Genomic DNA, 72,089 nt, shown 5'->3' with positions numbered 1-72,089 from the left:
TCTTACATCCATCTTTTTCACAAGTCTGTTGAACTGTCTTCCTAGCATTGCAACATCATTTTCCAGATCTTCATCAATATCTAGACCTCTTTCCTCCTCTTCCTCCTCCGTGTTTGACATGAAGGCTATGCTTTTGACTTTCTTTTTAGATCCATCACACATTCCCATCTCAAATGTTTGAAGGGATCCAATTATCTCATCAACTCTCATATTGGAAATGTCTTGAGACTCTTCTATGGCTGTCACCTTCATAGAAAATCTCTTAGGGAGTGACCTGAGTATTTTCCTTACTAATTTTTCATCTGACATCTTCTCTCCCATGGCTCCCGAAGCATTAGCAATTTCAAGGATATTCATATGAAATTCATGAATATTTTCATCTTCTTTCATCCTTAAATTTTCAAACTTGGTGGTGAGCAGCTGCAGTCTAGACATCTTTACTCTAGAGGTGCCTTCATGAGTGGTTTTGAGAATGTCCCAAGCACCTTTAGCAACCTCATAATTGTTTACCAATCTGAAGATATTCTTGTCTACTCCATTGAATATAGCATTCAATGCTTTAGAATTTCCAAGGGCTAGATCATCCTCCTCCTTGGTCCATTGTTCTTCAGGCTTTTAATCAGTTGTAGCTTCTCCTTCCTTAGTAACTACTGGATGTTCCCAGCCTGTTAACACAACCTTCGAAGCCTTATTATCCAGAGATTTTAGGAAGGCTACCATTCAAGGTTTCCAGTAGTCATAGTTGGATCCATCCAAAATAGGTGGCATGTGAACAGATCCTCCATCTCTCTCCATAGTACTAGAAAGTATCGTCCTTAGATCTCACCCAGAACCAGAGCAGGATGCCTGCTCTGATACCAATTGAAATTCTGGTATCAGATATGAGATGTCGAAGGTAATGTCACGAAACTAATATCTGAACAATACAAACATGATAAAAGATAAAGAACTGTAATGCAAGAGACATAAGCATATGTTAACCTAGTTCAGTGCAACTCACCTACGTATGGGGGCTACCAAGCCAAGAAGGAAATCCACTAAATAGAATCAGTTCAAAGATTCTTAGTAAACAACACAAGTTACAGTCTTTTTCACCTAATCTCTACCCGTGTGACTTCTACCTAAGAACTCTTAGATATGAGATCCCACTCACTCCCCCTCAATCACACTAGTGATATTAAACAAGAATTACAATGAAAAGAAGACACTCTTCAAAGACACACACTTGATCTTACTTAGCAACTTCAATCAAGTAGACACACACTCATGCTTAAAAGCTTTGAGTGACAAATTACAACTCAAAAGTCAGACCAATTCAATCATCTATGGATGAATTGAATGGCTTACAAGTCACACGACCACACAAGACTTAAACCCTTATTTTCTCTCAATATTTTGTTCTGTATTTCTTGTGTATCAAATCAGGTTTTCCATGTCCTTTTTATAGAAGCATTTGGCTGGGCTTGGACATCATAAAACCCTAAAACTATTTTCCATTCATATCTTCTCATGACAGTTGATTAGATCTCTTTGGAAAATAAGTTAATCACGTTGTAATCACTGATTGATAGCGTGTTCAATTAACTCATCAATCATACACAGATTGCCATTAAAATTGCAATTACATAATACATAACATTCAGACTGAATGTTCTGTATACAGATGTCATGACATCGGGTCTGACATCCTGGAACAATCCTGCATAATTATATTTTAAACATCCAGCAGGTACAAGTAATCTTATGTTAAGACATCACATGTGACATCTTGTGAACACTCTTGGTTTTACCAAAATTACTGCCAACACCTAGAACCAACAAACTCCCCCTTTGGCAAGTTTTGGCTAAAACATATATCAGTCCATTTGTTCACAAGAAAAAACACATCAGCAGTTAAACATCATAACAGTAGTTAAGCAGCACCAGAAGCAAACAAAATTACTAGCTATAATAGCAACTAGTAATACACATATTAAACACATGGGTACTACTTCTCCCCCTAAGTCTGTTCAATACATAGATCTCCTTAAGCACTTGTAACATTCAGAGTTACCCTCTGACATCCGTCCGTACTTCAACAGGGGCAACCCCTTTCTCTCTTATATATGGAATGGAGGCTATGCTCTCTGTGGAGCTTGAGATCCCATCAATGAGAGTCTTGACGGAAGCAAAGTTGACTGAGGCTGAATGGGTTCAGAGTCGTTATGACCAATTGAACTTGATTGAAGAGAAGAGATTGACTACCATGTGCCATGGTCAGTTATATCAACAAAGGATGTAGAAGGCCTTTGATAAGAAGGTCGAGCCTCGTGTGTTCCGAGAAGGTGACCTCGTGCTCAAGAAAGTCTTGTATTTCGCGCCCAATTCCAAGGGCAAATGGACTCCAAACTATGAAGGTCCATATGTTGTTAAGAGAGCCTTTTCAGGCGGTGCTTTGTTGCTTACAACTATGGATGGGGAGGATTTCACTCGTCCTGTGAATTCGGATGCAGTCAAGAAATACTTCGCCTAAAAATAAAAACAGAACAACTCGCTAAGTTGAAAACCCGAAAGGGTGGCTTAGGCAAAAATGAGCGTCTCGGTGGATTGAAAACCCGAAAGGGCGGTCCAGGCAAAAGTTAGAGACATGAAAAAAATGAATATACATATCCCGCTAGATTGAGTACCTCACCCTGGGGAAATATAGGCAAAAATTAGGGATTTGGCAAGTAACTACATCCTGACAAGACTTTGTTCTATAATTGTCATTTGTTAGGGATTCTCGCTCAATCATCGTCAACTGAAGCATCAAATACAGTGAATTCAGAGTTGGTGGAGAAACGGTCATTATGTTCAATGTAGCCCTTTTTCCATGTATATCACCAATTTCAAATTTGTAAAGATCCATGGAGTCTCGCCATTTGCGGGCTACCATCCCATTAAATAAATTTGAGCCTTTATCCAATTCTTGGAACTCTTACTTGTTTATGTTTAACAAACGTTTACATGTTTTAATTGATAAATATCATTGTTTTAAACAAATAAAGTCTTATAAACTGTTTAAAAAAAAGAACATTCACAATGGCTGAAAGGATAAATGGAGTGTCATCAACGCTTTCCCAAGGATAGTATGATTTCCAAAGGGTAAGACATTTGTTCATTATTCTGGCATATTTATATCCTCCTCATCAGCTTTCAGTTGTGTCCTCAGCAAGAAGTTGCCCATGGCGATTGGTGAAGGGTCTGTTCCCCTTTTCATCCCCAGCATGTTACGTGTTGACGAAGGATTCATTGCTGATTCCCTCAGCCAACGTAGTTCCTTTAAGAATATTGGCAGTTTATCCCCGGTAGGCTTGCCTAATCCGATTTGGTAATTGTATCTCCTCTGAGTCTGAAGATTTCTTCCAGTATGGAGAGATGATATGGAAGATGTGTTGTTTCTTTCCCCAGAGGAGAAAATTGTTCTTTCTTCCCTTAACAGAGTTGCCTCTCAAGCATTTAGAAGGGAGTCTTTTGATTGACGTGTATTTGGTTGGTGTCTGTTCCCCACGGAATTGCACATCATTCCTTGATAAGTTCCCCGATGAAGTTTCTCCTACGGAGGATCTTATTGATATTCAGACACCTGTCCCCGAGAAATGATGGAAAGTCCGTGGCAGTTGGAAGTTGTGACTTTGCATGTCCCCAGTGGTGATCGATGTCTTGCCTTTCTTTTTGAAGTTGCACCGGATGTCCGTTTGTGACTCTTGAACCTTTTTGTGTTAGATATGTCTATCTGTCAGCATTAATCATACACAAATCGTGCATATACATGCATAATCATAGGATTCAAATATTCATCATTGCATTCTTTGCCATATATCTTTGTTTGTTATCTCCTGCTGTTGGTGAAATGCTCTTCCCCAAGCAGATATTTGTGTCTGATCTCTCCATATAGAGTCAACCCCATAGGCAGAAAGTGTCTATCTTTTCTTCCTTCTTCCCCACTGAGTTATGTCCTCGTGGATGATTATTGTTTCAGTTTCCTCCCCAGTTGTGTATTGGGATGGAATTGCTCCCCTGAGTTATATCCTCATCGGGTTAAGTCTTGTTTGATTGTGTCTTTCTAGTTTATTCCTGGATTGACTTTCCTTTCTTGATTATCCCCTGCATTTCCCTGTGGTTCAGTTGTTCAATTGCTCAGTAACCCATAATTGTTCATCTTTTTCCCCAGCGGATCTTGTGGCCTTCTACCCAGTAACCGGTAGTTGTAAGTCCTGTTTTTGTGGTTTTCTACCTGGTAACCGGTAGATGTAATCCCCTATTTGTTGGTTATCTTTACCTAGTATCCGGTATTGATATTCCTTCGTTTTTGAGTATTTCACCTAGTAACCGGTGATATATCTCTTGGATAATTGCTTTTGTTAGGCAGTTTATCCCTTGCGAGTCATCTTTCATTTACCCTTGTCCGGTAATGATTGTTTCTCTTTTTGATTGGTGATCATTTTATGCCCAGTAACCGGTATCCCGATGTCCTTTCTTTTCGGTCGATTTATCCTTTATTAACCCAGTAGCCGGTTGTGGATAGTCTTCCATGCGAGTATGTTATCTACGTTATGATGGTAATAGATAATATATCTCATGCGCTCTTCAGTCGAAGTCTTTTCTTCCCCAGTCGAGTAAGATTTGTATTTCCCTTCGGAATCGAATGCTCATCCTGTAAGTCGAGATTGTTTTTTCAGCCCTCCTTTCAGATGATGAGTGTCTTGGATATGTTCCCAATTCACGCCTGGTTGGTCACCTATTATGACTTTTGTCCCCTATGGAGTCAGATTTTCCTGAGTTGAGATGTGCCTTTTGGGTTCTCCTCAAACGTTTCGGATGATTGATATCTTTCACCCTTATACCGGTCTTAGATATCCTTTCTCCCTGAGTGTGTTGTTCTCTCACCCAGTAACCGGTGCTTTGACAATATGTCTCCCTTTGAGTTTATTACCCGGTAGCCGGTAATATCTCGTTGTTTCTTCCTCAACTGAGTCCTTTGTGGACATCCCTTCCTGAGTCCGGATTTTTATCCGACGTATCCTTTATGGATAGTTTTGTTGTATTGGAATATTCCCCAATACATGCATCTTCGCGTTGGCTTGAGTCTTTCCATCGATTTATTTTCTTGGTATCCCTTCGTGTCTCCCAGCAAGTTTTCAAGTTGTGACCTACTCACGCATTTTACCTTATTTTTCCCCAGAGTCTCTGTTTCCCTAGTGAGTATGCTACTCCTATGGATTTTCAGTTTCTCCCGATTTCTTTTTCTTTGTGGCAATTATTCACCATGAAGATTTTTTATTTTTGCATGCTTACATTTGCATCACGAGGTCTCTTAGGTGCCAAAATTCGTCTCTTTGTTACTATGTAAGCCCATTCTACCTCGTCGAGACGAAGATTTTAACCTTCACATCTCCGACTAGAATGACCTTAAATAGGGGCATCTGTAAGACCCTAATGTTGACTCTGAGATCCCTCATGGCATCATATCATTGCTCAGTGCATTGCCTCAAGGATCATAGCATGTTTGGCTCCTTAACCTTAGGGTTGGGACTTGTGTGAGTGGTTTGAGACCACCAAGCATGCTTGTATTATATATATTTTCTTTTCTCACTTTGATTACTAACCAAAAGCACAAAAATATGTCACTAACCCTTTTTTGTTTTGAAGCTCAAGTGATCATGTGCTCCAATGCTCCTAGGAGGCTCCTAAGCTCAATGAAATGGCTAGATGAAGATGAGAACAAGCATGGAAATGGTCCACAAAGCTTCTAATCATCATATATGTATCCAAAGTATCTCAATTTTCCAATTTGATTAAGATAACCCAAAGGGCTTGAGGATTGATTCCCAAAGAAACCCTAATTCAACTGTGCCTTGATTGTGCCTTACTCATGAAGCAACCTCAACCTATGATAAAATTTAATCAAGGGAAGTTCTTTAATTCATTATTTTAGGAATATTTGAGCCTATGTGAGGCCCCTCAATCATTTATTCATCAAGATTGAAAGTTTGGCCTTGAAAAGTTGACCAGTCAAGTCATCTGACTAAACTGAGGTCCACTAAGATACAACTTGTGATGTGTTTGTAAAATTAAGATGACCCTAAGAGAAAACATGTTCTTAAGAACCCTATGAACAACTTTAATGTTCATCAAAAATCCATTTGAAACATTTAAGGTCATCATTCATTTCAAAACATTATAGGTCATTTTGACTGAACCCTTAATTTTGGGTCAACTTTCCAAGGACCTAACTTCCTTAATTTTTATGATTTTGAGGTGAGACCAAATGAATTGTAAATATTGATATGTTTACTTCAAATTTCATGTTGGGAAAAATTTCATAATCCTAAAATAAATATATTTGATAATACAAAACATTATAGGTCATCTTGTACCTAAGTCATTGAATTTGAAAAAGTGCCCAATTTCAAATGCCCATAATGTTTTCACGAAAAATCCAAATGATGCAAAATTTGAGTCTAAATTGATCAAATTGAAAAGATCTACAACTTTGATGTTTAAGGTTTTTCCATATGAAGCTTTCATCATGGTAACAGAGGGGCTTGAAGAGGCTTGCTTTTGGTGAAAATTTTCAAAGAGTGACTTAGACATGTTTTGTGCCCAAACTTTCACAGCCAGTTTTCACTAATTTCCAAATTCCAAATGAATTTTTACCCAACATGACTTTTGTTCCTTATTTCAAGGGCTTTCCAACCATTACTCACATTACTTTTTTGGACTTTCCATTGGTGAGTTTTGAAGAGCTCTTTCTTTATGTTCATTTTTGCATTTCATGTTGGAACTTGATGTGCAAGCCAATTCCACTTCAATTACACGTCCAATTCCATTTCATTTGAGTTCAGCTTGGTTTAGCACCCATCATTAGGCCTTACATGCGCCTGTACAGGCCCATGCCCCAAAATTCAAAGGTGCCTTCTGAACGAGGGAATCATGATCTCAGTCCTCTTCAGCTATAAATAAGAGTTCAATCTTATTCATTTCAAAACCTGGTGGAGACCTGAAGTGCTGCAGAATTGAAATCCTAACCATTACCAAAGGAATTTTTAGATTTTTCTCTCTTTTTCAAGCTTGAAATTCAACATCATTAGTTGATTTTCAAAGCTCAATTCCTTAGCCTATCATCTCCATTACATCTCCAGAGCAAAAGCAGATCAAGATCTTGAAGAATTCGTGGCCGTAGAAGCTCCATTTTAGAGGTAGAACTTCAAACTTTTTGGATCTAGATCTTGCAATTCAATGTAATTTTCTTTGGTTTATGTGGTTTTCTGAAGTCCTCACACTTGAGGCAGGCCAGTGGTGGTCTCAATTGTTCATTCCGTGCATTCCCAGTTGACACACCATGATCTTCCATCTCACATTTCTCTCTAAATAGGAAGAGTGAGGAAGATCCATGGATACAGTGGTGATGTACATCACCTAAGCTTCATTTTGATGTCCTTATTTTTTATTTTTGTTACAAACTTTTTCTCTGCAAGTGGTGGCCGATATCTGGTAACTCACCAGAGAAGATGGTGGTTTCCACCACCATCACCACGTGTGCACTTTCCTGATTGTTGGATTGCTTGGCCACGTTATAATCTCATGCGTTGGTTGTGTTTACTTATTTTAAATCATCATGTCGCGCGCTTGACTTAAGTCCACCATGCGTCCTCGCCTTTGATCTATGCCACGTTAATTCATGAGTTTGATCTGGTGGCTGCGCTTTTTTCTATTATTCCTATTTTCTATTAAATTTCAGTTAATTCCTTTTATTTTCAAAAATTCATAGAAAATTTATTTGAAGTCACAAAAATATGAGACCAATTCCAAAAATTTTCATGAAAAATATAGTTTCATATTTTGATTTTTTAATTATTTTTGTGACACCATTTAATTTTTTTTGTATATTATTTGATTTTTAATAGTTTTAATTCATTTTTAATTACTTTCTGATATTTAAAAAATCCAAAAATATTTTCCTAACACCTATGGATCATGATAAGTCAATGAAAAATAGTTTCATCAATTTATTCTTTGATTTGAGATTTTAATTCATATTGTGTTATTTTTCATTGTTTTTAATTATTTTTAAATAGTTTCTGATTTCCAAAGTTATTGAGAAAATTAGTCAAAGTTTATTTGACCATGTTAGACCTATGCGAATTTAATTGGACTTGTTGAAGTTGATTTGAATTAAATTTGAGGTTTGACCATATTTTGATTATTTTATTTTGCATTTATTTTAATTCAAAAAAATACCAAAAAATTATGAGTGACTTGTTGACTTGTAATCTTCATTTCTTTTATGTTTAGCATTGATTGATGATGACTTAGTTCACATTTGATCAATTGAGTTTGATACTTGAATTCTCTTTCCCTCCCTTTCATCTTCATCTCATTATTTTCATCATTTGGCCAATGAGTTAATGTCTTATGGTTGGTCTTGACAAATGAGAGGTCTAACCTTCTTTGATCCAAACCAAACTCAACTTGATCCAAGATCAAGTGAGTTGTTTTGTGTCCAAGATAGGTTGCTTCTTGGTCAAGCAAAAAACCTAAAGTCCATACAAGGCCCTTCTCGTTTTGTTTTGGCATGGCAAGTTTATGCAGCTTGGCTTACTAGTCAAGATCTCTAACTTCTGTTTATTTGCCTATAGTTTTATTGACCGACCTCAGATAGGTATGACTACTACATTAGTCCACTTACGGTTACTTAACATAGCGCTACATTGTCTTATGACGAACTAACGTAACTTCACTAATTACTAACTTTAATTTGAGAATTTAATTTCTTGCCCTTTACTTTTAATGCCATTTATTTCTTGCTCATTTATCCATATTGCTTTTCATTTTTGCTCACTTGAGCACATATTTTATGTTTATGTCATTTGTCTTTTGCTCATTTGAGCTCATTATTGTATATAATTATATGGTTGTCTTGTGATTGTTTTGTCCTTGTTTTGTGTGAACCTAATGCAAAAAGGAGAAAGGACTTAGAATTAGGACATACCCATGCTTAAAGGAGTTCAAGAGCAACTAGGCCTCATGCCTTTAGAATGCTAAGCTTGTTGAAGAGCAACTAGGCCTCATGCCTTTAGAATGCTAAATTTCAAAGTTGACTTTAAAGGACTTATCATCTAAACTTATTCTTTGTCCATTCCCCTTATTGTGTTGTGAACTTTTTGATGTTTGCTCTTGTGAGATAGGCATTCCATCTTGAGATAGTAAAGAGGACCATTGTCATGAGTAGCCAAGTTAAGAAAGACAAGCCAAATGGAGATCCTAGGAGCTTGAATCCAAGTTGTTTGATTGCTTGTTTGTTTGCTAAGTCCAAAGGAAAGGAGCATCTTGAATCATCTCTATGATTTCAAGAAAAGGAACTCTAAGGGTTTATCTTTTTTCTCTTATCTTTGCATGCTTTAGGACTAGCCCTTCTCTTCTTCTCCTCACTCCAACCAAGCCAAAATCTTTTCTTGCAAACTTTGACTTTGTTTCAAACGAGAAACCCAAGCCTTATTCCTTTGACTTTTCAAAATCTTTTCATAAATACTCATTGTGAACAAATCTTAAATCCAACTTTGACTTCATTTTTGTAAATACACCTAACTTGTAAATCTAACTCACTTCAAGTTTATTTTGTGGTTCCAATGGCCACCTTTGTTAAAACTTTTCATAAACATTAGTCATAGGTTTGAGTTATCATAGTGGTTTATGTGAATATCACCTTATCCTTAGTGATTGGATTATAAGTCTTCCATACTTATTATAGGGTTAATCCCTCACTAGTATGTTGAAGCCTTCCTCACATGGTGGATTGTTGGTTTAGGTTGAGTCTTCTCCCTTTGATAACAAAAGACCTTAAGGCTTTTGATCAAATCAATTCACCAATCTTTGTGATTTTTATCCCGAACTACGAGGTTTTGATCCTCCTTTGTGATGGTATGTAGGCAATGGGTTCATCCATTCAAACAACAAATTTGTAAAATATAATTTATTCTCTTCTCATCCCCTCAATCTTTTGCACAAATCTTTTCACAAATACCAACCTACAATACATATTTGCAAAAAGGATTCCCTTAGAGTACTAAGGATTTTTTGGGTGCGTAAAACCTTCCCATTTCATAACCATCCCCCTTACCCAGATCTCTGACCTTTGTATTAGTTTTTGATTTGAAAAACTTCTTACTTGGCTTTTGTTCGCTTTTTAGCCTTTCCTTTGGACAAATAAAAGTACGGTGGCGACTCGAATTGTATGTTGACTTTTGGTTTAGTCAATAAACCTAAAGGTAACGAAAACCCCGCTACAGTCTGGTACATCATTGAAGATCCATTTGAGTTCATCTGCAACATGATCATTGTGAAGCTATTATTTTGAACCTGTGACTTGTGGCATTATGGAATTCATCTGTTAAATGGGAAAATTTGAAGAAGATCATGGAGTTTCTTCGCTTGGATGTGGCTATCTTTATTTGATACCTTGCTCTTCAAGTTAATATATTGTGAATTGTTTGTTGCTTGATCCTAATGTCTAAGGGAATTTGGGTTTCTATATGACACTCTTGTCTATTGGATTGCATCCCATTGGTCAGATCTTTTCAACTCTCAACTTTTAAATTTGTGCTTAGGATTATTCCCTTCATCTCCTCACCATTTCTTTAATTTCAAAATCTCTACCTCTTGTTTCTTAAAATCTTCTTTGCTTGTGCTTGATTTCTAAACTTAGAGTATATTGCAAGTTAGAAACTTTGGCCTTACGCCATTGCATTTTCCAACTTCTTTTCTCAATCAAATTTGTAAATATACTTAACTATACTTGACTTAAAATTTTCAGAAAGCCAAAAATAATTAACCCATTCAAACCATTTTTAGGCCTTTGTGCCTTTCAAACTTAAATATTTGTTAAAAAGCAATACATCCACTTTGAAATTTATACCATGAACTACAAGGTTTTGATCCCTCATTTTTATGTTGGTACGTAGGCACAAGTCTGAAGGTCTTGTCAAACACAAAAATATAATTAATGAATTCCTTTCTCATCCCCCCATTCTATTTGCTTGCAAACACCATTTGTACAAAAATACATATGACACAAAAAAAGGCTCCCTAGGAGTACCTAAGACACTTTGGGTGCTAACACCTTCCCTCTATGTAACCAACCCCCTTACCTGTAATCTCTGGAATTTTATTAGTTTTGATTTGAAAACTTCTTTTTTTGGGTTTTATTCGTACTTTTCCCTTTTCCCTTGGAAACAATAAAAGCGCGATGGCGACTCTTGTTATTTGATGTCTTGCTTATCCATAGCTTGATGATCATGAATTTACCACTACAAAAATTAAGTGGCGACTCTGCTGGGGAATAGTCTCCAGTGGGTTTAGCCTACTTTTTTGTGTGATTATAATTGTATATTTTATGTACGTATATTTGTTTGTGTGATATAATCTGCTTGTTGTGCTTGGTGATCTCTGAGTGGTGAGATAAGTTCTAACCCGAACTTGAGTGCAATTAAGATAGGAGGATGGTAGAGTCATGTTCGACTTGTGTGGAGTAGTCCTTAACAAGTTGGCTTGAGACCCATCTGCTTAGTGGAGACCCTTTTGGATTTGGAAATGTCACACAAGTATTTATGGTTAGGCATTACTATCTCTAATTTGGGGTCTGAGAAGCTGAGGACCATAGAACATTTACCCCTCTTGGCCTATTTAGGACGTAGTACGAAGGTTATTCAAGTGTAGACTTGATAATAGTTGTTACGTGATACTAGACTCAGATGAGTTTCTCTTGAGAATATTATGGGTTGATGAGTCAGTCATCCTAACCTATAATATCTGATAGATGGAATTAAGACTCTGGGAACTTTTTAGAATATGATCTATAGGTTTTTATCCTTAGTTCACTCCTTTGGGATGGTTCTTACCCAGACTCCATGCTCGTGACTCACAAAGGTAGGATTAAAACCTCGTAGTTCGGGGTAACAATCTCAAAAGATTGGTGAATTGATTTGGTCAAAAACCTTAAGGTCTTTTGTTATCAAAGGGAGAAAACTCAACCTAAACCAACAATCTACCATGTGAGGAGAGCTTCAACATACTAGTGAGGGATCCACCCTATAATAAGTATGTAAGACTTATAGTCCAATCACTAAGGATAAGGTGAGGTTTACATCAACCACTATGGTAACTCAAACCTACGGCTAATGTTTAAAAAAGGTTTTAACAAAGGTGGTCATTGGAACCACAAAAACAACTTGAAGTGAGTTGTATTTACAAGTTAAAATTATTTACAAAATGAAGTCAAAGTTGACTTAGGGTTCATTCATAATGAGTATTAATGAAAAGAGTTTGAAAAAAAACAAAGGCATAATGCCTAGGTTTCTAATTTTGAAAACAATGTCTAAGTTTGCACAAAATGAGTTTGGCTTGGGTTAGAGTGGAGAGAAGAAGAGAAGGGATATTCCTAAAGCATGCAAAGATGAGAGAAGAGATAAAACCCTTGGAGTTCCTTTCTTGAATTCATAGAGATGATTCAAGATGCTCCTTTCCTTTGGACTTAGCAATCAAACAAGCAATCAAAACAATTATACATTCAAGCTCCTAGGATCTCCATTTGGCTTGTCTCTCTTAACTTGGCTATTCATGGAAATGGTCCTTCTTACTATCTCAAGATGGAATCCCTATCACACAAGAACAAACAATCAAAAAGTTCACAACACAATAAGAGTAATGGACAAAGAATGAGTTTAGATTAGGGGTCCTTTCAAGTCAACTTTAAGATTTAGCATTCTAAAGGCATGAGGCCTAGTTGCTCTTCAACAAATTTAGTATTCTAAAGGCATGGGGCCTAGTTGCTCTTGAACTCCTTTAAGAATAGGTAGGGTCCTAATTCTAAGTCCTTTCTCCTTTTTGCATTGGGTTGACACAAACAAAGACAAAACAAATACAAAGCAACAATATATTTATATACAATAATGAGCTCAAATGAGCAAAAGGAAAATGACATAAACATAAAATATGAGCTCAAGTGAGCAAAATGAAAAGTAATATGAATAAATGAGCTAGAAAGTAAATCGTATTAAAGAAAATTGCAAGAAAAATAAATGCTTGAATTAAAGTTAGTAATTAGTGGTTAATGTTAGTGTGTCATAAGACAATTAAGCGCTATGTTAAGCAATCGTAAGTTGACTAATGTAGTAGTCCCACCTATCTGAGGCCGATCAATAAAACTATAGGCAAATAAACACAAGTTAGAGATCATGACTAGTAAGCCAAGCTCCTACAACTTGCCATGCCAAAAGAAAAGAAGGAAAGCCTTGTATGGACTTTAGGTTTTTTGCTTGACCAAGAAGCAACCTATCTTGGACACAAAGCAACTCACTTGATCTTTGATCAAGTTGACTTTGATTTGGATCAAAGAAGGTTAATCCTCTCCTATGTCAAGATCAACCACAAATCATTAACTCATTGGCCCAAAAATAAAAAGAAGAAGTGGGATGAAGATGAAATGGACAAAAGGAGAAAATCAAACATCAAATACAATTGGTCAAAATAGAATTAGATCGTCATCAACCAATGTAAAACAGAAGAGAAATGAAGTTTAAAAGTCAACAAAGTCAAACATATTTTTGGTATTTTTTTGGAACTAAAATAAATGAAAAATTAAAATGGACAAAATATGGTCAAACTTCAAATTCAATTCAAATCAACTTCAACAAGTCCAATTGATTCATCATAAGTCTAACATGGTCAAACAAGGTTTGACAAATTTTCGCAACATTTTTTTAAAACATAAACTATTTAAAATCAATTAAAAACAATAAAATATAACACAAATGAATTAAAATCTCAAATAAATCTCAAATCAATTAAGAAATTGATGAGAATATTTTTCATAGACTTATCATGATACATATGTGTTACGAAAATATTTTTGGAATTTTCAGATATCAAAAAGTATTTAAAATGAATTAAAAACTATCAAAAACAAAATAATTCACAAAAAATATTAAATGAAGTCATAAAAATAATTAAAAATCAGATTATGAAACTAGATTTTTCAAGAAAATTTTGCCATTGGTCTCATATTTTTATGACTTCAAATAAAATAGTTATGAATTTTTGAAAATAAAAGAAATTAAAAGAAATTAAAACAGAAATAATAAAATAGGAAAAACAAGGAGCGCTGGATTTACTTCATTAAATTACGTGGACACATCAAGCGGTCCAGAAGCGCGTTCCCACCATGGTCACAAGTCAAATGCATTACACAATGAATTAAAAAAGTAAACATAACGCATGGCTGAGATTATAACGTTCACATGAGATCCAATGGACACAAGACATCCACGTGGGAATGGTGGTGGAAACCACCATCTTCTCCGGTGGACCAACCAACTCCGGGCACCAGTTGCAGGTTTTTGAACCTCAACCAAAATGCATGAACCAGGTACCAAAATGAAGCTGGGGTGATGTACATCACCCCTGTAAACTTGGATTGTCCTCAAGATTTCTATCAAGTGAGAAATCTGAGCTTGAAATTCAAGGTGTGCGAACTGAAATGCTTCAAAACATGAAATCAAGACCACCACTGGCCTGCCTCTTGCTCGAGGACTTCAGAAAACAGTTTGAACACAAGCAATTCACATTGTATGATGAAATTTAGGTCAAAACAGTTTGTTCATATACCTTTGAAGAGCAGCTTTGTGCAGCACGATCTACTCAAACTCTTGCTTCCAATTTGATCAGGAGATGGTGAGGATGCAAGGCTTAGGAATTGAAACTTGAAGATCAACTGATTGTGTTGAAATTCAAGTTTGAAATTGAGAAATAAAAATCAGAATTCCTTTGAATATGGTTGGGTTTTGATTTTAGCAGAGCTTCAGATCACCATAAGGTTCAGTTTTGAATGAGCATGGCAATGTATTTATAGCTGGAGATGAAGTAAGCAAGTATAATACTTGTGTGCATGAAGCTTTGGGTCCTCCAAGCATGGGCCTGTACAGGCGCATGTGAGGCCCAAAATCAAGTGTAATTGCAAGTTGATATCATTCTGAGATGGATTGGACGTGCAATTGGCCTTGTGTTTGCTTGTGCATGAAGATTCAAAGTGAATTGCATAATTGGGCATAAATGTTCATCTCTTCGAAAGTCACACATCAAAAATCCAAACATAGGCATGTGAGTAATGGTTGGAAAGGTCTTGACATAAGGAAAAAAAGATATGTTGGGAAAAAAATCCATTTGGAGTTTGGAAATTTATGAAAACTGACCTTGAAGTTTGAGGTACAAAACATGTCTTTGAAAATTTTACGAAAATGATCAACTTCAAGCCCTTATGTTTTAATGATGCAAGCCTCAAATGGAAAAACCTCCAACATAAAAGTTGTATATCTTTTTAAGATGATCAATTTAGACTTAAAGTTTGCATCATTTTGATTTTTGATGATAAAGTTATGGGCCCTTGAAGTTAGACTTTTTTCAAATTCAATGACTTAGGTCCAAAGTGACCTATAATGTTTTGTATTATCACATGTGTTTATTTTAGGATTATGAAATTTTGTTCAACATAACATTTGAGGTAGACATATTAATATTTCCAATGCAATTGGTCTCACCTCAAAATCATAAGAATTGAAGAGTTTAGGTCCTTGGGAAGTTGACTCAAAATTAGGGTTTCAGTCAAAATGACCTGTAATGTTTTGAAATGAATGGTGACCTTACAAGTTTCAAATGGATTCTTGATGAACATTAAAGTTGTTCATATGGTTATTAATAACATTTTTTCTCTTGGGGTCATCTTCAATTGACAAACACATTAAAAGTTGTGTCTTAGTGATTCTCAGTTTGGTCAGATGACTTGACTGATCAACTTCTCAAGGCCAAACTTCAAATCTTTATGAATGAATGATTGAGGATACTCACATAGGTTAATATATGCATAAAATAATTAATGAAAGAGCTTACTATGATTTAACTTGATCATATGTTGAGGTTGCTTCATGAGCAAGGCACATTCAATGCATAGTTGAATTAGGGTTTCCTTAGGAAACAATAGTCAAGCCCTTTGGTTTATCTTGATCAAATTGGCAAATTGAGATACTTGGGAGGCATATATGATGGTTAGGAACCTTGTGAACCATTTTCATGCTTGTTCTCATCTTCATCTAGCTACTTCATTGAGCATAGGAGCTTCCTAGGAGCAAGGGATCTCATGATTGCTTGAGCTTCAAAACAAAAGAGGTTAGTGACATATTTTTGTGCTTTTGGTTAGTAAACAAAATAAGAAAATCAATAATATACAATACAAGCATACTTGGTGGTCTCAAACCAACTCACACAAGTCCCAACCCTAGGGTCAATGAGCCACATATGCTATGATCCTTGAGGCAATGCAATGAGCAATGATATAATGCCATGAGGGATCTTAGGGTCAAAATTAGGGTCTTACAGATGCCCCTATTTAAGGTCATTCTAGCCGGAGATATGAAGGTTAAAATCTTCGTCTCGACGAGGTAGAATGAGCTTAAATAATAACAAAGAGACGAATTTTGGTCCCTAAGAGACCTCATGATGCAGATGTATGCATGAAAAAGTTAATACTCTATGGGGAAATATGGCCACAAAGGTAAAGAAATCAGGAGAAACTGAGAATCCATAGGAGTAATATGCTCACTAGGGAGACATAGACTCTGGGGAGAAATAAGGGTAAAAATGAGTGAGCAGGTCACAACTTGAGAACTTGCTGGGAGACACGAAGGGATTCCATGAAAATAAATCGATGGAAAGACTCGAGCTGACGCAAAGGTGCATGTATTGGGGAATATGCCAATACAACAAAACTATCCGCGAAATATACTTCAGATTAAAATCTGGACTCAGACAAGAAAATCCAATAAGGGATTCAACTGAGGAAGAAAAAATGAGATATTACCAACATCTGGGTAATAAAATCAAAAGGAGACATGTCATCAAAACACCGGTTACTGGGTGAGAATAACACACTCAGGGAGAAAGAATATCTAAGACTAGTATAAGGGTGAGAGATATCAATCATCCGAAACATCCGAGGAGGACCCAAAAGGCACATCGCTCAGGAAAGATCTGACTCCACATGGGACAAAAAGTCATAATAGGGAGCAGAAGGAAGGAACACCAGGGATACCGGTTACTGGGCATATAATAGGTGACCAACCAGGCATGACTTGGGAACATATCCAAGACACTCATCATCCGAAAAGGAGGGCTGAAAAAGCAAACTCAATTTATAGGATGGGTATTCGATTCCACAAGGAAAAACGAGTCTTACTCAACTAGGGAAGAAAAAGACTTTGACTGAAGAGCGCGTGAGATATATTATCTATTACCGTTAGAACGCAGATAACATACTCGCATGGAAGATTATCCACAACCGGTTACTGGGTTAATAAAGAATAAGTCGACCAAAAAGAAAGGACATCGGGATACCGGTTACTGGGTATAAAATGATGACCAATCCAAAGGAGAAACAATCATTACCAAACAAGGGTAAATGACAGATGACTCGCGGGGGATGAGTTGCTTAACAAAAGCAATTATCCAGGAGATATATCACCGGTTACTGGGTGGTATACTAAAAAACGAAGGAATATGAATACCGAATATTGGATAATGATAACCAACAAAGAGGGGATTACATCTACCGGTTATTGGGTAGAAAACCACAGAAATAGGACTTACAACTACTGGTCACTGGGTAGAAGGCCACAAAGATCCACTGGGGAAAAGATGAACAATTAATGGTTACTGAGCGACTGAGCGACTGAGCAACTAAGCCACAGGGAAACTGCAAGGGAATAACAAGAAAGGAGTCAATCTAGGATCAAACTAGAAAGACACAATCAAACAAGACTCAACCCGATGAGGACATAACTCAGGGGAGTAATTCCATCGAGATACACAACTGGGGAGGAAACTGAAACAAAAATCATCCACGAGGACATAACTCAGTGGGGAATATAGAAGGAAGGATAAACACTTTCTGCCTATAGGGTTGACTCTATATGGAGAGATCAGACACAAACATCTGCTTGGGGAAGAATATTTCACCAACAGAAGGAGATAACGAGCAAAGATATATGGCAAAGAATTCCACATGAATATCGGAATGCTATAAGTATGCATGTATATGCGTGGTTTATGTATGATTAATGCTGACAGATAGACATATCTAACACAAACAAGTCCAAGAATCAATGGACGGACATCCGGTATAACATCTCAAAAGAGAAAGGTCGGGCCCACAGGAGAAATCAACTCTGGTGGGAAGCATCAACTATCAGGAGACACCAATCACCGCTGGGGACAAAAGCTACTGCTGGAGATAAGCAAAGGTCACAACTATCAACCGCCGGGGAAAGGCAAAGTCTCAGCTTGGGAACATGCAGAGATATCAATAAGATCTGCTGTTGAACAGACAAAAGATCCATCGTAGAGGAAACTCTACCAGGGAGCTCGACATGGATAAGGTCCGTCGTAGGAGAAACTCTACTAGGGAACTTATCAGGGAATGATATGAAACTCCGTGGGGAACAACCACCAAACGGAAACACATCAATCAAGCATTCTCTTCTAACTGCTGGAGAAACCAACTCTGCTGAGGAAAGAGAGAAACATTACTCCGCTGGGGAAGGAAACAACACATCTTCAACAACAACTCAACTTAGAGGAAACTTTCCAATAAGGAGGGGAAAACAAATTATCAGGCTCAGATCAGGCAACTCCACTGGGGATAGACTGTTGGCGACCATACTGGGGATAATTTGCCATGAGCAACCCTACTGGGGATGAGTTGTAAGCCAACCTGTTGGGGATAACTACAAGTATCTTTGGAGGAACTGTCCGGGCTAAAGGGATCGGAAACGAATCCTTCGTCAACACGCACCATGCCAGGGATGAAAAGGGGAACAAACCCTTCACCAACTGCTATAAACAACTATTGCTGAGGAGATATTTGAAAGATAGCTTTGTAGAGAACACATGCTTACTTTGCCGAGGAATTCTACTCAAGCTGGGAATTCCTGTTCCCTCTACTGGAGATTTCCAATTACACTGGGGGAAGACCAAGTTCCTCGTGAATAGATAGCATATCAACTTTTATCAATCTATAAGGGATTTTAGGTCAGTCTACACAAGGGATGACAACCATCTGATTGATAAAACACAAATGCTAGACTCAAACTCTCTGGGGAGTTGAGGATGTGTAATTCTTTCTGTGCTCGCTGGAGACAACCTGAAAGATGATGAAGAGGATACAAACATGCCAGAACATGAACAAATGTCTTACCCTTTTGGAGATCGTACTATCCTTGGGAGAGCACTAAAGACATTCCATTTATCCTTTCAGTCATTGTGAATGTTGACTTTGTTTAAAAACAGTTTATAAAACTTTATTCGTTTAAAACAATGATATTTATCAATTAAAACATGCAAACATTTGTTAAACAGAAACAAATAAGAGTGCAAAGAATTGGATAAAGGCTCAAATTTATTTGATAGGATGGTAGTCCGCAAATGGCGAGACTCCATGGATCTTTACAAATTTGAAATTGGTGATATATATTGGAAAAAGGGCTACATTGAACATAATGACCATTTATCCACCAACTCTGAATCCGATGTATTCAAAGCTTCAGTTGAAGATGACTGAGTGAGAATCTTTGACACAAGACACTTGTAGAACGAAGTCTTGTCAGGATGCAATTACTTGCCAAATCCCTAATTTTTGCCTAGATTGCCCTAGGGTGAGGTACTCAATCTAGCGGGATATATATATTCATTTTTTTTCATGTCTCTAACTTTTTCCTGGATCGCCCTTTCGAGTTTACAATCCACCAAGACGCTCATTTTTGCCTAAGTCTCCCTTTCGGGTTTTCAACTTAGCGAGCTATTATGTTTTTATTTTTAGGCGAAGTATTTCTTGACTGCATATGAATTCACAGGACGAGTGAAATCCTCCCCATCCATAGTTGTAAGCATCAAAGCACCGCCTGAAAAGGTTCCCTTAACAACATATGGACCTTCATAGTTTGGAGTCCACTTGCCCCTGGAATCGGGCGCGAAATACAAAACTTTCTTGAGCACGAGGTCACCTTCTCGGAACACACGAGGCTTGACCTTCTTATCAAAGGCTTTCTTCATCCTTTGCTGATACAACTGACCATGGCACATGGCAGTCAATATCTTCTCTTCAATCAAATTCAATTCGTCATACCGACTCTGAACCCATTCAACCTCAGCCAACTTGGCTTCCATCAAGACTCTCATTGACGGGATCTCAACCTCCATGGGGAGCACAACCTCCATGCCATATACAGGAGAGAAAGGGGTTGCCCCTGTTGAAGTGCAGACAGATGTACGATAATCGTGCAAAGCAAATGGCAGCATCTCATGCCAATCCCTGTACGTGACAACCATCTTCTGGATAATCTCCTTGATGTTCTTGTTAGCAGCTTCAACAACCCCATTCATCTTGGGTCTATAAGGGGAAGAATTATGATGTGCAATCTTGAACTCGCTACACAGCTCTTTCATCATCTTGTTGTTCAAGTTAGATCCATTATCAGTAATGATCTTGTCTGGCACACCATATTGGCATATGAGTTGATTCTTGATAAACTTCACAACCACCTGACTGGTCACATTCGCATATAATGCCGCTTCAACCCACTTGGTGAAGTAATCAATAGCTACGAGGATAAAACGGTGACCGTTTGACGCCTTCGGCTCTATCATGCCAATCATGTTAATTCCCCACATGGAGAAAGGCCATGGTGAGGAAATAACATTCAGAAGTGTCGGGGGAATATGAATCTTATCCGCATAAATCTGACACTTATGGCATTTCTTCACATATTTGCAGCAGTCAGACTCCATTGTCAGCCAATAGTAGCATGCTCTCAACATCTTCTTTTCCATGGCATGTCCATTGGAATGAGTACCAAATGAACCCTCATGGACTTCAGTCATCAACATGTCTGCTTCGTGTCTATCCACGCATCTGAGCAAAACCATGTCAAAATTTCTCTTATAAAGCACATCACCGTTGAGGTAGAAACTGCCAGATAATCTCCTCAAAGTCTTCTTATCCTTAGTAGATGCCCCAGGCGGGTAAATCTGCGTTTGAAGAAAACACTTGATATCATAATACCATGGCTTATCATCTTTTATTTCTTCGACTGCAAGTACATGAGTTGGTTTGTCCAAGCGCATCACAGTGATATTGGGGATTTCATTCCAATATTTCACCACAATCATTGAAGCAAGTGTAGCAAGAGCATCTGCCATCCGATTCTCATCTCGAGGAATATGATGGAAATCAACCTTAATAAAGAAAGTTGAAATCCTCCTCGCATAATCTCTGTACAGGATGAGGCCAGGCTTATTCGTCTCCCATTCACCCTTAATCTAATTAACAACAAGGGCCGAATTACCATAAACATCAAGATGTTTGAGCCTAAGATCAATACATTCCTCTAAACCCATAATAAAGGCCTCATACTCTGCCATATTATTCGTGCATTTGAAAGTTAGCCTTGCTGTAAAAGGAAAATGTGTGCCCTGAGGAGTAATAATCACTACCCCAATACCCTTTCCATATTGATTAACAACACCATCAAACACCATGCCCCATCGGGAACCAGGCTCTGGCCCTTCATCGAGCGTAGGCTCATCGCAATATTTCATTTTCAAATACAGAATCTCCTCATCCGGGAAGTCGTATTGAACAGACTGATAATCCTCAATTGGTTGATGTACCAAATGGTCAGCCAAGATACTACCTTTAATAGCTTTCTGAGCTCGATACTCAATGTCATACTTAGACAACAGCATCTGCCAACGGGCAATCCTCCCAGTTAAAGCAGGCTTCTCAAAGATATACTTGATTGGATCCATTTTGGATATCAACCAAGTCGTATGATTTAACATATACTGGCGCAAACGCTTAGCGGCCCAAACCAAAGCACAACATGTCTTCTCAAGCATTGAGTACCGTGACTCACAATCACTGAACTTCTTACTCAAGTAGTATATAGCATATTCTTTCTTCCCTGATTCATCTTGCTGACCCAATACACAACCCATAGAGTCATCAAGCACAGTTAAATACATAATCAATGGTCTCCCTTCAACAGGCGGAGACAGAATCGGAGGCTCTGACAGATACTCTTTGATACTGTCAAAGGCCTTCTGGAAATCCTCGGTCCAATCATGACGCTGATCTTTCCAGAGGATCTTGAATATAGGCGCACATGTGGCAGTCATATGGGATATAAATATGCAAGTATAATTCAAGCGGCCAAGAAAACCTCGTACTTGCTTCTCAGTTTTGGGCGCATGCATCTCTTGTATTGCTTTGACCTTGGCAAGATCAACTTCAATACCTCTTTCACTGAAAATAAAGCCCAATAACTTGCCGGAACGGACTCCGAATGTACACTTGTTCGGATTCAGACGGAGTTTATACTTCCTCAAACGTTGAAAAAGCTTTAACAAGTGCTCTACATGTTCAACTTCCGTTCTCGACTTTGCAATCATATCGTCAACATATACCTCGATCTCCTTGTGCATCATATCATGAAACAAGGTAGTCATATCACGTTGATACGTGGCTCCGGCGTTCTTCAAACTGAAAGGCATCACTCGATAACAGAATATTCCCTAAGGTGTGATGAATATTGTCTTCTCCATATCCTCGAGTGCCATTTTAATCTGATTATAACCGGAAAATTCGTCCATGAATGAGAAGACATTGAATTTAGCTGTATTGTCTACCAACATATCAATGTGTGGTAGAGGTAAATCATCTTTGGGACTAGCTTTATTCAAATCACGATAGTCCACACACATTCGGACTTTTCCATCTTTCTTAGGCACAGGCACAATATTGGCCACCCATTGAGGATATGTAGAAGTCACCAGAAACCCCGCATCAATTTTCTTCTGAACTTCTTCTTTAATCTTCAATGCCATATCAAGATGAGTTCTTCTGGGCTTCTGCTTCACAGGCACACACTCAGGCTTCAAAGGCAGGAAATGTTGCACGATATCGATATCTAGACCAGGCATGTCTTCATACGACCAGGAAAAGACGTCGACATATTCTCGTAGCAACTCAATCAACCCCTTCTTGACAGATTCTTCCAGGAGTGCCCCAATCTTCACTTCACGAATGCAGTCTTCAGACCCCAAGTTGACTATTTCCAGATTCTCAAGATGCGGCTGAATGATCTTCTCTTCATGCTCAAGCAGACGGGTAATATCATCAGGAATCTCTTCAACATCATCTTCTTAGCCCTCAAATACAGGGAACTCAGAGTTGGGAGATGGCGTTGGATCATTATGTTCAATGGGTTTGATCCACCTGCATAATGATTTTGAGTATAAAAGAGATTTCAGAATTCAAACAAGGCAAATCATTATGCAGATGAAAATATTGATTTTATTCTCTTTTTAGGGTTTTTTGGTGATCACCAATTTCATGAAAAAAGCAAAAAGGAAAAATAATTTGGAAAAACAAACATTTAACATGTAATTTTTGAATGAATATCATTATATTAATATGCCAACAATGTCACCACTTCTCCTTTTGGCATGGGAGAAGGGGTTTTTAAACAAAATGAACATATTACGTGGACTTGTGGATAACTGTTGGAACATCAGCAGCGACCCAATTATTGAAGATTCCACCCGGGATGACAAATTTGCCCAGATCTTCCTCTTCATCATCTTCCACAATGGCAGCAACTTCCTGATCTTCAACCGTGTGGATAAAACCACCACTCTGGAATAGCCCACGCTCATTAGAAATGCCTGAAGAATACCCTATGCCAGGTCGGGACTTATTATCTTCCAGCTTGATCATTTGTCCTAAACTAGTAGTTGCGCCATGCTCAATGGCCAACTTCGCATCATTGTAGGAAGCAAATGAAGAAGGTCCTTTCCTTGAAGGCTCAGCAATAGATAAGGCTTGGAACGGGGTCCCAACCTCATCCTCCGCATCTATATAGGAAAAGGAAGATAAATTTCTAACCAACAGAGCCTTCTCTCCCCCTATCACCACCAACTTCTTGTTTTTAACAAACTTCAATTTCTGGTGTAGGGTGGATGTCACGGCGCCTGCCTCGTGAATCCATGGTCTGCCAAGCAAGCAACTATATGATGGATGGATATCCATGACCTGAAAAGTGATCTGGAAATCACTAGGTCCAATCTTGATCAGGAGTTCTACTTCACCGATCACAGTTTTCCTTGATCCATCAAAAGCTTTCACTACCACTCTACTTTGCCTCATGGGAGGCCCCTGGTAAGAAAGTTTGGCCAGAGTGGATTTTGGCAACACATTAAGCGATGAGCATGTGTCCACCAACACATTGGACAAGGCATCATCCTTGCAGTTCATAGAAATGTGTAGAGCCAAATTATGGTCTTTTCCCTCCTCGGGAAGATCAGCATCGCAAAAGCTCAAATTGTTACAAGCAGTTATGTTTGCAAAAATGCTATTAAACTGTTCAATTGTGACATCGTGATCCACGTATGCCACGTCCAACACCCTCTGCAAAGCTTCGTGGTGCGACTCAGAATTCATCAGCAAAGATAAGACGGATATCTTTGATGGAGTTTGTAGCAGCTGATGAACAACGTTGTATTCACTTCTCTTGATGAGCCTCAACATCTCATCACAATCCTCTTTCAAAATGCCATGCTGGCCAACCAGGATTGGAGCTTTCACATATCTATCAACAACAGGGTCAGCGCCCTTCACAACAAGTTCCGGATTAGAAGAAGAAGACGTCCCCACAGGACCGGCAGGATTAACAACAGCAGTTCTTCTCACGACATCTTCGTGGGGTTTCGGCTACACCGAGAAAACACAACCACTACGGGTCACACCACTAACATAAGAAATGCTTACTACGGAAGTTGAGGGAAACGACACCTCTTTTCCATCTTCCAGCATTACAACATTGTACCTGTAAGGAACAACTTTATCTGAAGAAGATGGGACAGGGCTCGCGGGCTTGATCACAAGAGATGGAGAAACCTTCTTCTTGTTGCCATCATATTTGACGACAACAGGCTCTAGTATCTTGAACACAGGAGAAATAACATCAACTTCGTCCTCATTTCGATTCTAAAGTATCTCAATCATACCCTGATCCAACTTCTCTTGGATGTCCTTCCTTACTTGTCGGCATCCTCTTTCGTTGACAGTGCACACCTGACACCTGTCATGGTCATGCTCATAGTGACTGTATCCATACAACAGTCTATGCATCTCGACCAAAGATTGCCTGATATCATTGACATACAAGACTTTATATTTTCCAGGGCAACCCTGGACCATGTTCACAACAACTTTCCCATGCCCGGGCAATGGGTTCTTCTTGACATTAAGACCTACGTCCTCGAAAAACAAAATCCCACTTATAACAAGGTCTCTCACCTTGGTCTTCAGGGGATAGCAATTTTCCACATCATGTCCGGGAGCACCGGAATGATATACACAGTGTAACTCAGGCTTGTACCACCACTGAGGGTTGGTAGGTACAGCAGGTGGGTCTCGTGGAGTAATTAACTTTCTATCTATCAGAGATGGATAAAGTTCAGCATATGATATTGGAATTGGATCAAAAGTGACCCTCTTCCTCTTGTAGCTGGTGCTGGTGTTATTGTTGTTTCGAGGCTGGTAGGCCTGCTGCTACGGACGATGCTGTTGTTGATATTGTTAATGTTGTTGTTGTTGTTGATGATGAACTTCCCTGAAGGCAGGTCCTATATGAGCCACCTGGTGTTGGCTAATGGCAGGATGCACGTTCTTCCTCTTCATAGAGGGCCTTCATTTGATATGGGAAGACACAACATGTGCCTCTCCCTCTTTCTTCTTTACAAAGCCCCCATATCTCTTTGCTGAAGAGCCTTCATCCCTAGACAAACGTCCTTCCCGGACTCCTTCCTCTAGCCTCATTCCCATATTCACCATTTCGGTGAAGTCCGAGGGAGCACTAACAATCATCTCTCATAATAGAAAGAACTCAAAGTCTTCAGGAAGATCTTTGTCATTTCTTTCTCTTCAAGGTGTAGCATAATCTGAGCGGCCAACTCACGCCATCTCTGGGCGTACTCTTTAAAAGTCTCATTCTCCTTCTGGGACGTCGCCCTCAGCAGGTCCCTATCGGGAGCCATATCCACATTATACTTATATTGCTTGACGAAAGCTTCACCAAGATCGTTGAAGGAGCGAATGTTCGTGCTGCTCAGACCCATGTACCATCTGAGTGCAGCACCGGGCAAGTTGTCTTGGAAGTAATGGATAAGAAGTTGATCATTCTCTGCCTGTGTTGACATCTTGCGAGCATACATCACAAGATGGCTGAGAGGGCAAGTGTTTCCCTTGTATTTCTCAAAGTCAGGTACTTTGAACTTTACAGGGATTTTCACATTGGGAACAAGACACAACTCAGCAGCACTCTTACCGAAGAGGTCTTTACCCCTCAGAGTCTTCAGTTTCTTGCGCAACTCAAGGAATTGGTCGTTCATCGCGTCCATCTTCTCATAAACATCTGGGCCCTCAGATGGCTCAGAATGATAGATGGTGTATTCTACTTTGGGTAAAGTGTGCATAACGGAAGGTGGCACAGAAAGGACCGGGCTAGATGCCGATAGAGAAGCGAGAGTTCGAGCAAAACCCTCGGGCACAAAATTGGCGGGCATCCCCCAGGGGAACCCGGCTGGCATAATAGGCGCGAAGTGAGCGGTGGCGGCAGGCACAGTTGAGGAAGCTACCTCGGAAATAACCATCCTCGCGGGAGGAGTTACAGGAGTTGGTGACGACTGGCTCTGAGCAGCCAGCACTGACTCCATCATGGTAGTCAACCTAGCTACTTCCTCTTTCAGTTCACGATTCTCTTGCTCTAGATGCTCCATTAGTCTGGGAAGATTCGCTTTGGTGTTATACTGGTGCGTCAGCTTGTCTTTGAAATAAATGAAGAGCAAAAAGTTAGACTACTGATCAGAGCTGAACAAAACCTGCTTATGCATATGATGCATGCAATGTTTGTGCATATGATTTATTTTTATTTGAGGAACTTTATAGAGATCTATTTGTAAATATTTGAAAATATTAATCTTTTAAAACATATATGGAATACTTATAGCAATAATATTTGGAAAAATTTTTACACCAAAGAAGTAGTACAGTTTTGGTAACCAAATACAATACAAGAGGAAAGGAGAATAAACATCCTATGGAGCCCTAGAAACAATCGTCCAAAGCTCTCGAGATCGGAAGATAGGCTGCACGAAGCCTCTTTACCTCTCTCTCATAAGCTGCTTCCATATCAGCCTTCTCCTTGGCGAGTCGATCACACTTCCTCTTCCAAAATTTGGATGACTGAGGAAGAAGAGAAGTAACCACATCATCAGGATCATCAATAACCTGATGCTCCAGAAATTCTATCACATCATCCTTATCTCTGAGTTGTTGAAGTAGTTCCTCTCGCTCACGAACCCAAGCACACGATCGGTCTTTATCTCTCAACTCCTCTACTCCTTGGTTAGGGAGGGTTGAAGGCCCAACCATAACCATAGGGGTAGGTCTTGGATAGTCATATGGCATACGGTACTCAAGCGCTCTCCTACTCACCCAAGCGGGGTAGGGCTCCAAAGCAATACAATTCTTCGGACCAAGCTCTTTCCTTCCCTTCCTATGAACCTTGTGCCAGGCGCAGACCATTCTGCCCTTCAAATTCTGGGGATATTTACCCTCTTGAAAGAACACATCTTCAAATAGAATGTTGTTAGGTTTATCCTTTAAGGGGAACCTAAGCTGACGGCGAGCCAAAATAGGGTTGTAGTTAATTCCACCACATGTACCAAGAAGAGGAACATTGGAGAATTCACCACAAGAATCAATAATCTGGACACCATCACACACACGATTATACCAAGAAATATCATCATTAGTGAGAGACATAAGGCTCGTAGACCACCGTAGACATCCCTTGTTCTCCTTGAAGGCGAGCGTCTGAGGCAAGTGCGAAATAAACCACTTGTACAATAGAGGCAAACAACACACAATGGTACCACCACCCTTTGCATTCCTCATATGCAAAGATAAATAAGTGTCACCCAAAAGAGTCGAAACGTGATTAAGAGTAGAGAAAATCCTAATAGCATTCACATCCATAAAATTGTCGATGTTGGGGAATAACACTAGCCCATAGATGAGAGGTACAAATATGGCCTCAAAGGCGTCCTCACTCATGGCCTTCCCAAACAAAGTAGCTTGGGAAATGAGAAAATCAGACGGGAGACCTTGAATTCCACCTTTGGTAGTCATATGAGCACCAATATCAGATACATCTATATGAAGCAGATAAGCAATCTCTTGGGAAGAAGGAACCCTCTCCAAACCATTGAACGGCAAGTGATCTAAGATAGGTATACCCACAAGATAGGCATACTCCTCAAGTGTAGGCAAAAGCTGGAAATCCAGAAAAGTGAAGCAACGGTACAGAGGATCATAGAACTGCACCAACACACTCATCAGACCTTCATCCACCTGAGTAGCAAGAATAGACAGAAGCTTCCCATGGCGAGCTTTGAACTCCAAGGGATCTAATACATAATATGTCAAACTCCTTAACTCTTTCAAGTCGGGTTGTCTGAAACTGTACTTATTCGTATTCCTTCTTTGCTTATCCATGTCTGAAAATTTGCAAATAGACCTCTTAAGTTCCTTGAAAGTTTATTTGACCATGTTAGACATATGATAATTTAATTGGACTTGTTGAAGTTGATTTGAATTAAATTTGAGGTTGGACCATATTTTGATTATTTTATTTTGCATTTACTTTAATTCAAAAAAATACCAAAAAATTATGAGTGACTTGTTGACTTGTAATCTTCATTTATTTTCTGTTTAGCATTGATTGATGATGACTTGGTTCACATTTGATCAATTGAGTTTGATACTTGAAGTCTCTTTCCCTCCCTTTCATCTCCATCCCATTCTTTTCATCATTTGGCCAATGAGTTAATGTCTTATGGTTAGTCTTGACAAATGAGAGGTCTAACCTTCTTTGATCCAAACCAATCTCAACTTGATCCAAGATCAAGTGAGTTGTTTTGTGTCCAAGATAGGTTTCTTTTTGGTCAAGCAAAAAACCTAAAGTCCATACAAGGCCCTTCTCCTTTTGTTTTGGCATGGCAAGTTTATGGAGCTTGGCTTACTAGTCATGATCTCTAACTTGTGTTTATTTGCCTATAGTTTTATTGACCGACCTCAGATAGGTGTGACTATTACATTAGTCCACTTATGATTGCTTAACATAGCACTACATTGTCTTATGACGAACTAACATAACATCCCTAATTACTAACTTTAATTTGAGCATTTAATTTCTTGCCCTTTACTTTTAATGCCATTTATTCCTTGCTCATTTATTCATATTGCTTTTCATTTTTGCTCACTTGAGCACATATTTTATGTTTATGTCATTTGTCTTTTGCTCATTTGAGCTCATTATTCTATATAAATATATGGTTGTCTTGTGATTGTTTTGTCCTTGTTTTGTGTGAACCTAATGCAAAAAGGAGAAAGGACTTAGAATTAGGACATACCCATGCTTAAAGGAGTTCAAGAGCAACTAGGCCTCATGCCTTTAGAATGCTAAACTTGTTGAAGAGCAACTAGGCCTCATGCCTTTAGAATGCTAAATTTCAAAGTTGACTTTAAAGGACTTATCATCTAAACTTATTCTTTATCCATTCCCCTTATTGTGTTATGAACATTTTGATGTTTTCTCTTGTGTGATAGGGATTCCATCTTGAGATAGTAAAGAGGACCATTGTCATGAGTAGCCAAGTTAAGAGAGACAAGCCAAATGGAGATCATAGGAGCTTGAATCCAAGTTGTTTGATTGCTTTTTTGTTTGCTAAGTTCAAAGGAAAGGAGCATCTTGAATCATCTCTATGATTTCAAGAAAAGGAACTCCAAGGGTTTATCTTTTCTCTCTTATCTTTGTATGCTTTAGGACTAGCCCTTCTCTTCTTCTCCTCACTCCAACCAAGCCAAAATCTTTTCTTGCAAACTTTGACTTTGTCTCAAACTAGAAACCTAGGCCTTATGCCTTTGACTTTTCAAAATCTTTTCATAAATACACATTGTGAACAAATCTTAAATCCAACTTTGACTTCGTTTTTTTAAATACACCTAACTTGTAAATCTAACTCACTTCAAGTTTGTTTTGTGGTTCCAATGGCCACCTGTAACAGGGTATTCGTTACCATTAGAGATATTGACTAAATCCAAGGTAAACCATACAAGTCGAGTCGCCACCGCACTTCTATTTATCCAAAGAAATGGTTACAAAGCGAACAAAAACCTAAAAGTTTTATCGAATCAAAAACTAGTAAAAATGTCAAAGATCTGGGTAAGGGGGTTGGTTATGCAATGGGAAGGTTTTAAGCACCCAAAACATCCTAGGTACTCCTAGGGAGCCCTTTTCATAAGTGTTGTTCTAGTCTAAAGGGTGTAGGTATATCTAAAGTACTATTTACTAAAAGGAAAGTTAAAAGAAAATGACTCGCAAGGATGTCGCATCCACTGCCTACGTATCTCATCTGAGTATGAGAATCAGAGTCTTCGTAGCTCGGCTACCTATGGGTTAAAGAGAAGTGTGCTCGGTAAGACGTCGCGTCTTATGCCTACGTATCTCATCTGGAATGAGAATCAGAGCAAATCGTAGTTCGGCTAACTACTGGAACAAGGGTCTCGATTGCAACTAAGGCAAGAGAAAGGGAAGGTCTCGATCGCAACGAGGGAGAGAGAAAAGAATCGCAGCAAGGGCGAAAGCAAACAAAAATTAGTTGTTAGTCGTCAGTCAAACTCGACAAGACATCGCATCTTGTGCCTACGTATCTCATCTGAACATGAGAATCAGAGTTGTCGTAGTTCGACTAAACTAGGGGTTAAGGATTGCCATCTGAACATGGACTTACAAAAGGGGACACCAGCTGTGTCAAAGGAAAATGGGCAATGCGTCCACATCCTAGCAGTAGGTGTCACAGCTCACTGAATCGAGTCTTAGGCAGTTACCTCTTTGCAATACAAAGGACTGACATGCCACAAGACCGGAGACGCACGGAAGGTCTAAAAATGGGGAAGCTCTGCTCTAGAGTTATCATGCAATATGGAGCTATGTGTTAGGATTTACAAAGGGGAACATCTACCTAATGTTAGCATGCAAAGAATAACGGAATTCTACCTATGTTATCATACAAAGGGTTCTACCTAATGGGTGCTACCTAAACGGAATAAGAGTCGACGGATGGAGCGCGGAGAGGAGTTACGGATAAGGGTATATGGCGATGCCTGGGGAAATTGACTTACAAGAGGTTGATGGCGATGCCTGAAGCAATTGACTTACCAGAGAAATGGCGATGCATGAAGCAATCGACTTACAAAAGGATGGATGAATGCGTGTTGGTTCTATTAATTTTTGAAAATGATTACTTGACATTGGATCGAGCTTTTGATATTGTTTTGAAATGGTTATCGGAAGTTTGTTTTAATTCTTGTATTAACAGATGAATAAAGAATGAAAGAATAAACATTATACACTTCATGGGAGAGGGGTACATTTGTTATGAATGGGGATTGTTCGTGGCAATCAAACAATAAGAATATATGCCTCATACATCATACAAGTAGGCAACAGTTATCAATCAGATCGGATAAATAAATAAGTGTATAATCAAATCAAAGAATGAAATAATGGAGCATTAAACCATGAATGGGAAGTGTGAACATGTTAAACAATCAAGTAATAGAAGCATGGATGAAAGAAACAAGTATAAAAGATGATAGATGAATCAGACAGATGAAAATATGCACAAGAGGTTCACTGAAATAATTTAATCAGGAAATGAGGTAGGATCAAATAAAATTAAGATACAAGGCCTCTAATACATGGCATATGAGATGAACAAGGGAGGATCAAAAGATCTCTTCAATTGCCATAAGCAATCCCTAAGTCAAACATCGATCATAAAGAAGTCAACTGAAAATTCAAGTCAACTTAAAAAATATGAAATAAATAGTAAATTAATCAAGAAAATTATGAAAAATTAAAAAAAATGTAAGGTGGGGTCAGAACATCATCATCCCCCAAAAATATTTTAAAAATAATAAAAATTAGTGCATGAATTAATTAAAATAAAACATAGGTCAAACCAAAAGTCAATTAATAAGACTAGGTTAGAAATAAATCAAGAATAAATAGTAAATTAATCAAGAATATTATGAAAAATTAAACTAAGTAAGGTGGGGTGAGGACATCATCATCCCCCAAAAAGATTTTAAAAATAATGAAAATTGGCACGTGAATTAATTAAAACAAAACATAGGTCAAACCAGAAGTCAATTAATAAGACTAGGCTGGAAATAAATCAAGAATAAATAGTAAATTAATGAAGAAAATTATGAAAAATTAAAATAAATAAGATGGGGTCAGGACATCATTATTCCCCAAAAAGATTTTAAAAATAATGAAAATTGGTATGTGAATTAATTAAAATAAAACAGAAGTCAAATTAAAAGTCAACCAACCAAACCTGGTAAAAAATAAATCCAAAATAAATTGAAAATGTGAAATAAAATTCCACAAAAAGGTCAGGTTGACCATGAGACAGTGCTCGACCTTCATTCCAAAAATCAAATGCTAACAATAATTTTAAGTCATAAAAATAAAATCAATAATAAAAAAGTGTGTTAAAATGGACCATTTAGAATAAATAAATAAAATAAAATATTAATATTAAAAAATACGAAAATAAAAATTATATAAAATTAAATAAAATGTTGAGAAAAGTGAAAAATATTTTTGGGTAATTTTATGGACGAAGAAAATATTTTAAATAAGAAAAAGAAATATGAAAATGGAAGGATTAATGGTGATGAACATGGTAAGTAAGCGTAGATATATCAAAACATGGTCATGGAAGAGATGATTACCTAATGGAAAATAGAAGTGGAATGGAATCTGATATGTGATGAAGCTTTTCCTCCTTACCATGAAATTTCAATGCTCCTTTAGGGTTAGGGTTTCAGCTTCTTAAATAGGGTGGATTAGGTGTTCTCATGGGCTTTTTAATAAGTGATTTATCCATAAGAATAAAAGTGTGAAGTGAGGTGTAAAATATTGTTATTTTGGACCAAACTTAAGTGAATGGATGTCCAATGCATGGCCAAAAGAGGTAAAAAACGTGACTGGTTTGTGCAGCATGCTTAGAAAATCTGATTGGGCCAGCCAGGCCCAAAATCTGCCTAGAAAATCAAGTCATGGTGCCCACTTTAAACGAATGTATCTCTCAAACCATGGATCCAAATGAGATGATTCCAAAAGTATGTGAAAGAGGACATGGCAAGGTACAATTGTTGTGAAGAAATTATTTTTAAATAATGCCTTGAAGTGCAAGAAAACTGGCCAAGAAGTCTTGACAAATTTTGAAGATTTTGGACTTAGAAATTTTTCCAAGTGTCCTAAAAAAATGTCTCACTTTGACTAAGCATAACTTTCTCAATTTTAATCCAAATGGAGAAAACTTTATATCTCTAGAAAGCTTGGAACAAGAGGAACAACTCTCATGTTAGAGAAATTTTCAAATGGAGCTTTTATCTTGATGCAAAATGGGCTTAAAGTGAGTGCAACGATCATGAAAACTTGCCCTAAATCGAAAGTCAACCATTTCCAAATTAAGTAACTTTTCCAATTCCTGATTAAATGATGAATCCATGATCCAACCTTGATAAAATTTCACATGTAGGATCCCCTAGCCATGGATTTTGAGATTCCACTCTCAAAATGTCAGGAGTTGTCTTTTCTGGCCCACAGTTGACTTTTCCCAAACTCTCTGATTCCCGATTCCATTGATCAATTAAAGCACTTCTAGCTCAAATAAAGAGCTGATTTTTTGTATGTAGACCCTTGCGGACATATGGAGGGCTATGGAGAAGAGTTTCACCCAAAGAATCAGAAATAAACTGATTTTATACCAAACCCTAGTTTTAGGGCGAAATGATCAGGAACTGATTGCACTGATTGCCAATGGATCTTTCTGAGATAATTGTGAATCTTCCTAGGCCAAGATGCCTCTCTAATCATGACATGGATGAGCTCCTCTACTTCCAACCAAACATTGCTGTTGCAGGTAGCCATGAAACCCTAATTTCTGATTAAATCCAGATGAACACTATGATAGCTTTGAATCCTTCACTGATGAACTGAGGACCATAATAAGATACTTGGACCCCCCTGAGACCCTTGAGACTTGTATACTTAGAAAATCAAGTCCAATTCTCAATCTTGCTTTGTGTGGGCTCTTTCTGTTAAGGAGTGGTCGATCAAAACTAGATCTCCATGTCACTAATGCAGTATGCAATTAGTATGACCTAATGTGATGCTAATGAAGTGTAAAACATAATCCCACGCTTCCAGGAAAATGAAGGGTAAATTTTGGGTATTACAAAGACAACAATACTTCGCACATTAAGACTCATCATTCTTAGATTGTTGTTGAATTCCTTTTTAAAATTGATGTTCTTAAAATAAATGTTTTATTATTTTAGAAAAATGATTGTTCATTGATTTATTCATTTCAAAATGGTCATCATAAAATTAAATTTTATTAAAGCAAAAACAAATAAGAATAGAAATAATTGGATAAAAGGCTCAACTTTATTTAATAGAATGGTAGTCCGCAAATGGCAAGACTCCATGGATCTTTACAAAGTTTGAAAATGGTAATTTACATGGAAAAGGGCTACATTGAATATAATGACAACTACTCTCCCTACCAACTTTTAAATCCACTATACTCTTGTCTTATGTTGAGAATGATGAGTCAGAACCAAATAATAGTTCAAAACTGCTTCAAGGCCAGGACCAGTCGGATGCATTTACTTTCCATAATCCCAAATTTTTGCCTAGATTACCCCAAGGTGGGGTACTCAATCTACCTAGATAACTTTCTATTTTATGTCTCTAACTTTTTCCTGGATCGCCCTTTCAAGTCTTCAATCCACCGAGACACTCACTTTTGCCTAAGCCTCCCTTTCGGGTTTTCAACTTAGCGAGTTGCTCTTTTCCTTTTTTAGGTGAAGTATTTCTTGACTGCATCGGCATTCATAGGACGGGCAAACTCATCACCATCCATAGTTGTAAGAATCAATGCACCTCCAAAAAAGACTCTCTTAACAACATATGAGCCTTCATAATTAGGAGTCCATTTTCCCCTAGCATCAGGTTCGAAATATAGAATCTTCTTGAGCACGAGGTCACCTTCTCGGAATACACGAGGTTTGACCTTTTTATCAAAAGCTTTCTTCATTCTCTATTGATATAACTGACCATGACACATGGAAGTCAATCTCTTCTCTTCAATCAAATTAAGTTGGTCAAACCTGGTCTGACACCATTCAGCTTCAGTCAACTTGGCTTCCATCAGCACTCGCAATGATGCGATCTCAACCTCTACAGGGAGCATAACTTCCATTCCATAAACGAGAGAGAGAAAGGGGTATCCCATATTGGTGCAGACGGATGTACGGTCCCCAAGCAAAGCAAAGGGGAGCATCTCATGCTAATCTTTGTACGTCACAACCATTTTCTAGATAATCTTCTTAATGTTCTTATTCGCAGTTTCAATATCCCCCTTCATCTTGGGTCTGTAGGGAGAAAAATTATGATGTGCAATCTCGAAGTATTTACAAAGAGCTTCCACCATATTGTTGGCACACCGTAACAACATATGATCTTGCTTGGTCACCTAAAAAAATGTCTCACTTTGACTAAGCATAACTTTCTCAATTCTAATCCAAATGGAGAAAACTTTATATCTCTAGAAAGCTTGGAACAAGAGGAACAACTTTCGTGTTAGAGAAATTTTCAAATGGAGATTTTATCTTGATGCAAAATGGGCTTAAAGTGAGTGCAACGATCATGAAAACTTGCCCTAAATGGAAAGTCAACCATTTCCAAATTAAGTAACTTTTCCAATTCCTGATTAAATGATGAATCCATGATCCAACCTTGATCAAATTTCACATGTAGGATCCCCTAGGCATGGACTTTGAGATTCAACTCTCAAAATGTCAGGAGTTGACTTTTTTGGACCCACAGTTGACTTTTCCCAAACTGTCTGATTCCCGATTCCATTGATCAATTGAAGCACTTCTAGCTCAAATAAAGAGCTGATTTTTTGTATGTAGACCCTTGTGGACATATAGGGGCCATGGAAAAGAGTTTCACCCAAAGAATCAGAAATAAACTGATTTTATACCAAACCCTAGTTTTAGGGCGAAATGATCAGGAACTGATTGCACTGATTGCCAATGGATCTTTCTGAGATAATTGTGAATCTTCCTAGGCCAAGATGCCTCTCTAATCATGACATGGATGAGCTCCTCTACTTCCAACCAAACATTGCTGTTGCAGGTAGCCATGAAACCCTAATTTCTGATTAAATCCAGATGAACACTATGATAGCTTTGAATCCTTCACTGATGAACTGAGGACCATAATAAGATACTTGGACCCCCCTGAGACCCTTGAGACTTGTATACTTAGAAAATCAAGTCCAATTCTCAATCTTGCTTTGTGTGGGCTCTTTCTGTTAAGGAGTGGTCGATCAAAACTAGATCTCCATGTCACTAATGCAGTATGCAATTAGTATGACCTAATGTGATGCTAATGAAGTGTAAAACATAATCCCACGCTTCCAGGAAAATGAAGGGTAAATTTTGGGTATTACAAAGACAACAATACTTCACACATTAAGACTCATCATTCTTAGATTGTTGTTGAAGTCCTCTTTAAAATTGATGTTCTTAAAATAAATGTTTTATTATTTTAGAAAAATGATTGTTCATTGATTTATTCATTTCAAAATGGTCATCATAAAATTAAATTTTATTAAAGCAAAAACAAATAAGAATAGAAATAATTGGATAAAAGGCTCAACTTTATTTAATAGAATGGTAGTCCGCAAATGGCAAGACTCCATGGATCTTTACAAAGTTTGAAAATGGTAATTTACATGGAAAAGGGCTACATTGAATATAATGACAACTACTCTCCCTACCAACTTTTAAATCCACTATACTCTTGTCTTATGTTGAGAATGATGAGTCAGAACCAAATAATAGTTCAAAACTGCTTCAAGGCCAGGACCAGTCGGATGCATTTACTTTCCATAATCCCAAATTTTTGCCTAGATTACCCCAAGGTGGGGTACTCAATCTACCTAGATAACTTTCTATTTTATGTCTCTAACTTTTTCCTGGATCGCCCTTTCAAGTCTTCAATCCACCGAGACACTCACTTTTGCCTAAGCCTCCCTTTCGGGTTTTCAACTTAGCGAGTTGCTCTTTTCCTTTTTTAGGTGAAGTATTTCTTGACTGCATCGGCATTCATAGGACGGGCAAACTCATCACCATCCATAGTTGTAAGAATCAATGCACCTCCAAAAAAGACTCTCTTAACAACATATGAGCCTTCATAATTAGGAGTCCATTTTCCCCTAGCATCAGGTTCGAAATATAGAATCTTCTTGAGCACGAGGTCACCTTCTCGGAATACACGAGGTTTGACCTTTTTATCAAAAGCTTTCTTCATTCTCTATTGATATAACTGACCATGACACATGGAAGTCAATCTCTTCTCTTCAATCAAATTAAGTTGGTCAAACCTGGTCTGACACCATTCAGCTTCAGTCAACTTGGCTTCCATCAGCACTCGCAATGATGCGATCTCAACCTCTACAGGGAGCATAACTTCCATTCCATAAACGAGAGAGAGAAAGGGGTATCCCATATTGGTGCAGACGGATGTACGGTCCCCAAGCAAAGCAAAGGGGAGCATCTCATGCTAATCTTTGTACGTCACAACCATTTTCTAGATAATCTTCTTAATGTTCTTATTCGCAGTTTCAATATCCCCCTTCATCTTGGTCTGTAGGGAGAAAAATTATGATGTGCAATCTCGAAGTATTTACAAAGAGCTTCCACCATATTGTTGGCACACCGTAACAACATATGATCTTGCTTGGTCACCTAAAAAAATGTCTCACTTTGACTAAGCATAACTTTCTCAATTCTAATCCAAATGGAGAAAACTTTATATCTCTAGAAAGCTTGGAACAAGAGGAACAACTTTCGTGTTAGAGAAATTTTCAAATGGAGATTTTATCTTGATGCAAAATGGGCTTAAAGTGAGTGCAACGATCATGAAAACTTGCCCTAAATGGAAAGTCAACCATTTCCAAATTAAGTAACTTTTCCAATTCCTGATTAAATGATGAATCCATGATCCAACCTTGATCAAATTTCACATGTAGGATCCCCTAGGCATGGACTTTGAGATTCAACTCTCAAAATGTCAGGAGTTGACTTTTTTGGACCCACAGTTGACTTTTCCCAAACTGTCTGATTCCCGATTCCATTGATCAATTGAAGCACTTCTAGCTCAAATAAAGAGCTGATTTTTTGTATGTAGATCCTTGTGGACATATGGAGGGCCATGGAAAAGAGTTTCACCCAAAGAATCAGAAATAAACCGATTTTAAACCAAACCCTAGTTTTAGGGCCAAATTGATCAGGAACTGATTGCACTGATTGCCAATGGATCTTTCTGAGATAATTGTGACTCTTTCTAGGTCAAGATGCCTCTCTAATCATGACATGGATGAGCTCCTCTACTTCCAACCAAACATTGCCTGTTGCAGATAGCCATGAAACCCTAATTTCTGATTAAATCCAGATGAACACTCTGATAGCTTTGAATCCTTCACTGATGAACTGAGGACCATAATAAGATACTTGGACCCCCCTGAGACCCTTGAGACTTGTATACTTAGAAAATCAAGTCCAATTCTCAATCTTGCTTTGTGTGGGCTCCTTCTGTTAAGGAGTGATCGATCAAAACCTGATCTCCATGTCACTAATGCAGTATGCAATGAGTATGACCTAATATGATGCTAATGAAGTGTAAAACATAATCCTATGCTTCCAGGAAAAATGAAGGGTAAATTTTGGGGTATTACAGCTTCCCCTATTCAATCAACTAGAAACCCGAAAGGAAGATAGCAACGGCTTTCATACTTTTGAGGTATCAAGTGATTGAATACGATAAAAGCATGAAAATTTACACTGAAGTGAAAAAATGAAGTAACAATGCCTGTCAGAATCGGCCAAGAGGTGGTCTTGACATGAATGCCGCTCATCAATCTGAATACTGGAAACGACTTCGATCTGAGCATCGGACGATACTTGATTATCAAACATCGGTCTGAACACCGGGAAACTGGCCTGAATGCCACTTCGGTCTGAATACCGAAAAACTGGCCTGAATGCCACAAGTTGCATCGACCTGAATGTCGGAAAATTCTTCGATCTGAACATCGGAAAACTGGCCTGAATGCCACTTCGGTCTGAATACCGGAAACTTGGCCTGAATGCCACAAGTTGCATCGACCTGAATGTTGGAAACTTCTTCGATCTGAACATCAGAAAACTGGCCTTAATGCCACTTCGGTCTGAATACCGGAAACTTTCATGCCTGTCAGCATCGACAGAAATAGGGAAAATGATAATTGAGGCGGCGCGTGGGCCAACGACCCCTGCTGGGAATAATAAAGATAAGTCATGAACAATCTTCAGTCTGAGTACTGGAAACAACTTCTGGCTTATCACTTGGGATACCGAGAATACCCTATGCTTTACATGCGTATGTTTGAATTTTTCAATGGCGTAATGCTCCATGAAAATGGAAATGCTACGCAATTTAGGAGCATGCAATGCAATATGATTCTACATGCAGGGATGCGAAACGCTTGATTAGAGAGAATGCCAAGCTGAGGCAAGGAATTCTGCTGGGGAAATGATCACCATCTTCTGGACCCTGGCAAGGCTGTTGGAGATGCACAACACAAAGAACTCTATGGGGAAATGACCCGCCACACGGTGTTCTGGAAAATAACAAAATACCGAGGCTCTGACTGGGAGATAATGGCACTGAAAACTTGCTGCTGAGGAAAGCGATAGTGGTTCTGGCAACCATAATCTGCGAGAGAGACGACTCAGTAGGGGAAGCAAACACCGATACGGTACCGAGATTCTTCTTCAAGGAAAGAGACCATGGGTCTAGCGTCGAGATCATCAATCTGGCATCGAACTCTGAGGAGCAGCCGCTTCTGTTGGGAAGATACAATCTGGCACCGTCAACTCTGCTGGGGATATACAGTCTGACACTGTCAACTCCGCTGGGGATATACAGTCTGACACTGTTGACTCTACTAGTGAATGTATAATTTGAAATAAATTCTTGTGGAAGTACAGCAGTGAGAGCCTGCTAGGGATTGAAGAATCCAACGCTCGGACCGGCTCTGTAGGGATAAGATACCAAATTCCAACTGTTGAGGAAAAACATCCGCAATCATTTGATGGGGACCTTAAGGAAATTCCCCGAGTGTACCTGTTCTGAATAGACGATCCAAAGCACTTAAAATTTACAGCAATTTTCAATGTTTATTAAGCACATACCTATAAAGCTCTTATGTTTCATGATGCAATGTTTATCAAAAATTCGGACGTCATTTTTGCAAACAAAACAGTAAAATGAAAATGAACACAGAGATGTACTAAATAACATGATTTTATTGATTGAGTGGCCTCTGAATAGGTATTTACATCAGGAAGCAATCCCTGGAAAGAGGTAATTGCACAACAGATAAAAACAGAAATTAATCTAATGGCAATGTGAAATGGATTTCTATCGGGTTCCAATTCTGCTATGATTCGCTCGTCTTCAAGATCCTCCAGATGATCAGCTTTCCGAAAAAGGTGATTGGACTGTTTCCTATCCTTCGGAAGTTTCCGGTTATCGACACGAGATGATATTCAGAACTACTCAGAACGCAGGCATTCGCTTAATCCCTAACTTTTCCATGGATCGCCCTTTCGGGTTTTCAATCCACCGGGATACCCATTTTTGCCTAAGTTGCCCTTTCAGGTTTTCAACTTACCGGGTGTATAATCTTTTCATTTTTTAATCCCTAACTTTTGCCTGAACCTTTTTCATTTTCTTGGTTCGCCGGGATGCTCATTTTTTTGCCTGGACTATTCTTTTTATCGTCCAGCGGGTCTATTTTATGCGAAGTATTTTTTAACTGCGTCTGAGTTCACAGGGGAAGTGAAGTTTTCACCATCCATAGTTGCAAGCATTAAGGCTCCACCATCAAAAACCTTGGTGACAATATACGGTCCATCATAGTTAGGAGTCCACTTGCGCCTGTGATCTGTCTGAGGAGGAGGGATCCTTTTCAAAACCAAATCTACGACTTGGAAGCATCGAGGACGCACTTTCTGATCAAAGGCTCTCTTCATCCAACTTTGATACAACTTCCCATGACAAATGGATGCCATTCGCTTCTCTTCGATAAGACTCAACTCATTGAACCTTGTCCGAACCCATTCAGCTTCGTCTAGCTTGACATCCAACATGGCTCTTAGAGAAGGAATCTCCACTTCAACAGGTAGGACTGCCTCCATACCATACAGAAGGGAGTAAGGGGTTGCCCCGGGCAACCACATGTCTGGTGACCTTCGCAAATGACGCTGCTTCGACCCACTTGGTGAAATAGTCGATGGAAACAAGGATGAAACGATGCCCATTAGAAGCAGTTGGCTCAATCTTTCCAATCATATCAATGCCCCACATAGCAAACGGCTACGACAAAGACATTACATTCAGAGGATTTGGCGGCACATGTACCTTATCAGCATAAATCTGGCATTTATGACACTTCCGAGCATATTTGAAACAATCAGATTCCATGGTCATCCAGTAATAACCCGCTCTCAACAATTTATTAGCCATTGCATGTCCTCCGGCATGAGTATCGAAGGAGCCTTCATGAACTTCCTGCATTAACATGTCCGCTTCGTGTCTATCCACGCATCTGAGCAAAACCATGTCGAAGTTCCTCTTATACAACACATCGTCTTTGTTCAAGAAGAAACTGCCTGCCAATCTTCTCAAAGTCTTTCTATCATTGTTGGATTCCCCTGCAGGGTACTCTTGATTCTTCAGAAATCACTTGATGTCGTGGTACCAGGGCTTGTCATCAACTACCAGTTCAGCAGCAAACACATACGCGGCCCTATCAAGGTGCATAACATCAATCCGGGGAGCGTGGTTCCACCGAATCACCTTGATCATGGAGGATAGAGTAGCAAGAGCATCTGCCATCTGGTTCTCATCACGAGGTATATGATACAGCCTTACTGTTGTGAAGAAAGTCAACAGTCTTCTCGTGTAGTCTCTGTAGGGGACCAGATTAGGCTGGAGAGTATTCCAATCACCATTCACTTGATTGATCACTAGAGCTGAATCTCCGAAGATATCCAGAGTCTTGATTCTCAAATCAATGGCTTGCTCGATACCCAAGATACAGGCTTCATACTCAACTTCATTATCGGTGCACTCAAAAGTCAGACGAGCGGTGAAAGGCATGTGGGCACCTTTCGGAGTGGTAATGACAACACTAATTCCACTTCCTTTGGCATTGACGGCCCCATCAAACATTAAAGTCCACTTTTCATCTGGATCAGGTCCCTCCTCAACAACTGGCTCTTCACAGTCTTTCATCTTGAGGAACATGATGTCTTCATCCGGAAAATCAAACTTCATCGGCTCATAATCATCAATCGGCTGCTGAGCAAGATAGTTTGACAGAATACTCCCTTTGATGGCTTTCTGGGATGTATACTGGATGTCGTACTCTGTCAGTACCATTTGCCAATGAGCAACCCTTCCGGTGAGAGTTGGCTTCTCAAATATATACTTGACTGGATCCATTTTGGAGATCAGTAAGGTTGTGTGAGTCAGCATGTATTGTCTCAATCGCTTAGCAGCCCATGCAAGTTCACAACATGTCTTTTCAAGCATTGAGTATCTTGACTCGCAATCTGTGAATTTTTTACTCAGGTAGTAGATGGCATGCTCTTTCCTACCAGTCTCGTCGTGTTGACCGAGAACACAACCCATGGAATTATCAAGTACTGTCAAATACATAATCAGCGGTCTCCCTGGGACTGGAGGTATAAGGATAAGAGGATTATGAAAATAGTCTTTTATCTTCTCGAAAGCCCTTTGGCAATCATCATTCGACCTGATGGCCTGATCTTTTCTCAACAATTTGAATATTGGCTCACACGTGGCTGTTAGGTGAGAGATGAACCTTGCAATGTAGTTCAACCTTCCTAAGAAACCACAAACTTATTTTTCTGTTCTTGGCTCAGGCATTTCTTGTATCGCTTTCACTTTGGCCGGATCCACCTCAATCCCTTTTTCACTAACAATAAAACCCAGCAGTTTTCCAGATCTCACCCCGAAAGTGCACTTGTTCGGATTAAGCCTCAGCTTGAATTTCCTCAAACACTCAAACAGTTTCTGTAAATTCACCAGATGTTCTTCTTCCGTCTGAGATTTGGCAATCATATCATCAACGTAAACCTCGATTTCATGATGAATCATATCATGGAAAAGAGTTACCATAGCTCATTGATATGTTGCCCTAGCATTTTTCAGACCAAACGGCATCACCTTGTAGCAGAAGGTGCCCCATGGGGTTATGAAAGTTGTCTTCTCCATGTCTTCTGGTGCCATCTTAATTTGATTATAGCCAGAAAATCCATCCATGAAGGAGAATACCGAGAACTGAGCCGTGTTATCCACCAAAACGTCGATGTGAGGTAATGGGAAATCATCTTTAGGGCTAGCTCTGTTCAGATCCCGGTAGTCGACACACATCCGTACCTTTCCATCCTTCTTAGGTACCGGAACGATATTTTCAACCCATGGCGGATAATTTGTAACCGCTAGAAACCCTGCATCCAACTGTTTTTGCACTTCTTCCTTTATCTTGACAGCCATCTCTGGTCTTGTTCTTCTGAGCTTCTGCTTGACCGGAGGACAATCCTCTTTGAGAGGAAAACGGTGTACCACATTGTCTGTGTCAAGCCCTGGCATGTCCTGATAAGACCAAGCGAAGATGTCAACATACTCTTGCAGCAATTCAATCAGCCCCTTCTTCACATTATCTTCCAAAGCAACCCCTATCTTGATCTCTCTCTTGACGTCCTCGGTGCCGAGATTAATCACTTTAGTAGACTCTTGATGCGATCGAATAACCCTTTCTTCCTGTTTTAACAACCTGGCAAGTTCTTTAGGGAGTTCACAGTCTTCATCACCCTCTTCTTCAGCTTGAAAGATTGGATTTTCAAAGTCGAAGCGAGCCATATCAGAACTGTTATCAAAAGGATCCGGTGACGTGCATCTGCATGAGTGATGGTATGTGCTTATGAGTGTGAACAAGAAGCGGAAACTAAACAAAACATTCCCAAATGTATGTATTTTTTAAATATTTTTTTATTTTTGAAAACTTCAAAAATAGAAAGACAGTGAACAAAATATTTGAATGCAAAAAGACGTCCTTTATTTATGATAAAAAATGCAGGTATCCACATAGATGAGCCCTACAATGAGTCATCACGCCCTGGGAGGAACGTAAGACTTGGATATGCATGAATAAACAAAGAAAATTACTCTTTAAGAAGAGTGACTTGGATAATCTCTTCAGAAGACCAGTTGCTGAGAACTTCACCCGGGACCCTTGGACGCACCCAGTTGTCAATGTCACAATCACTATCCCCATCTTCTTTGTTGATTGCAGAGACCTGGCCGTACTGAATGATGCCAGCACTGGAGAAAGTAATCGGCCCCTGACGAGTCTGAGGCGTTGAAGTTGTAGAAGTCAATGCCGGCTGATACCCAATCCCAAACTTGTCTTCCTTTACAGGTAAATCCACCGGACGTCCCCAACCGGGAGCAACACCTGAATTTACCAAGGCCTATGCCTGCTTGAAGGACGAAAAAGAGGCTCCTACTTCAACCTCTTCCACTAGAGCTGCATCCTTGACTTGAACTGCCTCAAAGGCGTGACACAGGGTCTCATGAATCTCACCTTCTACCTCTACATACTTGAATGTAGACAGGTTACTGACCAGAATATCCTCCTCACCACAGACAGTGATAATTCTTCCGTTGACCGGGAACTTGATCTTCTGATGCAAGGTCGAGGAGACTGCCCCAGCATTGTGGGTCCAAGGACGACCCATCAAGCAGCTATACGAAGGACTGATATCCATCACACAGAATACGGTGTTAAAGGTTTTTGATCCAATCTGAATTGGCAATTCTACCTCTTCGAACACCGACCTCTTAGAACCATCGAAGGCTCTTACCACAAGATCAGAAGGCTTCAAGATCAAACCTTCTACATCTAACCTTGATAGGGCTCTCTTGGGTAGCACATTGAGAGAGGAACCTGTATCCACTAGAACATGGGATAACACAGTGTCTTTACACTCCATCGAGATGTGCAAAGCCTTGTTATGATCGCGTCCAGCTAGCGTCAAGTCAGAATCAGTAAAACCCAACCTGTTGCTTTGTATGAACATTTGCAACGAACCCTTCTAGCTGGTTCACTGAGATCTCTTGAGGCACATATGCAGCATTAAGGACCTTCAGGAGTGCCTCCCTTTGTGCCTCCGAACACAGCAGGAGTGAGAGAATAGATATCTTGGATGGCGTCTGAATCAACTGATCGACTACCTTGTAATTGCTTTTCTTTATAATTCTCAAAAGTTCGTCCACATCCTTCGCAAAAGCAGGCTCAGAGCCAGCCTGTGGTGCAGAGGTACCCTCATTCACAACTTGCTTACCTTTGGCCTTCGCCGCGGCGTCAGCACTATCAGGTTGGGTAACCGATGGTGAGAACAGTCTACCACTTCTGGTGAATCGCCCGATTCCACAAATATTATTCACTGCGGGATCTTTTATCTCAATTCCAGGTTTAGACTTCTGATCCTGCACCTCTTCCACTTTCAGTGGCTGCTCCACTCCATGATCATGCGTGTACACACTCCCCCGGTAATTCCAGGGAATGGCCCTTTCGCTGGTGAAAGGTAAAGGACCAGGGGTCGTGATGGTCATAGTGGATTGATGCGGTCGCACTGGTGCTACTGGTTGCGCTTCTGGCACACTGATCTGAGCAGTCGGGTAGAAAATTGTGATAGTGGCAACATCACAGTCATACTCAGAAATCTTATTTATTGAAGTACAAACATCCAAAACATCGGAATCAAGTTCAGCAAGTACATCAGAATCAAACACCATGTTTGGAATATCAGCAACAACATCAGAAAAATTAATTACATCATTGGGAATTACAAAATCAGCAGGAATAACATTTGTAGATTCTTCAGCATATTCAGGAAAGAGAGGATCAACATCTGCATTCTCAACAACCCCTTCAACAACCCCTTCAACAGACCTTTGGGCAGATAAGTCTTCAGCTTGGAGGATACCATCGTCAGGCAAGGCCTGGATACCCTGCTGCAGCTTCACATAACCCCCACCTCTGTGCAACACAACCCAAACAACCGCTCCCACAGCCGGGGAAAACATCTGCCTTTAGCAAGTATTCTTTGATTTCTAACAGCAGAGTCTTCAGCTTCAACACCTCATTGACTAGTTTGGCTTCTCCTTCAATCATGTTAACATTTGCTCCACCATGCTGCGGCATGGGATTGTTGACAACATTAGGAGCCAGCTCAAAGTTAATGGCCTTTGAATCAATAAGGTCCTAAACTACGTGCTTCAAAGCTTTGCATTTCTCAATAGTGTGGCCAGGTGCCCCAGAGTGGAAATTACACCTAGCATTGGCATCATAACCCACTGGAAGCCTGCCAATGGGAGGAGCCAAAGTGCGTAACTGCACAAGTTGCAAATGTTGAAGGTTGGGAAGCAACTGGGCATACGACATCGGAAGAGTGTCGAAACGCCTATCCATCATCCTCTGTCTCTGTTGATAAGCAGGTCTGTTACCCTGTTGTTGTTGGTATTGATTTTGTTGACGTTGAGTTTGTTGTTGTTGCACTAGTGCTGTAGCCGGAATGGTCACTGCTGCAACATAAGGTTGTTGATGGTAATTCTGAAAGTTATTCCTCCGGTTACCCCTATTCTGATAAGAAGATATGGCATTTGCGTCCCCTTCTCTCCTCTTTTGTCCTCCTAAGAACGGCTTCTTTGACCCCGAAGATGATCCAACCCCATTTTGGATCTTACATGTCTTCTAGTAGTTCTCCACCCTCTCACCTGTAGAGACCACATCAACAAAATTCGAGGCGTTGCAACCCACCAAACGCTCCAAATAAGATCCAGGCAGTGTGTTTATAAACATGTTGGCCATCTCTTTTTCCAACATCGGAGGCTGAACACGGGAAGCCAACTCTCTCCAGCATTGAGCATACTCTTTGAAGTACTCGTTGCTCTTGAGAGACAAATTCTGGAGTTGAGTCCTGTCAGGTGCCATATCCGCATTGTACTGATATTGCTTCACAAAGGCCTCAGCCAAGTCTCTCCAGCAGCAAATATGGGCTCTGTCCAACCTCATATACCACTCCAAGGATGCCCCAGCTAGGCTGTCCTAGAAGAAGTACATGAGCAGCTTTTCATCATCAGAATACGTGATCATCTTGCGAAAGTAAGTTTGTACATGAGTCTTCGGGCAAGAGTTGCCATTGTACTTATCAAACACGGGGACTTTGAATTTTGGCGGAACTCTCACGCCTGGGACCAGCCCCAAGTCAGCAACACCCACACCAAGAGCATTCTGCCCTTCCACAACTTTCAACCTCTCTTCCAGTCTCCGAAACATAGGGTCCATACCATGGCCCATGCCAAAGTCCTCCTGAAGCAGGGGGAGTTGATCCTTATGATCATCATGGATGGGTTGTTGAACAAGGTTGCCATGTGGGATTGTGATAGGCCCCGGTCCATTGGGTCCATTAGCCTCTCCAGCGGGAGGATCAGCCACAACCTCCGGTTGAGTAGTAGGGGGATTCCCCTGTACCAACAATCTAATCTCCTGCTGTCCCTAAGCCACTCCTTGGACAACTTCCATGAACTGATTCATGCGAATCCTCATCTCAGCGAGCTCTGCTTGTAAACCTTCCATTGCTCTCTGTTGATTCCTTCGGGTACCGTATCGGTGAATGCCTGAGTCAGCTATCCTAATAATGGAATTCCAAACAAGATGAGAACACTGCGGCGGTACCTGTTATACAAGACATGCTAATGAATATGCAAATGCAATGACATGTTTATCAATTTCAAAGGGTATTCTACCCCTTGATTCCAGTCTCACATTAGATAAACAGTGTAAGAAAACCCCGACTAGAATCAAGAAGAAGATATAAACCCCTAGGAATAGATAAACATGATGCATGCAATGCTTATGATTTAATTTTTATATCAGAGGAACTTTAGAGTCTTATTTGCAAATTTTGGAAATATTAAACGTTTATCACATACGAAAATATCACGTCAATTAATATTTGGAAATGTTTTTACGCCAAAGAAGTACAGTCTTGGTAACCAAATACAATACAAGAGAGAAGGAAAATGAACATCCTATGGATCCCGAGAAGCAATCGTCCAAAGCCCTCGAGACCGGAAGATAAGCTGCACAAAGCCTCTTCACCTCCCTCTCATAGGCTGCCTCCATATCTGCCTTCTCTTTGGCGAGTCGATCATACTTCCTCTTCCAAAACTTGGAAGACTGAGGAAGTCGAGAAGTCAATGCATCATCAGGATCATCAATAACCTGGTGCTCAAGGAGCTCTATCAAAGCATCCTTCTCCCTGATCTGCTGAAGCAACTCCTCTCGTTCACGGATCCAAGCACGCGAACGGTCTTCGTCTCTCAATCCTCTACTCCTTGGCTAGGGAGGGTTGAAGGCCCAGCCACAACCAAAGGTGTGGGTCTTGGATACTCATAAGGCATGAGGTACTCGGAAGCTCCCCTCCTAACCCAAGAGGTATAGGGTTCCAAACCGATACAGTTCTTCGGTCCTAGCTCCTTCCTTTCTTATGGATCTTGCGCCAAGCGCGAACCATCCTGCCCTTCAAGCCTTGGGTATCTTTTCCCTCCTGAAAGAACACACCCTCTAATAGAATGTTATTGGGTTTATCCTTTAGGGGGAACCCAAGCTGACGACGTGCCAAAATAGGGTTGTAGTTAATTCCACCGCATGTACCAAGAAGAGTTATATTGGAGAATTCACCACAAGAGTCGATAATCTGCACACCATCATATACACGGTTGTACCAAAATATATCATCATTAGTGAGAGACATAAGTGTCGTGGACCACCGTAGACATCCTTTGTTCTTCTTGAAGGCGAGCGTCTGAGGCAAGTGCGAAATAAACCACTTGTACAATAGAGGCAAACAACACACAATGGTACCACCGCCTTTTGCATTCCTCATATGCAAAGAGAAATAAGTGTCACCCAACAGAGTACAAATATGGCCTCAAAGGCGTCCTCACTCATGGCCTTCCCAAACATAGTAGCTTGATCAATGAGGAAATCAGATTGGAGACCTTGAATTCCACCTTTGGTAGTCATATGAGCACCAATAATAGATTAATTTATACGCAACAGATCAACAATCTCTTGAGAAGAAGGAACTCTCTCCAAGCCACTGAACGACAACTGGTCTAGGATAGGTATGCCCACAAGATAGGCATACTCCTCAAGCGTGGGCAAAAGCTGGAAATCCAGAAAAGTGGAGCAACGGTACAAGGGATCATAGAACTGCACCAACACACTCATTAGACCTTCATCCACTTGAGTAGCCAGAATAGAAAGAAGCTTCCCATGACGAGCCTTGAATTCCAAGGGATCTAATACATAGGATGTCAAACTCCTTAACTCTTTCAAGTCGGGTTTTCTGAAACTGTACTTCTTCGTATTCCTTCTTTGCTTATCCATGTCTGAAAATTTGCAAATAGACCTCTTAAGTTCCTTGAAAATTTTCTCATTGTTGATGATATGGATGTGTATGAATGCATGAATGCATGGATGCAACAATCACACTCAAGGATCAAGCAAATCACACCACACAAAGGTCATGGGATGGCTCAAGTCATCCTTAATATCAATCATCCATTTTGGTGGATTATGGTTTACACCTTATCATCACCTAAGTTCCATTGATATTAAGGATACACAGGAACGAATCAACCACGAATCAAGGGTTTGTTGCGAGTTGCGAGCATGGAGTCTTGGTTAAGAACCACCCAAAGGGAGTGTACTATGGTTAAACCTGACAATCATGTTCTACAAGAGGTTCCCATAGTCATCATCCATCTTTCGGATATTATCGGATAAACGACTACTCGTATTCCAAAAATATTCTCAAGAGAGACTCTTATGAGTGTAGTATCGCGTAACAACCGTATCAAATCTTACACTTGAACGATCTTCGCACTACGTCCTAAGAATAGGCCAAGATGGGCGTGGTAAACTAAGGTCCTTGGCTTCTAAGGCATATATTGGAAAAAGTAATGCCTAACCACGACTACTCGTGTGACATTATTGATCCCAACATAACCTCCACCAAGTGAATGGGCTTGCAAGTCAACTTGCTAAGGATAAACTCCACACAGGTCAACAAGACTATGCTATTCTCCTATCCTAAGTGCACTCGAGTTCGGGTATAGAACTCATCTCACGAAGATCACCAAGCATAGAAGGAATTAATATTCAAACAATTCAATCATTACATACAATACAGTAATCCCAAATTGCACAAAAATATGTCACAAAACAATATACCATACAATACAACAAATATGAAAACTAGGCAAATGATAGTCCCCAGCAGAGTCGCCACTTTTCTGTAGCGGGGTATTCGTTACCATTAGAGATATTGACTAAATCCAAGGTAAACCATAAAGTCGAGTCGCCACCGCACTTCTATTTATCCAAAGGAATGGTTAGAAAGACAACAAAAACCTAAAAGTTTTATCAAATCAAAAACTAGTAAAAATGTCAGAGATCTGGGTAAGGGGGTTGGTTATGCAATGGGAAGGTTTTAAGCACCCAAAACATCCTAGGTACTCCTAGGGAGCCCTTTTCATAAGTGTTGTTCTAGTCTAAAGGGTGTAGGTATATCTAAAGTACTATTTACTAAAAGGAAGGTTAAAAGAAAATTACTCGCAAGGATGTCGCATCCACTGCCTACGTATCTCATCTGAGTATGAGAATCAGAGTCTTTATAGCTCGGCTACCTATGGGTTAAAGAGAAGTGTGCTCGGTAAGACGTCGCGTCTTATGCCTACGTATCTCATCTGGAATAAGAATCAGAGAAAATCGTAGTTCGGCTAACTACTGGAACAAGGGTCTCGATTGCAACTAGGGCAAGAGAAAGGGAAGGTCTCGATCGCAACGAGGGAGAGAGAAAAGAATCGCAGCAAGGGCGAAAGCAAACAAGGATTAGTTGTTAGTCGTCAGTCAAACTCGGCAAGACATCGCATCTCGTGCCTACGTATCTCATCTGACATGAGAATCAGAGTTGTCGTAGTTCGACTAAATTAGGGGTTAAGGATTGCCATCTGAACATGGACTTACAAAAGGGGACACCAGCTGTGTCAAAGGAAAGTGGGCAATGCGTTCACGTCCTAGTAGTAGGTGTCGCAGCTCGCTGAATCGAGTCTTAGGAAGTTACCTCTTTGCAATAGAACGGACTGACATGCCACAAGATCGGAGACGCACGAAAGGTCTAAAAGTGGGGAAGCTCAGCTCTAGAGTTGTCATGCAATATGGACCTATGTGTTAGGATTTACAAAGGGGAACATCTACCTAATCTTAGCATTTAAAGAATAAGGGAATTCTACCTATGTTATCATACAAAGGGTTCTACCTAATGGGTGCTACCTAAACGGAATAAGAGTCGACGGATGGAGCGCGGAGAGGAGTTACGGATAAGGATAGATGGCGATGCCTGGGGCAATCGACTTACAAGAGGTTGATGGCGATGCCTGAAGCAATTGACTTACCATAGAAATGGCGATGCATGAAGCAATCGGCTTACAAAAGGATGGATGAATGCATGTTGGTTCTGTTAAGTTTTGAAAATGATTACTCGACATTGGATCGAGCTTTTGATATTGTTTTGAAATGGTTATCGGATGTTTGTTTTAATTCTTGTATTAACAGATGAATAAAGAATGAAAGAATAAATATTATACACTTCATGGGAGAGGGGTACATTTGTTATGAATGGGGATTGTTCATGGCAATCAAACAATAAGAATATATGCCTCATACATCATACAAGTAGGCAACAATTATCAATCAGATCGGATTAATAAATAAGTGTATAATCAAATCAAAGAATGAAATAATGGAGCATTAAACCATGTATGGGAAGTGTGAACATGTTAAACAATCAAGCAATAGAAGCATGGATGAAAGAAACAAGTATAAAAGATGATAGATGAATCAGACAGATGAAAATGTGCACAAGAGGTTCACTGAAATAATTTAATCAGGAAATGAAATAGGATCAAATAAAATCAAGATACAAGGCCTCTAGTACATGGTATATGAGATGAACAAGGGAGGATCAAAATATCTCTTCAATTGCCATAAGCAATCCCTAAGTCAAACATCAATCATAAAGAAGTCAACTGAAAATTCAAGTCAACTTAAAAAATATGAAATAAATAGCAAATTAATCAAGAAAATTATGAAAAATTAAAATAAGTAAGGTGGGGTCAGTACATCATGATCCCCCAAAAAGATTTTAAAAATAAGAAAAATTAGTGCATGAATTAATTAAAATAAAACATAGGTCAAACCAAAAGTCAATTAATAAGACTGGGTTAGAAATAAATCAAGAATAAATAGTAAATTAATCAAGAAAATTATGAAAAATTAAACTAAATAATGCGGGGTCAGGTCATCGTGATCCCCCAAAAAGATTTTAAAAATAATGAAAATTGGTACGTAAAGTAATTAAAATAAAACATAAGTCAAATTAAAAGTCAACCAACTAAACTAGGTCAAAAATAAATCCAAAATAAATTGAAAATGTGAAATAAAATTCCAAGAAAAGGTCAGGTTGACCATGAGACAGTGGTCGACCTTCATCCCAAAAATCAAATTCTAACAATAATTTTAAGTCATAAAAATAAAATCATTAAAAAAAGTGTGTTAAAATGGATCATTTAGAATAAATAATTAGAATAAAATATTAATATTAAAAATGACGAAAATAAAAATTATATAAAATTAAACAAAACGTTAAGAAAAGTGAAAAATATTTTTGGGTAATTTTATGGACGAAGAAAATATTTTAAATAAGAAAAAGAAATATGAAAATGGAAGGATTAATGGTGATGAACATGGTAAGCAAGCGTAGATATATCAAAACATAGCCATGGAAGAGATGATTACCTAATGGAAAATAGAAGTGGAATGGAATCTGATATGTGATGAAGCTTTTCCTCCTTGCCATGAAATTTCAATGCTCCTTTAGGGTTATGGTTTCAGCTTCTTAAATAGGGTGGATTAGGTGTTCTCATGGGCTTTTTAATAAGTGATTTATCCATAAGAATAAAAGTGTGAAGTGAGGTGTAAAATGTTGTTATTTTGGGCCAAACTTAAGTGAATGGATGTCCAATGCATGGTCAAATAATGCCTTGAAGTGCAACAAAACTGGCCAAGAAGTCTTGACAAATTTTGAAGATTTTGGACTTAGAAAATTTTCTAAGTGTCCTAAAAAAATGTCTCACTTTGACTAAGCATAACTTTCTCAATTCTAATCCAAATGGAGAAAACCTTATATCTATAGAAAGTTTGGAATAAGAGGAACAACTTTCATGTTGGAGATATTTTCAAATGGAGCTTTTACCTTGATGAAAAATGGGCTTAAAGTGAGTGCAACGATCATGAAAACTTGCCCTAAATGGAAAGTCAACCATTTCCAAATTAAGTAACTTTTCCAATTCCTAATTAAATGATGAATCCATGATCCAACCTTGATAAAACTTAACATGTAGGATCCCCTAGGCATGGATTTTGAGATTCCACTCTCAAAATGTCAGGAGTTGACTTTTCTGGCCCCACAATTGACTTTTCCCAAACTGTCTGATTCTCGATTCCATTGATCAATTGAAGCACTTCTAGCTCAAATAAAGAGCTGATTTTTTGTATGTAGATCCTTGTGGACATATGGAGGGCCATGGAAAAGAGTTTCACCCAAAGAATCAGAAATAAACCAATTTTAAACCAAACCCTAGTTTTAGGGCCAAATTGATCAGGAACTGATTGCACTGATTGCCAATGGATCTCTCTGAGATAATTGTGACTCTTCCTAGGCCAAGATGCCTCTCTAATAATGACATGGATGAGCTCCTCGACTTCCAACCAAAAATTTCCTGTTGCAGGTAGCCATGAAACCCTAATTTCTGATTAAATCCAAATGAACACTCTGATAGCTTTGAATCCTTCACTGATGAACTGAGGACCATAATAAGATACTTTGACCCCCCCCTGAGACCCTTGAGACTTGTATACTTAGAAAATGAAGTCCAATTCTCAATCTTGCTTTGTGTGGGCTCCTTCTGTTAAGGAGTGATCGATCAAAACCTGATCTTCATGTCACTAATACAGTATGCAATGAGTATGACCTAATATGATGCTAATGAAGTGTAAAACATAATCCCATGCTTCCAGGAAAAATGAAGGGTAAATTTTGGGGTATTACACCACCTTTGTTAAAACTTTTTATAGGTTTGAGTTATCATAGTGGTTGATGTGAATCTCACCTTATCCTTAGTGATTGGATTATAAGTCTTCCATACTTATTATAGGGTTAATCCCTCACTAGTATGTTGAAGCCTTCCTCACATGGTGGATTGTTGGTTTAGGTTGAGTCTTCTCCCTTTGATAACAAAAGACCTTAAGGCTTTTGATCAAATCAATTCACCAATCTTTGTGATTTTCATCCCGAACTATGAGGTTTTGATCCTCCTTTGTGATGGTACGTAGGCAATGGGTTCATCCATTCAAATAACAAATTTGTAAAATATAATCTATTTTCTTCTCATCCCCTCAATCTTTTGCATAAATCTTTTCATAAATACCAACCTACAATACATATTTGCAAAAAGGGTTCCCTTAGAGTACTAAGGATGTTTTGGGTGCGTAAAACCTTCCCATTTCATAACCAACCCCCTTACCCAAATCTCTGACCTTTTTATTAGTTTTTGATTTGAAAAACTTCTTACTTGGCTTTTGTTCGCTTTTTAGCCTTTCCTTTGGACAAATAAAAGTGTGGTGGTGACTCGAATTATATGTTGACTTTTGGTTTAGTCAATAAACCTAAAGGTAACGAAAACCCTGGTATAGTCTGGTACATCATTGAAGATCCATTTGAGTTCATCTACAACATGATCATTGTGAAGCTGTTATTTTGAACCTATGACTTGTGGCATTGTGGAATTCATCTGCTACATGGGAAAATTTGAAGAAGATCATGGAGTTGCTTCGCTTGGATGTGAATATCTTTATTTGATGCCTTGCTCTTCAAGTTAATATATTGTGCATTGTTTGTTGCTTGATCCTAATGTCCAAGGGAATTTGGGTTTCTATATGACACTCTTGTCTATTGGATTGCAGCCCATTGGTCAGATCTTTTCAACTCTCAACTTTTAAAATTGTGCTTAGGATTATTCCCTTCATCTCCTCACCATTTCTTTAATTTCAAAATCTCTCCCTCTTTTTTTTTAAAATCTCCTTTGCTTGTGCTTGATTTCTAAACTTAGACCATATTGCAAATTAGAAACTTTAGCCTTACGCCATTGCATTTTCCAACTTCTTTTCTCAATCAAATTTGTAAATATACTTAACTATACTTGACTTAAAATTTTCAGAAAGCCAAAAAGAATTAACCCATTCAAACCATTTTTAGGCCTTTGTGCCTTTCAAACTTAAATTTTTGTTAAAAAGCAATACATCCACTTTGAAATTTTTACCACGAACTACGAGGTTTTGATCCCTCATTTTTATGTTGGTATGTAGGCACAAGTATGAAGGTCTTATCAAACACAAAAATATAATTAATGAATTCTTTTCTCATCCCCCCATTCTATTTGCTTGCAAACACCATTTGTACAAAAATACATATGCACACAAAAAAAGGCTCCCTAGGAGTACCTAAGACACTTTGGGTGCTAACACCTTCCCTCGATGTTTTATTTTTACTTTTTTCTTTTCTGAAATGGTAATCACAAAAAACATAAATAAATAATAGTATTCCATCTGCAGAATATTTGGTCACAATTCACTTCTCTAAAATAAAAATATCAATTTATTATGCAGGTTGGTTCTCAAACACATTTAATACAAAGATCCTACTCCCTCTCTGAACTTTGATTTCCCTGTGTTTGAGGCCGAGGAAGAAACTGATGATGAAGTATCTGATGAATTATCTCGTTTGCTTGAGCACAGGGAAAAAGCCGTTCAGCCATTTGAAAGCAGATTGAATTATTCAACTTGGGTTCCGAAGATGATGTGAAGGAAGTCAAGATTGAGTCTCAACCGTGTCCAGAGCCTAAGAATGGGTTGATTGATCTTCTTCGAGAGTATTCTGATGTGTTTGCTTGGTCCTATCAAGACATGTCTGGTTTAGATTCTGAGATCGTGGAGTATAGATTTCCTTTAAAACCAGAATGCCTGCCGATCAAACAGAAATTGAGGAGGTCTTATCCTGATATGGCAGTAAAGATCAAAGAGGAAGTGCAAAAGAAGATTGATGCAGGTTTTCTTGTAACCTCCGAATATCCGCAGTGGGTGGCCAACATTGTGTCTATTCCTAAGAAAGATGGAAAAGTCCACGTGTGTGTTGATTATAGAGATTTGAACAAAGCTAGTCTGAAAGATGATTTTACTCTGCCACACATTGATATGTTGGTAGACAATACAGCTAAATTCAAAGTTGTTTCATTTATGGATGGATTTTCCGGTTATAATCAGATCAAGATGGCACCTGAAGATATGGAGAAGACCACATTCATTACACCCTGGGGAACATTCTATTATAGCGTGATACCTTTCGGTTTAAAGAATGATGGTGCAACATACCAGAGAGCTATGACCACTCTTTTTCATGATATGATGCATAAAGAAATTGAAGTTTATGTTGATGATATGATTGCCAAATTAAGTGATGAAGAAGAACATGTTGAGCATTTGTTAAAGTTATTCCAGCATTTGAGGAAGTACAAACTCCGTTTGAATCCCAATAAGTGTACTTTTGGTGTTCGTTCTGGTAAGATGTTGGGCTTTATTGTCAGGGAAAAGGGTATTGAAGTTGATCCTGCCAAGGTCAAAGCAATACAAGAGATGCCTGTGCCCAAAATTGAGAAGCAAGTCAGAGGTTTTCTCGCCCGCTTGAATTATATCTCAAGATTTATATCGCATATGACTGCCACATGTGCACCTATATTCAAGCTTATTCGGAAAGATCAGTCTTGTGATTCGACCAAAGATTGCCAGAAAGCTTTTGATAGTATCAAGGAGTATCTTCTCGAGCCTCCGATTCTGTCTCTGTCTGTTGAAGGAAGACCCTTGATCATGTATTTGACTGTGCTTGAAGAGAGTATGGGTTGTATTCTTGGTCAGCAAGATGAGTCTGGAAAGAAAGAGTATGCAATTTACTACCTTCGTAAGAAGTTCACCGACTGTGAGACTCAGTATTCTATGCTTGAAAAGACTTGTTGCGCATTGGCTTGGGCTGCTAAGCGTCTGTTCCAGTATATGTTAAATCATACTACTTGGTTGATATCTAAAATGGATCCAGTCAAGTACATTTTTGAAAAGCCCACTTTAACTGGGAGATTGTCTGTTGGCTGATGTTGTTATCCGAGTATGATATTGAATACCGATCTTAAAAAGCAATTAAGGGTAGCGTCTTGGCTGACCATTTGGCTCACCAACCTATTGAAGATTACCAGTCAGTGCAATATGATTTTCCTAACAAAGAGATTTTTTTACTTAAAGATGAAAGATTGTGATGAACCATTGATTGAAGAAGGGCCAGAACCTGCTTCCCATTGGGGCATGGTATTTGATGGAGTTGTTAATTCGTATGGTAGTGGCATTGGGGCAGTGATTATTACTCCTCAAGGCACTCATTTTCTGTTTACAGCTAGATTAACTTTCAAATGTACAAACAATATGGCCGAGTATGAAGCTTGCATTATGGGGCTTGAAGAGGCCATTGATCTCAGAATCAAGTATCTTGACGTCTATGGAGATTCAACTTTGGTTGTGAATCAGATCAAAGGTGAATAGGAGATGAATCAACTTGGTTTGATACCATATAGAGACTATGCGAGAAGGATTTTAACCTTTTTTACAAAGGTTGAGTTTCATCATATCCCTCGAGATGAAAACCGGATGGAAGATGCACATACAACGTTGGCTTCAATGATTGTGGTGAAATTTTAGAATGAAGTTCCTAATTTGACTGTAATGCGTCTTGACAGGCCAACTCATGTATCTGTTGTTGAAGAAATTAAAAATGATAAGCCATGGTATTTTGATATTAAGTGTCCAAAGTCAGATTTACCCACCTGGGGCATCTTTGAAAGATAAGAAGACTTTTAGAAGATTAGCTGGCAACTTCTACCTGAATGGTGATGTGCTTTACAAGAGAAACTTAGATTTGGTTTTACTCAGATACGTGGATAGACACGAAGCATACTTATTGATGACTGAAGTCCATGAAGGTTTCTTTGGTACTCATTCTAATGGACATGCTATGGCAAAGAAGATATTCAGAGCAGGTTACTATTGGCTGACAATGGATCTGACTGTTGCAAGTTTGTGAAGAAATTCCACAAGTGTCAAATTTATGCAGATAAAATTCATGTTCCTCCGACACTATTGAATGTCATTTCCTCTCCATGGCCCTTCTCCATGTGGGGAATTGATATGATTGGTATGATTGAACCCAAAGCTTCGAACCGACATCGTTTTATTCTGGTGGCTATTGACTACTTCACAAAGTGGATTGAACAAGCATCGTATGCAAATGTAACCAAGAAAGTTATTGTAAGGTTTATCAAGAATCAGATTATATGTTGTTATGGTGTGCTGAGTAAGATCATTACTGATAATGGATCTAACTTGAACAACAATATGGTAGAAGCTCTTTGTGAGGACTTCGAGATTACACACCATAATTCTTCTCCCTACGGAACTAAGATAAATGGGGTTGTTGAAGCTGCAAATGAGAACATCAAGAAGATCATTCAAAAGATAGTGGTAACCTAAAAAGATTGTTATGAGATGCTCCTATTTGCTTTGCATGGGTACCGTACATCCGTCCACACTTCAACAGGGGAAACCCCTTTCTCACTTGTTTATGGTATGGAAGTTATTCTCCCCATGGAGGTTGAGATCCCTTCACTGCGTGTGCTGATGGAAGCCAAGTTGACAGAAGCTGAATGGTGCCAGGCCAGATATGACCAGCTGAACTTAATTAAAGAGAAGAGGTTGACTGCCATATGTCATGGTCAGTTGTATCAGTAGAGAATGAAAAAGGCATTTGATAAGAAGGTCATACCTCGTGTGTTTCGAGAAGGTGATCTCGTGCTTAAGAAGATTTTATCTTTCAAACCTGATGCCATGGGTAAATGGACTCCTAATTATGAAGGCTCATATGTTGTGAAAAGAGCCTTTTCAGGCGGTGCTTTGATTCTTACAACTATGGATGGTGAAAAGTTCACTCGTCCTGTGAATGCTGATGCAGTAAAGAAATACTTCTCCTAAAAAGAAAAGAACAACTCGCTAAGTTGAAAACCCGAAAGGGTGGCTTAGGAAAAAATGAGCGTCTCGGTGAATTGAAAACCCGAAAGGGCGATCCAGGAAAAAGTTAGAGACATAAAATAGAAATTCATCCCGATAGATTGAGTATCCCACCTTGGGGAAGTCTAGGCAAAAGTTAGGGATTATGGCAAGTAATTATATTCAGTTGGTCTTAATCATTGAAGTAGTTTTGAGCAAGTCGTTTGGTTCTGATTCGTCATTTTAAACCAAAGCCAAGAGCATAGTGGATATTGAAATGGGTAGGGAGAGTAGTTGTCATTGTATTCAATGTAGCCATTTTCCATGTAAATTACCATTTTTCAACTTTTGTAAAGATCTATGGAGTCCTGTCATTTACAGACTACCATTCTATTAAATAAAGTTGAGCTTTTTATCCAATTGTTTCTACTCTTATTTATTTCATCTAAATTAAATTGAATTTTTGTGATGATAATTTTGAAAGGAATTAATAAATTAAAATATTTTTTTCTTAAGAGTATAAAAGAAATTACTTTAAAAGCAACCGATTTCAGCAAAGAATATCAACAACAGTCTGAAAACAAGTAAGTCTTGATCTGCGAAGCCTTGTTGGTCTTCCCCAAGCAGTTGGTTTGGTGATAATTCCCAAAGGATTCATCATTTATTCCCCAGTAGAGTGGAGTTGTTGATCGGTCCCTTTTGCAAATTTTCCGAGTCTAGTTGAAGGCTCACATCCTCAGCAGTTTATTTAGATCCTCCGTGCAGAGTTTTACCTCTCGTTCCCCTCAGTGGATTTCATCTTCAGATGCGGAAATATTGATTCTGGGAAGTATTTGATTTGGTCCCCTGCGAGGTTGTCTCCCATTTGATATGGTGTTGACCTAAAATTCCCGCAGAGTTGAAGCCTTAGCATATCTTTTCTCTCTCCCCAGCCAGGATTGAGTTATTCAGAACCAGATTATTTATGTTTATCCCTAGCATTTTTTCTCTAGTCGGTGTTTCCATCTTGTTGAGATTAGCCGAGTGTTGCAGTGGTGATTCAGATTTGTGATATTTATATCCTTTATGATTATTCTTCAGCATAATCATCAATCATATACATACACATTCATACATCAAATATTTCATTATGCATTTGATGGCATTTGATTCCTTATTCCTGATCTCCTGCTATGGTGATATTATTTCCCTATGCAGATTTGGTGCGTCTGTCCTCCTTCAATAGTAGAGTGTTAGCCCCTTAAGCAGAAAGAGTTTAACCTTTCTCATTCCCCATTGAGTTATTTCCTCGTGGATGATTATTATTTAAGTTTCCTCCCCTGTTAATTATCTGGATGAAACCATTCCCCTTGAGTTATTTCCTTATTGGGTCGAGTCTTTGTTGATCTTTTCTTTCTAGCTCTTACCTAGATAGATACTTTTGGTCCTTTGAGAGTTCATTACCCAGTAACTCGTAATATTCCTCTCGATTTTTGAGTACTTTACTTTCGCCCAATATCCGGTAAACGTAATCTACCCCCTTTACTTTCTTCAGCGGATTCGTTTTAACATTTCCCCAGGCAGTGTATCCTTGATATCTTCATCCTAACCGATGACAGATACTCTCCCTATGTGGTATTCTGCCCAGTAAAAAGGTAGTTGTAATCCCTATTTCATTCCCCAGAGAGTTAATCCTTGATATGCTCATCTTAACCGATGACAAATTTTCTCCTCTTTGTGGTATTCTATCCAGTAACCGACAGATATACATCCTACTTCTCCCCTCAGAGTTAATCCTTGATATGTTCATCCTAACCGATGACGGATTTTCTCCCTTTGTGGTTTTCTACCCAGTAAAAGGTAATTATAAATCCTGTTTTCCCCTGCAGAGTCTATCCTTGATATGTTCACCTAACCGATGACAAATATTCTCTTTTTTTTATTCTATCTAGTAACTGATAGATATAATTCCTATTTTTCCCCGACAGTTTATCCTTGATATGTTCATCCTAACCGATGACACATATTCTTCCTTTTAAGTTTATCCTTGATATGTTTACTTTAACCAGTGACATATATTCTCTCTTTGGTCTTCTGCCCAGTAACAGGTAGTTATAAATCCTATTTTTCCCAGCAAGTCATTCTTACCCAGTAACCGGTAACGAATACACCTCCTTTTTCTCAGAGATTCATCCTTTATATGTTTAACCTAACTGGTAACGGATGTCCCTCTGTCAGGTTATATTATCTTCCTACCCAGTAACTGGTAATAGATAATATACTTCTGGTACTCCAACGTTGAAATTAATTCTTACCAGTTGAGTTTGAGTGCGTATTTCCTCAATGAAGTCGCCAATCCCCTATTTGGTTCAGGTATTTCAGTTTTGTTCTGATCTACCTGTTTCCCCTGCAGATTTTCCTTATCCCTAACCGAGTCCTTCCATTGATTTATTTTCATGGAAATTCCTCTCGTGTCCCCAATAGCTTTTAAGTTGTAGCCTGGCCTACGCATAACCACTTATTCCCCAAAGTCTCGGTCTCCCCGGTGAGTTTTTCCGTATTCTCCTGTGGACTTTTAGTCTCTTCGAATTCTTTTCCTTTGTGGCGATATCTTCCCCACAGATATTAGTTTTAACATTCATATCATATGCATCATGAGGTCTCTTAGGGACCAAAACTTATTTCTATGTTGTTATTTAAGTCCATTCTGCTGAGTTGGTACAAAGATTTTAACCTTCACATCCTAGGTCAGAATCTCCTTAAATAGGGGCAGCTGTTGAAGGAGAATTGACATCCAAGGCGCAGCGGAATTTAAAAATTTCTCCATTTAGTGATCCTTACGAATGGGCATGATCAGTGATAGAATCGTTACCTCTTGTGGCGATTCAAACCTTTGGTGCAGATCTCTTGTAACGATCAAAACCTTGGATACAGATCCACGGGGCGATCACGAACTTTGAACGATGACAACGTCTCTACTCAGTCCACACGAACGGATTCCTTCAATCGCAGTGCTAGCTGTTATGAATGAAGGCTTTGAGTGAGAGAAAGAGAGATATGAAATTCCAACTCTTCAGTTGTGTTGTATTCCCATACAATGCTTCTGCGCAAGAGTTCTATTTATAGAATCACTTGTGTGGGCTTCAAGCCAAAAAGCCCACTTAAGTGCATTTTTCCCATATCTCATAATATGCCAAAATCACTTAAGTATTTGGTACCTTACCATATTTCGTATTCTACTTAAGGGCACCATACATTACGGTATTCCTTAATTACTCTATCTCTCATCAATTCGTCTTTTGTGTGTGACCCTGTAGGTTTTCGCGACGTTGGCAATTATATTAAATCACGCATTTAACATAATAAATAGTGAGCGGTATCTAGCAACACATCACTACTACCCAAGACACGAAAATGTCATGTGATTTGACAAAACCTCCTGTGATAATAATTTTGTGTATAATTACCCCTTTGCCCTTATGTCTATATTGAACACAAGGTATAGACCGTGTCATCCTTGTCCAGTTCAATATTGGGCCCATAGACATTTATCCTGTTACGCAGGATGGGCAAATTCCATCTAGGACACTCATGTCCCTTAGCATGCTTTGTGGAGTACCCATCAACTACTGTCTTTATGGTTATCCAGGTACGGACATTGTTGGATCAACAATAAAGCACTCGACTCTACATCTAGGATCCATAGTGGTTTCAGGTCGAAGAGTGGTATACACTATTATCACCATGAGAATAACTTATTACACTTTGCATAACTTTCTATATAGTATTCTCATAGCGGGTCAATCCGGTATAAATATTACTCCTAATATTCATACCTATGTTTAAGACTTGATAACTCTTTATCCATGATCCGTGAGATGTGATCATCAGTCTACAAACATAATAGTCTTAATGCTTTAATGTTATCCCACTTCACACTAAAGCTCGACTACGGATACTTTAAGAATAGTGTCCTTATGTTTAATGTGCTCTCATGATTAAGTCACACTTAATACATTAAACGGACTATCTATTCCAGGGACTTTATTAATCAACCATAATAAAGAAAATGCCTTTTATTATTAATAAATAATTCGATACAAGTACCAAAAGTATTGGCCTCTAGGGCTTACACCAACAATCTCCCACTAGCACTAGAGCCAATCAGGCATACCCCGTATGCCCATTGATCTAGTATGGCCATCATGCTTCTGCTGCGCAAGAGGCTTTGTCAGTGGGTCAGCTATATTGTCAAGTGTAGTTACTTTACATATTTTCACATCTCCTCTATCTATTATCTCTCGAATGAGATGATAACGCCTAAGTATGTGTTTGGATCGTTGGTGAGATCTAGGCTCCTTCGCTTGTGTGATAGCACCATTGTTATCACAATAGAGACCAATGGGATCCACAATGCTAGGGACTATGCCAAGTTCACTAATGAACTTTTTGATCCAAACAACTTCCTTTGCTGCACTTGAGGTAGCAATATACTCGGTCTCGGTTGTAGAATCAGCAACTGTATCTTGCTTTGAACTTTTCTAGCTCACAGTGCCACCATTTAAGCAAAACACATAACCATTGGAACCATTAAAGCGTCTCAGCACTTTGTCTATGTACTCTGACTTAGGCCAAGCATTTTGTGATCTATCTCTATAGATTCTGATTCCTAATTTATAGGCTGCTTCACCTAGGTCCTTCATAGAAAAGCATTTACCCAACCAAGACTTTACTTGTTGCAGGGTAGGGATATCGTTTCCAATGAGTAGGTTGCTCTTACACAACTACTTGTTCTACTTGAGCAGGTTGCTCTTACACAACTACTTGTGTTTCCTGCTCTAATTCCTCCATAGGTGTATCGATGCTTTGTGATTCTTGAATTTCTTCAAGCTCTACTTTCCTCCCACTGATTCCGTTGGAAATAAAATCCTTTTCTAGGAAAACTCCAGTTCGAGCGAGAAACACTTTGCCCTCAGAAGGATTGTAGAAGTGATACCCTCTTTTTTCTTTAGGATACCTCACAAATAAGCATTTGTCAGATTTGGGCTCAAGCTTAGTTGAAATTTGTTGTTTCACATAAACTTCACAACCCCAAATCTTCACATAAGACATATGTGGTTTCTTACCACTCCATATCTCATATGGTGTATTTTCAACCTCTTGGATGGAACACGGTTAAGTGTTTAAGCTGATATCAATAGTGCATGTCTTCAAAAGGAGTTTGGAAGATCGGAGTGACACATCATGGATCGGACCATGTCCAACAAGGTTCGATTTCTTCTCTCAGATACACCATTCCATTGGGGTGTTCCAGGAGGAGTAAGTTGGGATAGGATCCCACACTCTTTCAGATGGCCATCCAACTCTAGGCTTAAATACTCACCACCTCGATCTGATCGAAGAGTTTTAATATTCTTACCTAGTTGGTTTTGTACTTCATTCTTGAATTCTTTGAACTTTTCAAAGGACTCTGATTTGTGTTTCATTAAATACACATAACCATATCTACTGAAATCATCAGTAAATGTGATGAAGTATTGAAAACCTCCTCTGGCTGGTATGTTCAGTGGTCCACATACATCAGTATGTATGAGGGCCAAAAGATCATTAGCTCTTTCACCTTTTCCTGTGAATGGAGACTTTGTCATCTTTCCAATTAAACAGGATCTGCATGTCTCATATGATTCATAATCAAAAGAGTCCAACAGTCCATCTTTATGGAGTTTGGAAATGCGTTTCTCATTTATGTGGCCTAATCGACAATGGCAAAGGTAAGTTGGATTTAACTCATTAGGTTTCATCCTTTTAGTATTAATGTTATAAACTGGCATTTCAAGATCAAGGACATATAATCCATTGTTCATTTGAGCAGTAGCATAGAATATATCATTCAAATAAATTGAACAACAATTGTTCTTTATTATGAATGAAAAACGAACTTGTCCAAACAAGAAACGGAAATAATATTCCTGCTAATTGCTGGTACATAATAAAAGTTCTCTAACTGAATTATTAAACCACTAGGTAAAGTCAATTCATAAGTTCCTACGGCTAAGGCAGCAACCTTTGCTCCATTGCCAACTCGTAGGTCGACTTCACCTTTTTCCAAATCTCTACTCCTTTTCAGTCCATGCACATTTGTACAAATGTGAGAACCGCATCCAGTATCTAATACCCATGATGCAGAAGTAGATAAATTTATTTCAATAACAAAAATACCTGAAGTTGGAGTCTCTACTCCATTCTTCCTATCTTCCAAGTACTTTGGGCAGTTCCTCTTCCAGTGTACGGTCTTACCGCAATGGAAGCAGGTGCCTTCCTTTTCTATGCTTCCACTAGGCTTCAAAGCAGCAATAGTGGGTTTGAGTTTGGCAACTTCCTTGCCTTTCCCTTTATCATGTTTGAGGAAAATCCTCATGTTTCGGTACCAATCCAGAAAATTTGTCCCAGACAATTTTTCCTTCTCAAGGTTTGATCGTAATATGTTGTTAGAGGTGTTTGTTGTCATGGTTATCTACATAAGGATTCATGAAAATATAAGTATCATTGACATATTTAATTAGGCCTTTAATTAAACATGCTCCCACTATTTTATTCAAAACAAATGACCCTCATCATTTGATTCGGAAAATCCCGTTGGAAGATTTTCTAGTGGGTCGAGATCCATATTTCACTTCGTTCTAAGTCCACGTAGGCGGATTATACAAAACTAGGTTATTTAGGTAGGAACTCCTTCCAATTGTATCTCATACAACTCTCGAAAATTTCAGTTGGATGAATAACTCCTTATTCCAATCCATCATATGGATCATTCCCAACTCTTGCTTCTAAACATATATATAATCTTATTATAATTTGTTTAGTTAAGTTTGACCCATTGTTTTAACAGTTGGATATTACAATTATCCCATCGCACCTTACTAATATAGAACATGCACCTCGCGTAGGCGAAACCTACATTATTCGATACTAGTCTTGATGAGTGTTAAAACTTGGAAAGCATAAATTTAATCTTTATTTTGAGGGAATTGCAATTTTTCTGATCTCACCGGCTTGTTTATCATATAAACCGTCTCTCACATGCATCAACATACATTCACATGCATCAACATACATACAAACATAATGAAACAGTTATGGCCCCTAGCGCAATTGTTCTCCCAAGCCAATGAGAGAACCTAAGCTAACCTAACAACGATCTAAGCTTCTCCAAGCAAGATCTTCAAGGTTGTCCTCCTTTGGCACTGACTTCTTTGCTTTCTTCATATCATTACATTACATAAAATAAACTCGTTTTACATACGAGGGAGTGAGATGAGAAAAGAAGTTACATTTGGGAGTTAAGAGAGAGGCACGACACGCTGGTCGTATTTTAAAACCCAAAGCAAAATAAAGGAAAACTAAGGCCATAACCGATCACCACAAGACAATGATAAACACTTTATTATTATTATTAATTCCTTTAATTAATTAAAATCAAATTAAATTTTGACGACCGATCACCACATTTTAATGAACAATTCATTTAAAATCAATGTCGCTTTTCGCATCAACACTTGATACTTTTAAAGCACTGAGTTAGCCGAACGGGGGAATTTTGCCTTGCGTTAACCGGTTAACCAAATGCGTTAACTGGTTAACACTGTTTGAAATCTGTTCAAAAAACTGTTTTCTGCCTTGCGTTAACCGGTTAACCAAATGCGTTAACCGGTTAACACTATTTGAAAATGTCTTGGAAAACTGTTTTCCGTCTTGCGTTAACCGGTTAACCAAAAGCGTTAACCGGTTAACACTGTTTGAAAAACTCAAAAATTTTATTTCGTATTGCGTTAACCGTTTAACCATACGCGTTAACCGGTTAACACTGTTCCAAAAAGTGTTTAGAAAGCACAACTCTTGTGCAGTCATAACCCCAATCGCATAACTCTCTGACAACACAACCCTTGTGCCGTCACTAACCCTGATGCACCAATTTTAGACCGTCAAACACATCTCGATTGTTAATTCAGTATGATTGATAAACACGTCATTGCTTCACCATACTAATGTCGGATCAAGAAGCAAACGACCATTGATCGCTCAAAGGAAAACAATCATTGAGTGTTTGAATGAACGAAACGAGAACACTATATCATATATAATGTATTTTGCATCAGGATTATATATATCATATATATATATAACTTGATCGATCTCAATTTAATCTTTGATTCATTCTGTCTTTAATCATATTATTACAGAATAAAAACAGTTATCAGATTCATGGTTTCGTAAGTGGCTCTGATACCACTGAAGGAGAATTGCCATCCAAGGTGCAACGGAATTTAAAAATTTCTCCATTTAGTGATCCTTACGAATGGGCATGATCAGTGATAGAATCGTTACCTCTTGTGGCGATTCAAACCATTGGTGCAGATCTCTTGTAACGATCAAAACCTTGGATACAGATCCACGGGGCGATCACGAACGTTGAACGATGACAACGTCTCTACTCAGTCCACACGAACAGATTCCTTCAATCGCAGTGCTAGCTGTTATGAATGAAGGCTTTGAGTGAGAGAAAGAGAGATACGAAATTCCAACTCTTCAGTTGTGTTGTATTCCCATACAATGCTTCTGCACAAGAGTTCTATTTATAGAACCACTTGTGTGGGCTTCAAGCCAAAAAGCCCACTTAAGTGCATTTTGCCCATATCTCATAATATGCCAAAATCACTTAAGTATTTGGTACCTTACAATATTTCGTATTCTACTTAAGGGCACCATACATTACGGTATTCCTTAATTACTCTATCTCTCATCAATCCGTCCTTTGTGTGTGACCCTGTAGGTTTTCGCGACGTTGGCAATTATATTAAATCACGCATTTAACATAATAAACAGTAAGCGGTATCTAGCAACACATCACTGCTACCCAAGACACGAAAATGTCATGTGATCTGACAAAACCTCCTGTGATAATAATTATGTGTATAATTACCCCTTTGCCCTTATGTATATATTGAACACAAGGTATAGACCGTGTCATCCTTGTCCAGTTCAATATTGGGCCCATAGACATTTATCCTGTTACGCAGGATGGGCAAATTCCATCTAGGACACTCATGTCCCTCAGCATGCTTTGTGGAGTACCCATCAATTGTCTTTATGGTTATCGAGTTACGGACAACATTGGATCAGCAATAAAGCACTCGACTCTACATCTAGGATCCATAGTGGTTTCAGGTCAAAGAGTGGTATACACTATTATCACCATGAGAATAACTTATGACACTTTGCATAACTTTCTATATAGTATTCTCATAGCGGGTCAATCCGGTATAAATATTACTCATAATATTCATACCTATGTTTAAGACTTGATAACTCTTTATCCATGATCCATGAGATGTGATCATCAGTCTACAAACATAACAGTCTTAATGCTTTAATGTTATCCCACTTCACACTAAAGCTCGACTACGGATACTTTAAGAATAGTGTCCTTATGTTTAATGTGCTCTCATGATTAAGTCACACTTAATACATTAAACGGACTATCTATTCCAGGGACTTTACTAATCAACCATAATAAAGAAAATGCCTTTTATTATTAATAAATAATTCGATACAAGTACCAAAAGTATTGGCCTCTAGGGCTTACACCAACAGCTGTAAGACCCCAATTTTGACCCTAAGATCCCTCATGTTATCTCATCATTTGCATTGGCTTTGGGATAACACCTTGGCATCCTCCTTACCCCTTGTTCATTGGGTTTGCATTGGGAGTGGTCACCAAGCACATTTGATTATATCATACTATGTTTTTCATTATTTACTAACCAAAATGCCAAAAAAATATATCTATGTATAGTTTGTTACTTTTGTAGGTAGTGTGTGTGTTCACCCATGCTCCATCAAGCTCATATCTAGGGTTTAATACCCTCAATGCAAGAAGATCAATTAAGATATGGTTTACATTGGTTCTAGACATCATATATGGATCCCCATGGTCTTCACATATCATTTTGATCAAGAAATCATCAAGAGTTTGAAGCTTGTTTACCTTGGAAGGCCTAATTCATCTGGGTATCTTGTGTGACTTCCTCAACAAGTTTCTTCAACATTTTATCAAATATATCAAGGGATACTTCATATTACATCATCTTACACATATATGATCCTCCATGAGTCCCAAATATCAAGAGAATGTCAAGTTTGCAAGTTGGTTCATGGTGGTTGACCAGAGAAAGTCAACTAGTAAAAATAGGGATTTCCTAGACCCTATCTCCTACAATTTTTGTCATATTAAAATGATTCCAAGATGAAATTTACTCCTTATTACATTCAAAACAACTTTCATGTTGAAGTCAAGAGCTAGTTTTGCTTGGAAATTCTTATGGTGAAAGATTATAAGTTATTTTGTTTGAACCCTAGTTAGAAGGTCAACTTCCAAGGACCATAACTTGCTCAATTTTTATGATATGAAAGCCATTCAAGTTCAATGATCAAATTAAATATGTCCTTTTCAACTTTTATGTTTGGAATAAGTTCAAATTCTACTTGAAAATGCATGTTCCAAGAGGAAACATTATAGGTCATTTTGGGCCATTACCATTGAACAAGTGATTTTTCTCAAAACTTGTAAAATGCATAACTCCTTCATGCCAAATCCAAATTAGGTCCTATTTATGACCAAATTGAAGAGGTTTGAGATAGATACAGCTTTTATGAAGTAACTTTTTCCATTTGAAATCCATAGCAAAAGTTATTCAAGGTGGAAGAAGTGAACATTTGGCTTGGTACATAGAAAACTTTATAATATGTTTGATTTTAAAAACTTCCACCTGACACTTCATCATGATCCAAGCTTAAAATCAAAACGTGTTCAACATGAAAGTTGTTCCCCTTGATATCACCTTTCCAAAAAGTCCAAGATCACGTCATTTGGCCAAAGAATGAAGGACTTGCGCATGGGTTCTTTTCAAGGGACCAATTGGATGGATTTCACCTTCACATTTCAAATTCAAATGCATGGCCACATGACATGATTTCCGCATGATACATAATCATTTTTGGATCTGAATACATCACCTGATGGGCTTATCACACGCTCAAGCAAGCATACAATGAAAATCGCTAAATTTGGTAAAATTTGGAAGTGTATGGAAATGAATCACATTGGCTATAAATACAACCCTCATGGCTCAGAATTGAGAACTTCATGCCTAAGCTTTGAACCTGCAATCCAAACCCTCTCCATTAAAGGATAATCTTGAAGGTTTTCATTTGAAAATCGAGCTTCAAATCTCATTCTGTTTTGAGATTGAAACTCCAAGAGTCCAAGCCTCATGACTATTTGTTTGGGCCTTGGTCAAGGTGGATTTGACTTTTGTTGGATTAAAATCATTGGATTTAGGGGATTGGATTGATGAAATGTACATTTCATCTCCCAAAATGAATGAATGATTTTAATTTGATAAAATTCCTCCCATGACCAATTTGTATTTCTCACATTCTCCTCCCCTTTCATCTTCATCCCTATTCTTCCCCATTCCTTCCATTGACCAATGAAATCTCAAATATCCTAAGGCTAATTGGTTCATCAATGACCTTGTGTCAGATGAACCAATACAAGTATGGATGAGATAGGTTTATCCCTCTTTATCTTTTCTTTTAGTGTGTGGTATGTTTTAAGAGTTTGTTTCATTATACCAAATCTCTAATATGCTTTAACACCTAAATTTTTATTGCCCGACCTCAGATAGTTGTGATTTCTACATAAGTCCAATTATGATTTCTTAACATAGAGCTAAATTTGACCCTAAAGGCATAACATTATAGTAAGTGAGATTGTAAGTCTCCCATCCTTCATGGTATTGTGTGGAAACTTGGCCTTTTTTCCTTCCTATGGAAGATGTCTTAGTTCAAGGATCCATGCTTGTGAATGGATGGTTGAGTGTTCTTCAAAGAATGACTTAATCAATTAAAAAAGCAAAACACTACTAACATTCAATTAATCTTGACTAACATTTGACTAACTCTTATTAATATTGCTTTACTTTCAAGTCATTTAATTTATGCAATTTAATTTTTAGTCATTTATCATTCATTTCCATTTACATTTCATTTAACTTGTTTATGTTTATGTCATTTTCACTTTGCTCATTTGAGTCATATCTTGTGATTGTATATATTTTGTTTGTGAATTTTGATTTTGTTTGTGGTCTTATGACCTTAAAACACCTAATAAACAACAAAAACCCTAA

The sequence above is a fragment of the Lathyrus oleraceus genome, chromosome 6, assembly GCF_024323335.1.
Source record: "Lathyrus oleraceus cultivar Zhongwan6 chromosome 6, CAAS_Psat_ZW6_1.0, whole genome shotgun sequence".
Lineage (NCBI taxonomy): Eukaryota > Viridiplantae > Streptophyta > Magnoliopsida > Fabales > Fabaceae > Lathyrus > Lathyrus oleraceus.
Note: the sequence above shows the minus strand (reverse complement) of the source record.